At 38.0% G+C, this 62311-nt stretch overlaps 1 protein-coding gene across 1 annotated transcript; it reads right to left on the bottom strand.

Annotated features, from left to right (window-relative positions):
* Positions 1-16421: 16421 nt before the first annotated feature.
* Positions 16422-36951, bottom strand: LOC115210318 (stromal cell-derived factor 2). Its single transcript, XM_029778843.2, has 6 exons — positions 36786-36951; positions 33900-34012; positions 22931-23013; positions 20394-20533; positions 19479-19560; positions 16422-16838 (listed from the first exon to the last, which is right to left on the bottom strand). Exons 1-6 carry the CDS (start codon positions 36853-36855, stop codon positions 16670-16672), a joined length of 657 nt encoding a protein of 218 aa, XP_029634703.1. The 5' UTR covers positions 36856-36951; the 3' UTR covers positions 16422-16669.
* Between the last annotated feature and the right edge of the window lie 25360 nt (positions 36952-62311).

Here is a 62311-nt window from a genome sequence, read left to right as displayed (position 1 = left end):
ATTCCAGGTTATCAGGACATTTACTATTTTACACTGTACTAATGCAATGTAAACAGTATCATTTATAATATTACTAGCAGAGATACCCGGTGTTGCCCGTATTACATTCAATTGAAGAATTAGACTTTTCTGTTATATTTTCTGTAATGGACTGGAATATCTATGTTTCTAATTTCATCAAAATTGCAGATGAGGGTTATTTTCCTCTTTACACACCCTAAAAAAATTGTAATCATGTCACATGTATCCCATACTACTAATTTTTATGCACATATTCCAAAATCCCACTCTTATTGAACCTGTTAAAAAGATTTTGCTCCTGAAAAATGAAGGTCATGGAGCTCTAAAATGTGAGAGTTAAGGCCCCTGTTGGGGGTAGGCATCTTCATGTCAACCAGAGAAGTTGAATTGTTGAGAATCTTTTTAACTTGGGTCTTATATCTATTGTTTGAATTTCTTTGAAATAGGAAATATATGTTCACTGGGTTTGAATGATCACAATAAGTAGTCAGCTACCCTACCTTAGTCGTTACCACTCTCAATGTAGGATTCTTCACCATCCAGGTGACAGGCACAGCCATAAGATGCATTACAAATGTATAGCAATTGGAAGGGCATGACCCAACTGAAATCAGCGTTAACAACTGTGTGATGTGAGGGCTAAGGAGAAATGAAAGTGTCACCTCTGGAATTTGCAAATGACCACTATACTGATACGTAACTGGACAGAATAAATTTACAATCTATAAATGTCTTTGAATAACCAGTCACTTACCTGGGAAGGCCTTGAAATCAATGTTACCATCTGGCGACTATATGTGACCCAGTGATAATAAAAAGACTGAAAGGAGGTCTGCAATCAAATAACTATACTCAACACTTTGCAACTGAATAAGTGGAGGCAAAGATGCCTCTCTTTTACTTGACAATTTATGCACCACATTGCAGAAATCACAATGTAAGTGTATGTCAAAGCAAACTGTTACTCTGTTGTACCATTGAATTACAAATAATGCTCATCTTTTATGCTCGGGTGACCCTACAGCTTCCAAGAGCACAACTGTATTCATTTTTGCTTAGATAAAATGACAAAATTGTGGGTGTTAAGTCCCCATGGAGGGTTCTTTCTAACTTGTAAGATGATAAAATTTTATAAATATTAACAAACACCATTTGTGAAGCAGTGATGAGGGAGAAACACAAAGACACACACATAGACTAACATATATACATACATATATATACAATTGATTTCTTTCAGTTTCTGTCTACAAAATCCACTGACAAGGCTTTGGTTGGTCTGAGGCTATAGCAGAAGACACATGCCAAGTTACCACACAGTGGGACTGAACTGAGGACCATGTGTTTTGGAACTAAGTTTGTTACTACACAGCCACACCTGCACCTATGTATGTGTGTGTGTGCGTGTGTGTGTGTGTGTATGTGTGTATGGGTGTATATATGTATGCATGTATATATATGTATATATATGTGTATATATTGCATGTACATCTATATCTATAGAAATACATGTATACATAGCTCCTCTATGCTGATGACCTTGCTCTAATTGCTGAGTCATTATCAGAACTGGAGAAGAAGTTTCAGGTGTGGAAGCATGGTTTAGAATCGAAGGGCCTTAGAGTCAACCTAGCTAAAACCAAAGTCCTAATAAGTAGGAAGGTAGACAAATCACAAACGCCTTCAGGTAGATGGCCCTGCTCGATCTGTAGAAGAGGTGTAGGTAGAAACTCTATAAGATGCACCAAGTGTAAGCTATGGACACATAAGAGGTGCAGCAATGTCATAGGAAGGCTAACTAGGAAGATGGTTTTTGTATGTGGCAGATGCTCGGGAGCATTAACCTCTGAAAATCTGCAGAAAACAACTTCCGTCACTTTCCAGGGGAAAAAACTAGAAGTAGTTGATAGCTTCCGTTAACTTGGTGACCAAGTCAGTAGTGGGGGTGGGTGTGCTGAAAGTGTAACGGCTAGAGTAAGAATAGCCTGGGCAAAGTTTAGGGAGCTCTTACCTCTGTTGGTGACTAAAGGCCTCTCGCTCAGAGTAAAAGGCAGACTGTATGATGCATGTGTACGAACAGCCATGCTACATGGCAGTGAAACATGGGCCGTGACTGCTGAGGACATGCGTAAGATCGCGAGAAATGAAGCTAGTATGCTCCATTGGATGTGTAATGTCAGTGTTCATAGTCGACAGAGTGTAAGTACCTTGAGAGAAAAGTTGGACCTAAGAGGAATCAGATGTTGTGTGCAAGAGAGACGATTGCGCTGGTATGGTCATGTGGTGAGAATGGATGAAGATAGGTGTGTGAAAAAGTGCCACACCCTGGCAGTTGAGGGGACCTGTGGAAGAGGTAGACCCAGGAAAACCTGGGTCGAGGTGGTGAAGCATGACCTTCGAACTCTAGGTCTCACCAAGGAAATGACCAGAGACCGAGACCTATGGAAGTATGCTGTGCGTGAGAAGACCCGGCAAGACCAGTGAGAACAATCAAAATCAAATCATATATCAGAAAGCAGGGGTTAAGTGACCCATCCGTTCGTGTCCGCTGTCAGCCTCGTCTGGCACCCGTGCCGGTGATACGTAAAAGCACCATTCGCTGGCCCCATGTCGGTGGCACGTAAAAGCACCATCCGTTCGTGGCCGTTTGCCAGCTCTGTCTGGCCCCGTGTCGGTGGCACGTAAAAGCACCATCCGTTCGTGTCCGTTACCAGCCTCGGCTGGCCCCCGTGCCGGTGACACATAAAAGCACCGTCCGCTCGTGGCCGTTTGCCAGCTCTGTCTGGCAACCGTGTCGGTGGCACGTAAAAGCACCATCCGTTCGCGTCCGTTGCCAGCCTCGGCTGGCCCCCGTGCCGGTGACACGTAAAAGCACCGTCCGTTCGTGGCCGGTTGCCAGCTCTGTCTGGCCCCGTGTCGGTGGCACGCAAAAGCACCATCCGTTCGTGTCCGTTGCCAGCATCGCCTGGCCCCGTGCCGGTGACACGTAAAAGCACCATCCGTTCGTGGCCGTTCGCCAGCTCTGTCTGGCCCCGTGTCGGTGGCACGCAAAAGCACCATCCGTTCGTGTCCGTTGCCAGCATCGCCTGGCCCCGTGCCGGTGACACGTAAAAGCACCTTCCGTTCGTGGCCGGTTGCCAGCTCTGTCTGGCCCCGTGTCGGTGGCACGCAAAAGCACCATCCGTTCGTGTCCGTTGCCAGCATCGCCTGGCCCCGTGCCGGTGACACGTAAAAGCACCATCCGTTCGTGGCCGTTCGCCAGCTCTGTCTGGCACCTGTGCAGGTGGCACGTACAAAACACCCACTACACTCGCGGAGTGGTTGGCGTTAGGAAGGGCATCCAGCCGTAGAAACACTGCCAGATATGACTGGGCCTGACGAAGCCTTCCAGCTTCACAGACCCCAGTTGACCCGTCCAACCCATGCTAGCATGGAAAGCGGACGCTAAACGATGATGATGATGATGATGATGATGTATACATATATGGCAATACATATAGATGTATACATATACAGCTATACATATACATGTATACATATACATCTATATATATATACATGTATACATATACATCTATATATATACATGTATATATATATATGTATATATATATACATCCATATATATATACATGTATATATATATATATACATCTATATATATACATCTATATGTATACATCTATATATATATATATATATATATATTATATAAAAGGGCTTAGTAAAATAAATTACTTTGCCACATACTGAACTCATTAGAAATAGCAGCTAAAAAAATTTTTTTTTTTTTTTTTTTTTTAAACTATTTCTAATACTTAAAGAAAATCTCTCTCATATAGTGTTTTCTCAATTCAACTCACGAAAGTATGGGGGTAAAGACATTAAAAAATCAAATGCAAAGGTTATTTGAGAACGTACGTTTCTAGATTAGTCAAATGGACATTTCTTTCGTCAGCTCAGAATTCCTTGGTTCGGATTTGGAAACACTGAAAGTGGGAGCATACCCTTTCGGCTTCTTATCGCTTCTGAAGATCCGCTCGAACTATCAGTGCCAGCAAATTCAAAATATGCAAGCGAAGAATTTCTGCACTCCCCTTTCCACCAGCGTGGGTTAAAATCAGTAAACACTATGTTTTATCGGTAAAATCGAGAGAGATGAATTATAATTTCAACAATTGAGGGTAAAATTAATTAATTATTAATCAATTTCACCAAGTATTCAGTATGCAAAGGGACCAATTAAGGCGAATTCAAATTATTACATTATATAAAAGGGCTTAGTAAAATAAATTACTTTGCCACATACTGAACTCATTAGAAATAGCAGCTAAAAAAATTTTTTTTTTTTTTTTTTTTTAAACTATTCTAATACTTAAAGAAAATCTCTCTCATATAGTGTTTTCTCAATTCAACTCACGAAAGTATGGGGGTAAAGACATTAAAAAATCAAATGCAAAGGTTATTTGAGAACGTACGTTTCTAGATTAGTCAAATGGACATTTCTTTCGTCAGCTCAGAATTCTTTGGTTCGGATTTGGAAACACTGAAAGTGGGAGCATACCCTTTCGGCTTCTTATCGCTTCTGAAGATCCGCTCGAACTATCAGTGCCACCAAATTCAAAATATGCAAGCGAAGAATTTCTGCTCTCCCCTTTCCACCAGCGTGGGTTAAAATCAGTAAACACTATGTTTTATCGGTAAAATCGAGAGAGATGAATTATAATTTCAACAATTGAGGGTAAAATTAATTAATTATTAATCAATTTCACCAAGTATTCAGTATGCAAAGGGACCAATTAAGGCGAATTCAAATTATTACATTATATAAAAGGGCTTAGTAAAATAAATTACTTTGCCATATACTGAACTCATTAGAAATAGCAGCTAAAAAAATTTTTTTTTTTTTTTTTTTTAAACTATTTCTAATACTTAAAGAAAATCTCTCTCATATAGTGTTTTCTCAATTCAACTCACGAAAGTATGGGGGTAAAGACATTAAAAAATCAAATGCAAAGGTTATTTGAGAACGTACGTTTCTAGATTAGTCAAATCGACATTTCTTTCATCAGCTCAGAATTCCTTGGTTATTAGAAATAGTTTAAAAAAAAAAAAAAAAAAAAAATTTTTTTAGCTGCTATTTCTAATGAGTTCAGTATGTGGCAAAGTAATTTATTTTACTAAGCCCTTTTATATAATGTAATAATTTGAATTCGCCTTAATTGGTCCCTTTGCATACTGAATAGTTGGTGAAATTGATTAATAATTAATTAATTTTACCCTCAATTGTTGAAATTATAATTCATCTCTCTCGATTTTACCGATAAAACATAGTGTTTACTGATTTTAACCCACGCTGGTGGAAAGGGGAGAGCAGAAATTCTTCGCTTGCATATTTTGAATTTGGTGGCACTGATAGTTCGAGCAGATCTTCAGAAGCGATAAGAAGCCGAAAGGGTATGCTCCCACTTTCAGTGTTTCCAAATCCGAACCAAGGAATTCTGAGCTGACGAAAGAAATGTCCATTTGACTAATCTAGAAACGTACGTTCTCAAATAACCTTTGCATTTGATTTTTTAATGTCTTTACCCCCATACTTTCATGAGTTGAATTGAGAAAACACTATATGAGAGAGATTTTCTTTAAGTATTAGAAATAGTTTAAAAAAAAAAAAAAAAAAAAAATTTTTTTAGCTGCTATTTCTAATGAGTTCAGTATGTGGCAAAGTAATTTATTTTACTAAGCCCTTTTATATAATGTAATAATTTGAATTCGCCTTAATTGGTCCCTTTGCATACTGAATAGTTGGTGAAATTGATTAATAATTAATTAATTTTACCCTCAATTGTTGAAATATATATATATATATATATATATATATATATATACACATCTATATATATATATATCTATATATATATATATATATATATAAATGAAAGAATGGAGTTGAACGACGAATTAACAAAATTCCTTTATTTTATTTTCGACATATCCACACACACATAGCCATTAATGCAGTTATATACATACACACACATAGGCACTCATTCACAAAAGAAAACAACAAAATCACCATTCATTTGACCTGCACCCTTTTACCTTCCTATTCTTAGGTCTCTCTCCTCCAACCTTGTTTGAACCCTTGAACCTTCTAGAATCTTCTACATTCAACCATTTTTGACGTCACTGCTTATAACGGAATATTTTAAAGAAACACTCATTATCGCTATGGGCTCCGTGTGGGCAGTCATCTAAAAGTTTTTGTGCATCTTGATGCTGACATAAGTTCCTTACTTTTCCTGATGAGAAGGCGGCATAATGCACCCCTTATTCCTTCGAAATTAGGAATATGCAGCCTTCGAAACATATGTCGAAAATAAAATAAAGGAATTTTGTTAATTCGTCGTTCAACTCCATTCTTTCATTTATTTGTATTTAAAAAAACACACAAATTTCCACACGATAGCACGTGATCTCTGCCCTAGGCATGTAGCTTCAACCGTGTTTTTCTGACGTGAATTTGCTACCCAGGTATCGGTTAACCGAATTATCCATAAGATAATTCATTCAACTATTTAATTATATATATATATATATATATATATATATATGTATACATGTAAATTTGAATTAAAATAATAAGGGTGAAAGATTGAATATTAATTTGATTAATATGAATTGAAAACCAGTGGTGTAGCATATAAGACCATAGTGGTTCTTCTTCTAGCAAAATGGATGTCCACTCTTCATGGTTCAATCCTGTTATATAATAGTTTCACTTTAATAGTTTCAGTATTAAACTGAAAGCCTTTCTTTCACTTTTAACACGTAATACTGAAATAGTAGAGAAGATATGATATTGCTGTGGGCTCGCCCTAGGCAAGAAGTTGAACATTTTTTTTTGCCCATGAAACTACATGGACCCTAAGTAAGGTGTGTGTAAAATTTGAATGAAATTGGTTGTGTAGTTCTCAAGTTTTAGGGATTCATAGTGGAGAAGATATGATGTTGCTGTGGGCTTGCCCTAGGCAGAAAATTAAAAAAATTTTCTTGCCCCTGACACTCCCTGGATCCTAAGTAAGGCATGTGTAAAATTTGAAATTGGTTGTGTAGTTCTCAAGTTTTAGGGATTCACACAGACAGACACACATTCTCAGTTTTATATATAGAGATTATAAATTTGGGATATTTCCAATAGAACTGCAACTCCTATTTTAGGATAACCTTATGGTATGGAATATTAATTGAAAATTTTATTGTATTTTATAGTAGGTTTTTTTTTTTAATGCTTATATAATTTTATTGGATACAACTTCCTATGTGTATTCCATACAATAAGGTTATCCTGAAATAGGAGTTGCAGTTCTATTGGTAAAATCCCAAATTTGTAATAATATATATATATACAGAGAGAGAGAGAGAATTAGTGTATAAACATCATAAAATTAATCTATTGTAAATAAGAAATAAATTAGTAATAGATAGTTAAACTCCAACACTTGTATGTCCAAGTAGTACCAACTTGCATGTATATATGTAAGTGGTTAAAACAACCTTTTAAGAGTAGCAGACAAAAATCTAGTTGGTTTGGCTGCCAGCATTAATTCTGTTCAAATTAATTTCATATTCAGTGTAATGATACACTTTTATAGGTTAATGAATGACATGAAAATCATTTTCGCTATAAATCAATAAATAAAGTGTTATTAGCAATTAAAGTTTGAAAATTTTGGGTAATTTTAGCCAATCGTAAGCCACAGAGACATTCATGCCTGTTTCCATAGTAGCAAGCCAAACATGAGAACTGTTTTGTCAGCAAGAAAGCACATGTGTTGACAAATATATTCTACGCGATGCCATGTGCATTGACTCTGTGTACTGTTGCTTGTACTCTGGTCGTAAGATGTGCTAAAAATAACAGCTAAATAGGCTTTAAATAATTTTTTTTGCATAATTGTATGGATTCCTGTCTGTAGAGTACAAATTTGCAAAAAAAAAATTTCTGAAAATTCCAAATTTTAAAAATGTTATGAGGGGTTATATGTTGTACGTTAAGCAGAATTCGATTTGTTTACTGTTTCTTATAAAAACACATGCTATTTTCACAATGTTGACAGTATGTGCAGTCTCACACAAAATGACAGCTTCCAAATAATGCTTGCTGACTTGGTGAAAATGATCAAACTTTAAAACATTTTCCTGGAAAAAGTGAAATAACTGCAGCAATTTAGCTTAGAAAAAAATATTAATGTGTCAAATTTTAAAATTTTTGATTAACTTTAATTTTTAAAATGCTGGCAGCCAAACCAACTAGATGTGCAGACAAGCTTAAATTTCACAAATAGTTCATACATTAAAGTACTTAATACTTTAAGTATTTTGTTTCAGAATGGTGGCTGGATTCTATTTAGGAAGCAAAAGCATTCAGTCATTACGTAGTTGTTTCCCTTGGTATCAAATTTTGATGATAGAATGAGTAGCTTAGAAATAAATATATTAGTCAACTAGGATGCTATGAGATGGTGTTGCTATGTTTCACACCTTTTGCCTTAAGTAAGAAATTTTGTCCATAGCAAATTAGTGAAAATTATCCTTTTACAGGCCAAATATGTCTCAAACATATCTGAACTGACTGAAACGCTTGATTATTTCACAAAACAGCATATATATTTATATTTTGATATTTTACTCAGGCATTACAAGACTAATAACCTGGTGTAAAACTCAATAAATGTATGTTTCAAAATGAAGTATTAGACAAGTATAGAGTGGTAATAAGAAAAAGAGGTGACAAAAGAATAAATGATTATCTTATGAACTTCACTAGCTTACAGCTGTTTCTGCTGTAAGATGCAGTGAGCTCATATAGTTGAGTGCCTGAATAACACCTTATAGCTTCAGTGACGCCTCAAATAATCATTTCTTCCTTAGTCGGCACTTTTTCTTATATATATATATATATATATATATATATATATATATTATATATATATATATACATATATATATATACATATATATATACATATACACATATATATACATATATATATATACATATATACTTTATAATAGGGTTCAGCAAAGATTTGCTTTACCACATACCGAAATTTAGAAATAGCAGCCAAAGAACCTTAGCTGTTTCCTCTACTTTAAAGAGAGACTCCCAGAAAAAACAAATTACTTGAAAACAATCCACGAAGGCAGAGAGGAAAAATAACGAAAATCAATCGATATTAGATTACCCATGTACGCGTTTCGGAATTAGATCGGTATAAAGAATGTGTAATTTATACTTTACCCAAACATTTTCTTCATCAGCATGGGACTTCACAATATTAGATATTAAAAATATTAAATTCGAAGGCACTGGAAGAACTGAACATATCTCTCCAACTAACGGTATCAGACAGATCAAATTCAACGTCAGTACCACCAAATTAAAAAATAAACGAATGAAGTTCATTACCTTCCCCTACCCATCCACGTGTGTCGTCAAGTAAAATACTACAGAAAAAATCTGTAGTTTATTATCAGGGAGAAAATTATATTACCAATAATAACAAAGGGTAAAATTAATTATTTAACTAGTAATCAATGATTACTGATGAGCGACTTCAGGATCAGGGCCGAATGGCTGCCCAGAAGAAGACCAGCTCAGAGGAGAAGGGTCTGAAAGCTTAAAGATCCTGCTAATGGACGGAGATTTAGAGACGTCCTACTCGAAGCCTTCGACGAAATAGAAGGGGATATAGCTTCACATAATGTGGAAGACAACTGGAGGTTTCTACGGGACAATCTGCTGAGAGCCACTGACCAGATCTGTGGATGGAGCAAAGTCCCATCTCGTCCCAGGGTAACGTGGTGGTGGAATAATGTTGTAGACAGGACTATTAGAGACAAGAGACAGGCTTGGAAGGACTGGAAGAATGGTGGTAGCAGGGAATTGTATCAGACTGTGAAAAGAGAAGCTAGGAGACAGGTTTGTTTAGACAGGGAAGCAGATAAGAAAAAATTTGCCAATGTTCTGCGCCGTGAGGACCAAAGACTTGAAGTATTTCGTGTTGCAAGACAGTATGTGAAAGAGAATTGTGATGTGGTAGGAGAGAAATGTGTTTGCATGGATGATGGTTCACTTGTGCTAAATGAGGATGCAAAGAGAGAGGTTTTGAGATGCCACTATGAAAGGTTGCTCAACAAAGAAAATGAATGGGATAAAGAGAGTCTGCCAATTGTCGACCCAACAGTGGGACCAGCTATCCGAGTTGACAGTTCTTTGGTAACTAAGGCAATTAGAAGCATGAAGACAGGGAAAGCCCCAGGCCCATCAGGAATCACTGCAGAGATGCTCAAAATATCTGGCAGTGTTGGATATAGCCTAGTCACCCGTATAGTTAACCAGGTGATACACGAAGAAGTCATACCCAATGACTGGTGTAGTAGCATGACAGTCAACTGCTACAAAGGTAAAGGTGACGCCCTAGATACAAGTAATTACAGCGGTATCAAGCTGTTGGATCAGGTAATGAAGGTTATGGAAAGGGTCATAGCCCAACTGATTAGGGAGAGAGTCAACTTGGACGAGATGCAGTTCGGTTTCGTGCCAGGGAAAAGCACCATCGATGCCATATTCCTGGTGAGACAGCTGCAGGAGAAATACCTAGCCAAAGATAAACCTCTGTACCTGGCTTTCGTTGACTTGGAGAAAGCCTTTGACAGGATCCCCCGATCCCTTATCTGGTGTTCAATGAGGAAACTAGGGATAGATGAATGGTTATTGAGAGCTGTGCATATACAGGGACACTGTTAGTAAGGTGAGGGTTGGCAACGAGTACAGTGAAAAATTCCGGGTAGAGGTTGGGGTCCACCAAGGTTCAGTCCTCAGCCCCCTCCTATTTATCATAGTCCTCTGGGCAATAACGGAGGAATTCAAGACAGGATGCCCCTGGGAGCTCCTCTATGCTGATGACTTTGCTCTAATTGCTGAGTCACTATCAGAACTGGAGGAGAAGTTTTAGACGTGGAAGCAAGGATTAGAATCGAAGGGCCTTAGAGTAAACCTAGCTAAAACCAAAGTCCTAATAAGTAGGAAGGTAGACAAATCACATACGCCTTCAGGTAGATGGCCCTGCTTGATCTGTAGAAAAGGTGTAGGTAGGAACTCCATAAGATGAACCAAGTGTAAGCTATGGACACATAAGAGGTGCAACAAAGTCAAAGGAAGGCTAACTAGGAAGATACTTTTTGTATGTGGCAGATGCTCTGGTGCAATAAACACTGAAAATGCGCAGAGATCATCTTCTGCCACATTCCAGGGAGAAAAACTAGAAATAGTTGATAGTTTCCATTACCTCGGTGACCAAGTCAGTAGTCGGGGCGGGTGTGCTGAAAGTGTAACTGCTAGAGTAAGAATAGCCTGGGCAAAGTTCAGAGAGCTCTTACCTCTGCTGGTGACAAAAGGCCTCTCGCTCAGAGTAAAAGGCAGACTGTATGACGCATGTGTACGAACAGCCATGCTACATGGCAGTGAAACATGCTCCGTGACTGCTGAGGATATGCGTAAGCTCACAAGAAATGAAGCCAGTATGCTCCGATGGATGTGTAATGTCAGTGTTCACACCCGACAGAGTGTAAGTACCTTGAGAGAAAAGTTGGACCTAAGAAGCATCAGATGTGGTGTGCAAGAGAGACATCTACACTGGTATGGACACGTGGTAAGAATGGATGAAGATAGTTGTGTGAAAAAGTGCCACACGCTAGTGGTTGAGGGAACCTGTGGAAGAGGTAGACCCAGGAAAACCTGGGACGAGGTGGTAATGCATGACCTTCGCGCTTTAGGTCTCACCAAGGAAATGATCAGAGACCGAGACCTTTGGAAGTATGCTGTGCATGAGAAGACCCGGCAGGACAAGTGAGGCCATAACCCGTGGCCTCTACCTGGGACATAGTCAGTCCACCTGTGCATACCTTCCTTCTTGGGACACAAAACTCTGCTTGTGAAGACCTGTTGAGGCAAGTGAAAATCAAAATCGAAATCGATCCACATCAATGGAATTTGTAGTTGTAATACCAGTGCCGGTGGCATGCAAGAGAACCATCCGAACGTGGCCATAGCCAGTGCCGCATCGACTGGCCTCCATGTCGGTGGCACGTAACAAACACCATCCGATTGTGGCTATTGCCAGCCTCGCCTGGCCTCCGTGCCGGTGGCACATAAAAAGCACTATCCGAGCGTGGCCGTTCGCCAGCCTCGTCTGGCACCTGTTTCGGTGGCACGTAAAAAGCACCCACTACACTTACGGAGTGGTTGGCATTAGGAAGGGCATCCAGCTGTAGAAACACTGCCAGATCTGACTGGGCCTGGTGCAGCCTTCAGGCTTCCCAGACCCCAGTTGAACCGTCCAACCCATGCTAGCATGGAAAGCGGATGTTAAACGATGATGATGATGATGTTGAATTTGATCTGTCTGATACCGTTAGTTGGAGTTATATTCGGTTCTTCCAGTGCCTTCGAATTTAATATTTTTAATATCTAATATTGTGAAGTCCCATGCCGATGAAGAAAATATTCGGGTAAAGTATAAATTACACATTCTTTATACCGATCTAATTCCAAAATGCGTACATGGGTAATCTAATATCGATTGATTTTCGGTATTTTTCTTCTCTGCCTTTGTGGATTGTTTACAAGTAATTTCTTTTTTCCGGGAGTCTCTTTTTGAAGTAGAGGAAATAGCTAAGGTTCTTTGGCTGCTATTTCAAAACTTTGGTATGTGGTAAAGCAAATCTTTGCTGAACCCTATTATAAAGTATTACTTTAATTTACTGTGAAATGGTCCTTTTTCATGCCGAATTCTACTTGGTGAAATTATTGATTACTACTTAATTAATTAATTTTACCCTTTGTTATTATTAATATATACATATATATATATACATACATATATATATATACATATATAGTAAACAGACAAAAGAATGATATTGGTGTTGCATAATGGTCATAACCTTTAAGGTTATGACTATTTCAGTAGCTAGTGGAACCATTTCACCAATTTGTACATTGGCTTGTGGATATAAAAAATATTATGTAAATCCATATAGTAATTAATTAATTAAGGTATCACCAACCATCTCATCAGACCTGTTGAAGTTACTGCTAATGACAAGAAATTGCATAATTGTTATCATTTGTATTGGATAGAAATGTATTATTTGTAAATGACCTAGATCAGAATTTATTGCCTGGATAATTAAAGTACATTCATTATCACTAATGGTAATTCATTTCTTACTATTAATAAGTTGTTGCTTCTTAATTAATTTTCTTTTCTCATCAGTCTTTGAAACAATTGTCACCTTTCATAGTTATGTAATAGCATCATCTTCATTCCTTTGTCTGTTCACTGTTGTCAGTGCTCAATTGATACTTCATATTTGTCATGTCAGAAATAAATATATATTTGTAATATTGAGCGAAAACACCTAAAGCTCCACAAGGCTCCAGCAGGGGGTGATGGCGACCCTTGTTGTACTCTTTCGCCCCCAACTTTCTTGAGTAACGCTGCGATGGACTGGTGTCCCATCCAGCTAGGGGTGTAATGACTGATTTCTATCAGTCATTTTTTTTATGCGCCTTTTCAAGCCTAGCCAGGCTCATGGGCCCGGTTTCTGTGGCGTATATGTTACACCCCTAGCTGGATGGGACACCAGTCCATCGCAGCGTTACTCAAGAAAGTTGGGGGCGAAAGAGTATAACAAGGGTCGCCATAACCCCCTGCTGGAGCCTCGTGGAGCTTTAGATGATCAACACTGAAGTACTTTATTGCAATCAAATCATGAAACATTTAGAGGGTTCCTAGCCATGCTTGAAATAACAATCAAATCTTCCTCAAATTATATCCTACTATCTTTATGAAGGACATTAGATAATAGTCTTAGCTACACATATTCTGAATAAAAGACAATTAAAATAACTGACCAACTTAATTCCATTCTTTTCAAAATCTTATGTTATCTAGATTTATGATTATGCAGCTCAAAGTGCACAAACCTTTGAGTGTAGTCCACTGAGCCAGTAAATAGCCATGTTATACCTTTACTATATTAGCAACCATACTGTATGTTGTTGCAGGGAAGGGTTGTCATACATATTGTTGCTGCCTAATCTACACACTATATCTGTGTAAACCTCACTAGTAATATCTACAACTGACTTAGGGAACTTGCATCACATCTAACATGTTGGTTGCCCATACCACCAACCTTACTGTATCAGCACTGTATATAATTAGTGAGCCTATACTATTCTGTTACTAGTATTTATCCTCAATCAAACATATGATCAGAGGTATCCCTCTTTTGTATATTAAAGAATCTATTGGCTAATACATCCTTCTATATTTAAGCTGCTATTTCTAGCAGATCGAACATGTACATAATCCCATTTGTTTCACTGTGATGCATTTCTTGTAAATCTAATCCCTGTTGTCTTGTGTGTGTGAGGTGTTTGGCAAATTCCTTTCACACACCGAAGACATCATCCCCTTTTGATTCTTTTTATTCCCATTTCTGTAGTACTACACATCTGTCTCTCCAAAATTTCCTATTAGTTTTGCTGTACTAAGAGGTTGTTAGTTCTTTGTTCAAACCTTTTACAGTTCTGTGTAAGCAGATACCATAATTGCTTATCCTCCTGACCATTCTCACCACACATTGTAATCAAATGTGTGAGGGAGAGAAATTGACTGCAGTACTTGATTGGTATTTTAAAGGGTAAAAACCCCATCCAGTCATGAAGGACCATAGGATACACCTAGAAAGTTCCCCTCTGAAGCACAAGTCTGGGCAAGGTTGTTATGGAAGACCAGCAGTTGCCTGTGCATACCAGCTTCCTCTCTCTGTGCCAAGGGAAAAGCAAAGGCCAATACAGCTTGGTACCAGAGATGTCAGAACTCATTTCTACAGCTCAGTGAACTGGAGCAATGTGAAATAAAATGTCTTGCTCAAGAATACAACACACAACCTGGTTTGGGAATCAAACTCATTACCTCATGATTGTGAACCCAACACTCTAACCACTGAGCCATGGCATTTTATTTATGCATGAACAGCAAAGTTGACCTCAGGGCACAGAAAGCTAGAACAAATCTTGCCTGTCATTGTATCCAACATTCTAACAGTGAGCCAGCCAATCTACAATCTCACTAAATTAAATTAAATTACTTCACGAGTATTGTGCTAAAAAAGTGTTTATTATATTTAAAATACTAAGTGTACTATTTTCAGCTACCAACCAATAACCAAATGTATTCTGTATTTAAATATGCAGGTGGGTACAGTATTTAACTACCAGTCAGTAGGTATGTATGTGCTATGTTATAATCAACTAACAGCAAGGAACCAGTAATATACTACACTGTAATCAGTGTACTCTACTATAATCAATCACCAACCAAAGATCATAATTCAGTTTCATTTTACTTGTTGCTAAAACATCTAAGAGTATTGCCCATTATATCAACACTACTTATTTTATCAACTTTCAAAAAATTTGAACTCAAATATTAACAAGACATAGCAAAACATAATGTATTTTGCACACAACTCCATACTAATCTTGCCAAGAGTCATTACAAGTCATTCTAACAGCAGTTTGCCTAGATATCAGAAACACGTGATCATCTGGAAAAGTCACCTGTAACAGAGAGGCAATATATCCAGGAAGAACTATCTGGCTGTTGCTATAAAACCTATTGTTAAGCATTAGTTCTACAGATCATAAATGTCTACATATGTTGTTCTTGTTCACTGGTCATCAATATAAAATGTTTAAATTTTAGACAGCAATAAAATAAGAAAATATATCATATTCTTTAAATTAATCTTTATTCTGAAGAAAAAAAATGAAAAAAGATCTTTAAATAAAATAGCAGTATAAATAGTAACATTATAAAATAGATTTTCTTTTCTCATCAGTCTTTGAAAGAGTCAGCTGTCCATTCTAGAGAAATCCATTTAGAGAAAGGAGAATGTTTCCTTGGAACTATTGTCGATGTAAGAACAGTGCAGCAGTAGGAGGATTAATAACTCTCGACTTCTGAGAAACTTTATGAGAGATCTTGGATTCCTCTGTAATCCACGTGACTGTGAGGCTTTTTAACTATATTGTCAGTTAACAAAATAAATAAAATTAAAAAATCAAACAAACTGTAAACTGCTTCTTGCAGATAGAAAAGTACATCAGAAGAGGTAGAAAAAAATGAAATATTTTACAGTTTTAAAGTCCTCACATCTCTGCAAAAGTGGAAAATAAAAAGATGACTTTCTGGTTTTGATTATGTCTGTTTGATACAGTTTACAGATATGTTCTTTTATATTTTTCACTGTAGCCAAAGTATAGAAAAGAATGGTGGAGAGAGTACTTCTCGACGTTATCAATTTAATTAAGCGTTTTGGGTTTTATTTTCTTGTGTTAACAAATGAGAGGGATGGAAAAAAAAATCTCCTTCCTGTTAGAAATAACTGAACTGTAAGAATCTCAGCCGAGAAGGATGAATGCCACAACTTCCTCCTTCCTCATTATGAAGATTTTGTTAATGTTGAGAATTTTAGAGATGAGAATTGATGGAATGTAGGATAACATTTAAAACTCATCATGATTCCGTAACCGGGAGTGAATCGGTAGAGCTGGTTTGATAAAAATACCTTCACCTGCCTGCCAATAATTCTTTTCATTAGGATGATCATGAGCGCTGACCTCACGCTGACCTTGGATTGGTCGGCCATATACATCACCATTTACATGGAGATAGCTGAAAAATATTAAATGACCATGAATCTTAGAAAAAAAATTCTAGAAAATGAACAATAGTTAAAGAAGCAATATGTAATTTTATTTGTACTGTAGCTCTTTGACAAGTGATATGGTAGACAATCATGGAAAAACAATTATTTAACTAATTCATAACCATATTTCTGATAATTTAAGCATGCAAATGGTATATGTGGGTGTGCAGAGGGTGGCACTTAAGTTCAGTCACACTGCACAGCATCTTGGGCAAGTGTCTTCTACAACAAACCAAAGAAGGCCACTGTCTTGTGTAGGAAACTCCTCAAATAGATGTCTGTGTGAATGTTGATAACTTACAGCTTCACTTGAGTGAAACAATGAGTAATGTTAACATACCTTGCTGACATTATGATCAGATGTTCTGTGCATTCAAAGAACTAGGGAATAAAAAACCCTTTATAAAATAGGCTGGCAACAGGAAGAGCATCTGGCTGTAAAATCTTGTCTCATCCCATAAGTAATGTCTGGATTTTAAGTGAGGGAAACAAGTGATCAAATCTTACATTTTAATGAAACTTAATTGTCAATATAGTTTCCATGATTAACTATGACATCTTTCCATCTATTCGTAAGCTTTTTAATCCCATTAGTGAAAAACTCTTTCAGTTTTGAAGAGAAGAACTCTGAAAGGTCACTTTTAACTTCTTCAGCTGTTTCGAGAGTTAATCCATCCAAATGATTCTGTAAACTATGGAACAAAATGATAATCTGAAGGAGCAAAGTCTGGGGAGTAAGGCAGATAGCAATTTTCTCTCAGCCAAGTGCCTTAATTTTCTGTGACGTGATCTTGCATCGTCCTGACAATACACCACACCATTTTGATTCACTAAAGCAGACCTTTTTTCTCTCCAAAGCAGCATTCAAACACTAACTACTGACAGTGGATTTGTGCATTGACTGTTGAATTAGTTGGTAGCAATTGAAAGTGGGAGACTCCTTTGCAACCCCACCAAACAGAAAGAACCTTCTTTACATAGAGTTCTCTTTTCAATTGTGGTTGGGCCTTTCCCCTTCACCGAGCCAATGTTTATGACACTTAACATTTTGATGGATTGCAGTGTAGTTTTGACAAAGAGCAGATTATGAGTGTGTCAGGGGGAGTATGACTGTACAGGAAATGCTTGTATGTATAAATGGCCATGATTTTACTGAGCTTGACAGGTCTTCTCAAGCACAGCAAATCACCAGATGTTTTGATCCCTTGTCATCTCCTCTGTGAGGTTCAACATCTGAAGATCATTTCTCACCACTTCATTCCACATCTTCCTGGGTCTAATGGACGTCAGTCTACAAATTTTACTCAAAATATTTTGGTTAACCAATGGATACTGTAAAAGTTACTTGCCCAACATGCAAGTGGGATGGAAACCATTTGGTTGCAAAGCTAACTTCTTAACTACACAATCATGCCTGTACCTGTATCTATCTATCTCTCTAAATATACACACATATGTATATAAACATATATATATATAGGCGCAGGAGTAGCTGTGTGGTAAGTAGCTTGCTAACCAACCACATGGTTCCGGGTTCAGTCCCACTGCGTGGCATCTTGGGCAAGTATCTTCTGCTATAGCCCTGGGCCGACCAATGCTTTGTGAGTGGATTTGGTAGACGGAAACTGAAAGAAGCCTGTCGTATATATGTATATATATATGTGTGTATATGTTTGTGTGTCTGTGTTTGTCCCCTAGCATTGCTTGACAACCGATGCTGGTGTGTTTACGTCCCCGTCACTTAGCGGTTCGGCAAAAGAGACCGATAGAATAAGTACTGGGCTTACAAAGAATAAGTCCTGGGGTCGATTTGCTCGACTAAAGGCGGTGCTCCAGCATGGCCGCAGTCAAATGACTGAAACAAGTAAAAGAGTAAAAGAGTAAGAGTAATATAAGTACATATATACAGACACATCACATATACATGTGTGTGTTTCAGTAACATTTCACTAGTTATATGTAGCCTTTGATCTTCAAAATAATCAAAAATTTGGAAGGTGTGGTTAGAAAAACAGTAACTTTACAGTTGAATGGTATTTATCAAGCTGGTATTTGGAACTGAACAACAGGATTTAACATAAAGGTATGGCAGGGTTTGTATCTACTAAATATATTATTGATCCAATAACAAGAATTCATCTGAGATTTTAAATACCATGTGAACATCTTAATACAGATGGGTTGATAGAATGGTCTTTGATGGATTTGCATTAAAGTTGTTTCTGAGTTAATGGATCAGAATTTCATTAAAAAATTATTGTTTCTGTCTTTGTTTATTTACCATATATCTGTCTGTATAGGTTGAATAGATCTCTAGAGCAGCTGTTGCATACTGTTATATTCCTTCCTGTTTCAATATAACCAACTCCTCTCTTTCTAAACTCTTTAACATTTAAACTGGCCATATCGGGCTCAAATATTTTACCTGTTTTATGTTCAAACTGACCAGATCTGGCCTCTCACACCTACCCTACAATGTCATTTTTTAAAAAATAAACAATGCCAACGGGTTAAATTCAACAGAACTGCAACATCCTCTATTTTGGCATCAGTTAACTTTATTAATACTGTAAAACAAAAACAGCAATAAAAAAATTAACACTTACCTTCCAGTGACAACATTTTTTAATCGGATACGCTCTTCTCGGGACCAATTTCCAGTTTTACAAATAACTGTCCAGTCATCCCCTAGAAGAGTATGGTAATGGAAACATATGTTAGACAGGGGTCTGATATGGGTATACATTAGAGGTACATGTCAGTAAAGGATTATCTATCTATCTATCTATATATGTTAAATAGAAGTCAGATGTTTGATAGGGGTATATGTTAGAGGTTAAACAAGAGAATATGTTGAGAGTTACACAAGGATATATGTTAAACAGGAATTAGATAGTATTTGTTAAAAGATAAGAGAGAATTTAGAAGAAAGAAAATAAGATTGGAGTAGAGAAAAAGACAGGTTAATAACTTGGAACCACATCATAAAGTTGAGTGTGTCATGAGAAAAGGAAATATTTAAACTGTTTTACTCAGAGGTCATCATCAGGAGCCTTTAATGTGCAATGAAGAAATATGGTAACAATATTCCCTTTATCCACACCAATATAATAAAGTATGTTAAGAAATTATCAACAGATTTGAGGAAGAGTGCAGATCAATAAATTTATACCATCAATACATCAAACATGGTATTGTAATGTCAGTGTTTAGGGATAATTCTTTACGGGTGTTGTCAGTTATTAGCAGTAACACATTACTGTTGTTATGTCAGTTGTTAAAGATAAGATCTTACTAGTGGTGCTATGTCAGTTGCTCAACCTTCCAAAATAGATGATGCTAACCTAATTCTATTGTAGCAATTTTCTCTAATTCTTTTAGCTTATCTGATTTTTTTTTCCTGATGATAACTTCTTAGTAAATAGAATGAACAACTCAAGGTGAAACCTCATCTAGAAGCTCTTTACATTACAAATAATATTTACAAAAATAAGACCATGACATCATTAAAATGAATTCACCTGCATCTCCTACTCCATCTTCACCAAAGGCACTAACTTCTAAATTATTTGAAAGTGGGGAACGAAAATGATGACCATGCAAGTTCCTTCTTGTAGCAACATGCATCAGTTGGATAGTCTGGTCGCATTTTACTGGAACCCTGGAAAACATAAATGATTAAGGAACTCACACAGTGATTGTAAAAGTTAACATGTTAAACTACAAAAGATGGAGTTTAATTTTTTTAATTTTACTTGCTGGGACTAGATGAAGAAGCAATGCCCATATCCTTCATAAGCCCTCTGAGATTGGTGAGATTGATGCTATTATTATTCAGCTTAAACTGTGACAAGTTGACACCTACAGGAAAGATATAAGGAGGAAAAGCTTGATGTAGTGGTCAGTGCAGTGGCTGCGAGTTGAGCACAATATGGGCAATGAGAAAGAGAGACATAGTTATATGTTTCACTGAGAAGTTCTAAGGCTTAAAATGTCCAGATTTGTCACCCGATACCCAAAATCAGCTTCATTCCCCTATTGCATTGACCAAATACCTTTAATATCCACTGCTTTTCCAGCTCTACTAATACTCTACCTTTCATGTAAGTTAATTTTACACATCCAACTGATCATACTTGACCCACATTTCTCCAGTCTCTGCAAATATTGTGTTCCCCATACTTTACTGTCTTTTCCACAAAGAGAGAAATCCTTTGTTGCCAACAGTGTTTACAAATCTATCAATTATGCCCACCCCTTTTACCAACTATACTGTTTGCAGATACTGAACACTATAAACAGTGTCTATTTCATGTTAACAAAAATCAGGCATTACATAGTGATGATGAAATTGGCTAAATAAAGAAGCACAAGAAAGCTAACATTTATTGATCACTTTTTTAAAGTGGAGTTAAGTAGCAAAGGTAGTTTCTTCTTAGTTTTAAGTCAGTGATAATGTAACATACAGAGCTAGGTAACTTCAACCAATAAAAACTATCAATGCATTGATGAGGTGAATATTGTATCAACTTTTCAATCTGATCACGATAAGCAAGGGAGATAATTCTCAAATCTGAATAGACTTGTATTGGGATTACATGTGTAATTAAAGGGTTATAAAAAAGACTTATGAGCTTTATATTAAATTAAGTTGCTTCTTGAAAGTAGTTAAATATTTACTCAAACCGTCTGTCTGAAGTAGTGAAATAGCTTGTTCTAAGCTCTAACCTCCTGAGACATGGCCAATAGAGATTGCATGACTATCATTAGAAAACACTAAAAGATTACCATGAGCCGATAGGCATATTAGGTTAGAGCCTATCTGGATTTCTGAGATGTTAAAGCAACTTGGAATACAATACACTTCCTTCTTCTGAACAGGGCATCAGTCCATCAAAGGGTTAACTCCCAGCTGCTGCTACTCATTTTCAGCTGAGAGGACTAGAGGAATAATGTGTCTTGCTGAAAAATACAAATACCCATTCCGAGAATCAAACCCACAAGCCAACAATTGTCAGCCCAATACTATAACCACTAGGATATGCATCTTTGAAAATTAATACATTGAAACATAGACAATGAAATAATTTACTGGTAAAGAATGAAGGTCATAACTTCACAATTAACGAGTCGAAATACCACATAATAATAACTAACACACTAAAATAAGAACCTTCTCTCAGTTCAAAGTATATGGTATCTAGGGTGATATCAGTCCTAGGTCAAGTTAACATTCCTGCCACCAAGGATAAAATAAGTAGCAGAATGACAACAAAAAACAAATAGGTGACTGAAAAATGGAGGCCCAAAACATGGTGGCTCAAAGATATGTGACTGAAACATGGAGTTTCACTCATGCAATGGTTTAGTAGATCACAAATTTCAGTTTGGAACCTTTGGTTAAAAGGTTTACAAAGATCTAACAGACATTTTGTCATTAGTCATGCCATTTTCAATGTTGGAGTCAGTAAGAAAGGCATTCAGCTGTAAAGCACTACCAATTCTTAATGGATAAAAGAAATAAATAACAGGGTGGGGCAGTGGACTAAAATCCAAATGATTAGCAAAGCAAGATATACAAATGAAAAACAGAAAACAAGTTATTTTTATTTTGACAACTTTTTCCATGGATTTGATGAAATAAATAATTGGGATAATACATTTACCACAAGAAGTGGTGAAGATTGGCTATTTATTACAGGAAGTGGTCAACACCAAAGTTGGGATTTCAGAACTCTTGAGCAAGTCCAACTGTGATGACAATATAAGTTTGAAGAGAGATGTTTCATTAGCTAACTTCACAAAGACCAATAACATGCTGACAAATAAGCTACCATGTGGTTGCTCTATCTGTAACAGATAACAGCCAAGCTCCTCAAATCATGCCCCACTATCTTTATAAATAAAAAAGAGGGAAGGATACAGTGAACAGTATAAGCTTAGAAATCGCTAAGAAAAGGACAGAATGGTCAAGGCTAGAGTGCCTTTGATTATGTCTGATCCATTTGGTCTGACCTGGGGCTAAACAACAATAACAATGATGATCATTGCTACTTACCCTCGAAAACAAGAGGTTCCTGGTTTGGGTCGTATCTGCCAATAACTATTGTGATCATCTGAAGATTCCACAGCTGTTACAGACTGGAAGATAAAAGAGTTGTGGAACATCCACAATTTTGTTTTTAAAGTGATTCATGAAAATAGAGACACAGAGTTCTATTACAACAGCTGATGGATTTAAATTACATGAATAATATCTGTATGAGTATACAATCGTATAAGTATGGTGTTAGGATTATACAGTGAATAGAAAACATTTCAACAATTGCAACAGTTATTGAAAACAAAGGGCATCACTTTCTGTATATGAAAGTCAGACAATAAAAAAAATATATAAAATCAATGAAAATTACTTGCAGAATTATGTAGGATCCATTCATTGCATATATGAATGTTACTTTATGAGGATGAGCAAGAGTTGAAACTACTAAATATATTGGTTGTTATATACAGCAAAGTTGTCATGTATGGGTGGTAAATGCAAGGTATACTGATAATTTAGCCAAACTGTATCACCAATGGAGAAGAATGAAGATTACAAGAGAGAGGAGAAGGATGTAAGTTCAAAACTAGTTGCAGTTGATGTAATGTATGTTGGTGGGAGACAAATCAGTTATCAGTGGCCTTAGTTGAGCTAATTACAATACAAATACAAAACCATCCACATATGACTGTAGAATATGTTAAACGATATCAAGAACAGAACTTTAAAGTTGACACATATTTGAATGTTAATGGAAAACACTTAGATAGGTACATTCCTCTACTGTAGTCTAATAGTTGCTCCAGATGAAAAAGACTTGTAGATGATTAATCTAGTTCTCATTGCATAATTTGTTGAAGAACTACAGAAAGTTCCAAAAATAGAATAATAGTCTACAGATTAAAGTTTCAATTACAAACAAAATGTCAGTAATATCTGAGATTTATGCTGGCATGATATCTAAAGAGATATTAGGTAGAAACTTGATACTGTGTCCCCACAGTAAACAATAGTGACAGTGAAATCTCAGACAGTCTGAGAACCAGGAGTAATTAATAGTAAAAGCAGCCAAACTAGATTTGGTTGATGGTTTCTACTTCATTAGTGACCCAGTTAGTAGTACTAGCCAATGTTGTGGTGAAAGTAGCTAGAGTAAGGTAAGGGTAGAAAATATTTAGGAAGATGTTACCTCTGTTGGTAACGAAGGGTTTCTTTCTTCATACACAAAACAGACAGTATGAGATATAGAACTGAGTGTGTGTGAGTGAAGACAGGTATGACCTGTTGCATTGAAAAAGCCAAAATGATGTAGGAGAATGGCTGGAGATTAAAAGAATCATTTTTTAGGTACACAAGTGATATGTAAACAAGTGATATGGATAAGTAAAAACGATGCATTTACTGACAGTTGAAGGTAATTACAACATAGAAAGTACAAGGAAGAAATCAGTAAAAGTACAGTCAGGTATTGAAATATTGGGTTTCACAGACAAGCAAAATTAGATTGAAGTGAGTGACAGACAAGAGATATAAAATTAAGATGAGTGACAGATAACGTAGTGATAGAGCAGACAGTAAAAAAAAACATAGAAAAATGATGGTAATGATGAAACACTTATATTCATCGCCATTGATTTCTTAATGTCTTCTATTGCACCTTAGTAAACTTACAGATTAACTGCTTTCACAACAATCTTAGATGGAACAGCTCTATTTAAGAAGCAAGGAAATAATTAAATGAATATGTCTAATCACTTCCGAAGATATTGGTATTGATCTGTAAGGCATAATGTGTAAAGTAATGACAATAACACACATTCTGATTGAGTATGTAACAGTATAAGAGCAACAAATAACTAGCAGTTACCAAAATTGATTTACTATTTTTAATCACATCCTAGTGTACTACTAATCTTTATTTTATTGACTCAGGAAGATATTCAGAGTTGTTTCTTTTAATTGACTAATGGCTGTGACCAGTAATTGTCAACAACAACTCTGGCTTTTACACTGAACTGTTACACAAGCTGAAATATTTAGCATTATGAAAAACAAGGAAAACTTTTATGTTATGCTTTAAGCTCAATTCCAGCCAAAGGCACTTATACTTTTCGTTCTGTTAGGTTCAAAGTGTTTTGACTATTCTCTTCCTCATTATGTATGGCCTTGCACTTATGTTAGAAATCATTATGAACAGCTAATACCAATAGTTCTCTCTATTTCATATTTCTGATTCCGTATGTGTTTCCCCACATACTTTCAATGTTTCCCTCATGATAAAACTTAACTTCTACTTACTCTTTCATACTCGAGGTATTTTATGCTAAGCTAGCTAAGCATTCCATTACTCATTTGCCAACTACTTGTAGCTATCCTACAAGAAAGAACAATGAAATCTCCTTCAAATCACATCCTATTGTCATAAATAAGGAGGGATAAGTCTGAAAAGGTACAAGATTGTCATGACTGGAATACTTTTGATCACTGACCTACCTTCTCTGTCAGCTTACCTATAATCCTACTACACCCTTTTGCATCCATAGTTTATGCTCAGTATACCTTATTGAATTTCTACCAGGTGTTTATTGCTTGTCAAGCATAGTTGTTTTATCTGATGGCAGCAGAATTCTGTCATCTTTCTTGCTTACTAAAACTTTGCTAAATTTATTTTAAGGTCCCCCAATTCTGGAATTTCTTCTCCAAATCTTCCACAGCTTCTGCTATAAAGACAAGATCAACAAATTCAAGAGCATCCTCTCAGCCCTTGTAATTGATGACACAAGAAACTTGGCACAGGTATGGCTGAGTGGTTAAAAAGTTTATTTTGACATCTAATTGTTTTGGGTTTGAGTAAATCTATTCTACTATAGCCCTGGCCTGGCCAATGCCTTGTGAGTGAATTTGGCAGAAGCTCGTTGTTCAAACCCTCCAACCCATGCCATCATGGAATTTGGACATTAAATGATGATGATGATGATGGTGTGTGTGTGTGTGTCTGTACATACATATATATTTATGAATATATATAAACAGTATTATAGATATAGATGAGTGTCCCTTAACACTGTTTGACAACCAGCATTGGTTTTTTTTTTAATGTCTTCATAACTTAGTGGCTTGGCCAAAAAACACCAACAGAATAGGAACCAGACAGAACTAGGTCAATTTAATCCACTGAAACCCTACAAAGCAGTGCTTCAGAATGATTGCAGTCCAATGGCTGAAACCAGCAAAAGAGTATATACATACATATCATCATCAGTGTTTCACAGGCAGGTTGAAGATGGCTCCTCTGCATAGTTTCAGTTCAATGACAGAAACCCATAAAACAATGTGTAGGAGTTTTGGGTCATAAAAAACAAATTAACTGAATTGAAATATTTAAACAGTAAAGATTGACTCATCTACAAACTTCCTCTTTTGCAGTACTTTGTGATGTTGAAACTAATCAATTCAATAAATACTTGCATGTTCAATCCTAAGTTAAATAAAACTAGCAGGCGTACCCAGCATTGCCTGGGTGCGTTAGTTTGAAAAGGCTATTTAACTAATAAAGCAGTTAACACCCACCTCCCTTAAGCACCTTTCACGCTTTATGGCAAGACTAACACCTAAGTAACTCTTTTTGGGAACTGCACTTGTAATATTATAACAACAATCAAGTGAAAAATAAAGCAACAAAAATTATAACAGCAATAACATAGGACTGAAATATGCCGCCATTATGGCAAGTCTACAAAACTTCCTTATAAACAATATTTCTAGTTTTCCTACAACCCACTCTTGAGCAGCCAACATACAGTTGATCATGTGAAAAACCATGGTTCGGCTAAATAAAGTCCGGCGACAGACAGCGACTGCCCCTGGGACTATTAACCCTTTCGTTACCAAACCACCCAAAGCTGCCCGAAAAAAATTTTGGTTAATGTGACCAAACCGCCCAAAGCCGTCCGAATTTACCTATTCATATTTAAATGAGAATATCAGAGCAACAGTTTTGTACAATAATTGAAGTGTAATTTTAATTCCGTGAATTTTGAGAGATTTTTTTCCGAAATTTGTTCCTATTGTGTTTTCAAAATTTGTAATTCTGACAAAAAATGGATACGAATTTCATTATATCAAGCAGCGAGTCAGAATTCGAAGGATTTTCTACTGAAGACCTTGATAAATCTAACTCTATGACTGAAAAAAAAAAGCACGTGGTATTTGATAATGAATCTGATGTTTCATTTTCCGAAAGTGAAAACAGTGAATCCGAGATCTCCGATAGCGATAAAGAAAACGAATTGGCACCTGAATGGAGTGAAAATTTAAAAACTGTTTCTTTCGGTGATTTTTCTGAAGAAACTGGACCAAGCCACAGACTTTCCCAGAAGGGTAAAGCCTTAGACTATTTCTTTTTACTTTTTCGAATGAGCCTATTTGAAATCATTACGGCGAAAATGAACCGTTACGCTAAATGTAAACAAAGCGAAAGAAACGATAGTTTGTGGTTTCCCATAACCTTAAATGAAATTAAGACTATTTTGCCGTAAATATTATTATGGGTATCAGAAAGTTACCCAGAATAACAAATTCTATCGTAAAATTTTGTTGTATACCCAATTGAATATTAGCTAATAACCCATTTTCTATAGCGATGTTTGAACAAAATTTTAATTTTATATTTTGTTGAATTTACCTGTATCTACCTGCAATTAGAGTCACTTTGTGACAAAAATTATAGTATAGAATTGGTTGAGAATACTTCATTAAATTATCTTCCAAAAATCAGATTAATATATTGATAAATAAAAAAGTTATAGTTGTTTAATGAAACCAGACTAAATTTATGACTACGTTAGAAATTAATTGAAACACATAAGGGGTGTATTTTGGTCAGAAATATAGTAACGAAAGGGTTGGACATGGAGTAACTGAGTCTAATCGGAAACTGCACTCTGTGGAATGTGAACAGTAAGTCAGCAACCGAAAGCACAAGGGGAAATTGCAGTATGAAGACATCTTGACCATTTCCACAGGCGGTCATAATCATTGCTTCAATGACATTGGGAAGTAATTTTGTGATAACAAGGCTTGTATCGTTGCACAACGTCGGTGGATTTAAATTCCTTATCAGCATAACAGGGCTACCTACTTTAAGAGTAAGAATATATGTAGGTACACCTGAAGGCTCCAAGGAATTCAAAAATCCAGTGGAATAATCAACTACCTCATCTTGATTGGGAACGGTATCTACTGACTTATAGACTGTCACATCCCCAGGCAAATGCAGTAAGAGACTGTTGTTGATTGCACTGACTGCAACGTTTTTAAGAGCCCAAATGGCTCTTTGGCAAAGCCAATCTAGATCTCTGCTGTGGACTTCTATGCCTAAGAAGACCTGGTCCTGAAGACTCAGGATAGTACTGGCTATTGTGCAAATGTTACTTATGTCAACATCTTCATTTCTGTCTTCTGGAAGTTCATCATTGCCAAGAAGGAGAATGTCCTTCGCAAAATCTTCTGAGGTGCGCTCTCATGTTGGATTCTAACTTTAAAGTAACAACATGACCCCTTAGAGGTGAAGACTTAAGACATCCCATTACTTCATCCGCCCTTGTGCCTTTCGGAATCACTGGCAAGGTTTGTCTAAAGTCCCCAGATAGCAACATAGTGACACCCCCAATCAGTTTGTGGCTTTACTTTATGTCTCACAAAGTTCTATCTAATGCCTCAAGGACACCCTTATAAGCTATTGTGCATTCATCCAAACAATCAAGCGGCATTGTGCAAGCAATTGCCCGTTGTCTGACGTCTTTGAAATGTTGCAAACAGGCGTTGGTGAACTTGCGAGGTTAAGGGGAAGCTTAAATGTAGAGTTTGCAGTCCTACCACCAGGGAGCAGAGTAGCAGCTATGCTCGAAGTTGTCACAGCTATTGTGATGCACTTTTGTAGCCTTACTTTTGCAAGAATGAGTCTAGTAACGAACGTTTTGCCTGTCTCACCAGGAATGTTAAGGTAGAAAACGCCACATTTACGACACTGGACTTGCTGAACGATAGTGAAGTAGGCATGCTTCTGGTCAGGTAGCAGGAATGCCTCATTGATATGTACATATGCGGATAGTTCAGTAATGTCATAAGATGTTCCCGGAACACTCTCAGAAGGGAGATCATTTGAGGTAGGCTTTGCAGTGGGGGGAAGCCCATAAGTTGTCATTATGTCACCACCTAAAGCTAAAGTCTTGTTTTCTATCTCAATCAGCGCTAGGTTGTATATTGTTTCGGTGAAACCTATGTTTAAAGTAGGGAATTGAAACTGAGCGACTTGCCTAAAGTCCTCGGACAGGTCATTCCTAAATTGAAGCCATAAAGAATACGGACTACTGGGTACACAATTGTGCAGTATAACAGTAAAAAGTGTTCTAAGGCTTCCAGGCGATTTGGATACGCAAGCGTCTGATAAGCAGGCTTGCCACTGCCTGTCATCTTCATGAACACCACACTGTTGACATGCCTCTTTGTATGTTGCAAAAACGTTTTCATCCACAGTTCTTAAATCCTGAAAGCAAGTTGGGCCTGTTACTTCGTGTAGAAGAAGACAGAGATGAAAGCACTCAGTCTGATTTGGGTGCACTGTATAAACGCGCCCAAGGCAATCATCAAACTTAATGCCTTCGTGCCCTTCAACAGTTTTACCTGTCTTCCTTCTCTTCCATGTCTTGTTGTACCAGGTGTAGCAGGATGGAACTTGTGGATAAAGGAGTGTCCGTGCAAAAGGATCAACCTGACAAAGTTTAAAATACAGTAAGTGTAGTATCTGATGGAGCCTGTGCTACCTGGGCAGCAGTGGCTTCACTGAAATACACTCTATGGCCATTTTCCAGCAAGCTGAACAACAGCAGGATACCTTTTGTGTATTGGAAAACTGAAAATACGCCAAAACACTTCATTGCTGCTTATGTATCGTGCTGCCTGATATTGTGTTACTTCACTGTGTTGGTTGATGCCTTAGGGGCCAAACATATCAGCATCGGACCCTTTGTTAATGTATTTGCAGACATATTTGATTGACTTGATGGAATTGCAAAATTCAATGTTGATATGCACTTTAAATGTCTTTGAAAGAAGCAGACAGTAAGGTACTATCCATCTATCGTCTACTTCGAATTTCCCTATGGTTAAGGCTCCATCGCATGGCTTCCTACGCTTATACAGTGGGTACCCATCTTGAACAGTTTGAGTCTGGGACACAAATTTTTGGGGATATTCTTAGAGCATACACCATTTATCAAGCAATCTTTCCTTATGTAGGCAGGCCTACAAGGACCATGGACCATATTAGATTTCACTATGCCATGGAGTTCATTATCAACACCCAGTTCAGGTATTTCAGCAGAAATTAGCCTGTCCATGTCATTTGCATTTATTTTCTGACTTAACCACAGAAGTGTGTGTACGTGAGGCATGCCCCTCTTTTGCCACTCAACAGTGAACATGAAGCTTTTAACATGGCCAAATATTTGGCCATTGGTGAAGAGGTCCTTGAATTTAAGTAGTTTAAGTCTAAAAACTCTTGCAATGACATCAGGCCTATCATGGGCTTGTTGACCAGGCAGAAGACTCACTTGCATTTCATTCCACCTGGCATTACAAGTGAAGGTAATGAAAAGGTTGGGCCCACCATAGTGCCGAACGTAAAACATAGCATCTTGCATACGTTCGTGCATGTATCGAGGACTACCAGTGAAGGAAGACGGAAGTATGCACAATTGGCCTATCCTTCCAGGGGCAACATTATTAATGATGCTATCCTTGAGATGGATGTACTTTACAGCTCGTAGCTTAGCCTGATTGAACCATGTGTATTGTAAGCACTGAGACTCAATCTTAACCGCATTGTCTACAGCATGTTGTTGAAAAAGGTCGCAAGAAAGGTGTAGGTGATTCAAACTGCTGTCTCTAATCATGTACCGATAGGTATAGTAAGCCATACACATAACTGATTTACTGCCAACAGAACCTGACTCTGATAAGTTTTGTTGGGGTATGTTTAAGCAAAAACCGTCTTCTCTATGAATATGAAGTAGGGGATACTGAAGTGTGTCACAAATTCGTTGGAGCACATCGTCTTCGCGGCACAAGACTATGTCCCTATTTTGGTGTTGTTCACCTTGAATAAGCACCGCAACCTCATTACATGAGGGCTTATTATAGCAGCGAGCATGTTGCCCAGAAGGCCTATGGTCTACATTAAAATAACTAACGTGAACTCTAGAGTCAGCCATTTCTAAGGCATACTTAGAACTGTGAACATAGCTGTTTGTTTTGTGAATCAACTCCTAGAGCTGACGTATTAAGCTTAGGTCGGTACCAGGTAAGAAGGAGTGCTGTCTGGCAGCCTGGTTTGCATAGTCGCCAATGAAGTAAAGTTGTAGAAACTGAGGCAAGACAGTATCGATTGGCTGAAGAGAACCAAGCCTGTGATACATTTGCCCCTGAACTTTAAAGGCTGGTATGAATTGTCCTTCTCTAATGATGTTAGCCTTAAACGAAGTCATTTGGAAAGCACAGTTGTAGGTGCGAATGCACTTAAGAAATTCAGTAGAGAAAGGCGAAGTCCCAGTCAAAAGGTCAACCTAAAGACCGGTGGGGATCTTCTAATGGAGGTATTTTAATCTTACCATTTGAGCAGCACATGCCTGGAGTTTCACCAGGACACTTTTTGGCCTGACAAAAATTGCAGATCCTACTCATTGTGCCAATTGTAATGTCTGATCTGCTGCTTTAGTTGTAACTGGGATCATAAGGAAAGCTTTTAATGACCAAAACTTACTTGAAGGCTCTTGAAGTCCTAGCCTGTCAGCTGCAAATGTTATTCCTCTGCAGTTTACCCGAACATTTTTTCAAAATCAATTTATACTTAAAACCTCCCCAGACACATAAACAATGGGTGTGTGAAGTTTATATTTACTTGTTTAAGCATTGTACTGGATAAATTGAGAAAATAACTAAAATAGTTCAAATACTAAGAAATAAGCATACTCAATTTCATTTTTACCAAATAATTTACGAAGGAAGTAATGGGTTATTTCCCTTGGAAGCTTAAAAATAATTAAGCCCGCCATTCAACCATGCCCAAATGTTATTCCTCCGCCGTTTACCTGAACATTTTTTCGAAATCAATTTATACTTAAAACCTCCCCAGACACATAAGCAACATGTGTGTGAAATTTAATAAAAATTGGTCAAGCCATTTTGGCGCAAAACGATGACATACCGATACACATACATTTTCAGTTTTAATATGTAAGATTTATGTAGGTGTAACAAGATCAATAAACATACACACTGAAAAGCTGATAAAGTGAAAGCAGGTTGTATTTCACCTTGGCAACATATTGATGGTAATATTACTTTCAAAATTTTGGCACAAGGCCAGCAATTTCAGGGTGGGGTAAGTTGATTACCTCAACCCCAGTTTTCAATTAGTACTTATTTTATTGACCTCAAAAGAGATGAAAGGCAAAATTGACCTTGGTGGAATTTGAACCCAGAACATAAAGACAGACAAAATACCACTAAGCATTTAGTCCGGTGTGCTAATGATTCTGACAGCTTGCCACCTAATATTGAATGTTATAATTAACCAGCTCATCAATATTACTTATTGCTATAGGTAATAATTAGAAACTTAATCACAAAGGAGGCTGTCATACTATATACAATAATACAAGCACTCAGTCACTTTTGATTACTTCTGAAATAAGCTTCAGTAAGTATACTAATTCTTATACTGGCTCACATGTTCATGATAGCAAATTGTGGGTTGAACAGGGAGTTTCTGAGATCAAGTGATGCTAGTTTTAGACTTCATCCATCCATGAAGGCCATGTGTGGGTTGAACAGGGGAGATGCTTCCATGGTCAGGTGATTAATCTTGGACATTGGTACCAATGTGGAATTTGAATTCAGAACACAGAGGCAGTGACAAGTGATCAAGACCTTTGGCAATATACCACACTTAAGACCTGTCAAGCCAAGTGAAATCGTAATCATGGCTGATGCCAGTGTTTTGTTACTGACACCTGTGCTGGTGGCACATAAAAAGCACCCATTACACTTTTGGAGTTGTTGGCATTAGGAAGGGCATCCAGTTGTAGAAACCATACCAAATCAGATTGGAGTCTGGTGCAGCTCCCCAGCTAACTGATTTTCAATCAAACCATCTAATCCATGCCAGCATAGAAAACAGATGTTAAATGATGATGATGAACACAAAGAGCCAGAACAGATAAAAATGACATATACAGGTGCAAGCATGGCCATATTAAGAAGCTTGCTTCCCAACCATATTGTTTCAACTTCAGTCCCACTAAGCAACACTTTCAGCAGTTGCCATCTACTATAGGAGCCAAGCTGACCAAAGTCTTGTTGAGTGGATTTGGTAGACAGAAACTGAAAAACCCATCATGTACATGTGTGAATGTGTGTCCCACCTTGTCTGAATGTCATATGATGGTTGTAAATGAGCATCACCATCTTACAAGTCATATTATTTGTTTCTAATCTTCTGTGAAAAATACATTTGGCCAGGGAGAAATATTACATCATCATCATCATTTAGCGTCTGCTTTCCATGCTAGCATGGGTTGGACGGTTCAACTGAAAAGGTGGGGGATGATGGCAGGAAAGGCATCCAGCCATAGATAACTTGTCTCAATGAGTTCCATCTGCCCCATGCAAACAATGAAAAGTGGGCATTAAAGTAATGAATGCAGACACTAAGTTTGCTGGTTTTCATGTAGTTGTAGGTGCCAGATGATGAAGGACAGTAACAAATTGCAAAACCTTATGCCAGTGTGGAAAAAAAAAAAAAGAGTGGATGTAAGATGAAGATGAGAATAATACATGATCCAGCTCTCTTACTTCTACACACTAAATAGCCTTAACTTATGTAAATATGACATATACTTCATGTGACATGAGGGATACCTACCTGCTGTCCACTTCCTGACCCATATTTGATGTCATGAGAGTGTAAACGGACTTTGTGATATGGATTAAGCAACTTTAATGTAGAACCACACGTCACATATTTGTAGTGGAACTCTGGAAGAGAAAATAAAGATTATATTAATAAGACATCAGCAAGGGGGTGGGGAGAGAAAGAGTGTTAAAGTGTTACATTAATTAACTTGAAGGAAATGGTGAATGAAAGGGTCAGTAATATGAGTAAGGTTGATATAGTAAGTGGAGGAAGTCAGTAAAATGAGTAAGGTTAATAGCAAACATAATCTGTTCTTAAAACAGTTAATTAATATGTCCAGAAACAGCCATAGGAATGGACAGATTCTTGTAACGTCAATTGGACAAGTGTTTAAATGTACCCACATATAAGATGCTAGTCTTCCTATGACAGTGAGTAGAGCGAGAAAATATAGAATACAGCTGTTGCTTAGCTCCAGGTCTGCCCTGATCAAGCATTCCAGCCATGACCATCAGGTCTTATTATTCAAACATAGTATATTTAGGATATACTACCTAATGTGCCTTGTATTTAAGAATGTAGGATGTGATTTAGTAAAGATTTGACTGCTATTATTATTATAAGGGCATACATCCACTTATAGGCCTCCCTCTTTGGCTTCTAGAGAGTGCAGTGCTTTGCTGCCCTGGATGGAATTCAGTAAAATACAATGCTTTATTTGCAGTACAAGTGTTTATTCTTTCATTTGTTTTGGCCATGCTGGACCATTGTGTGTTGTGGACATGTAATAGTGGAGATTAGTATGATTCAACTTGTTGAACTGAATCTAAAAGCACACATCTAAGTAATTACTAAATAAGCTATTATTAAGATAATTTAGACCAGTTGGTCCCAACTTTTGACCATCATTACCTATTTTGATAAAACCAATAGCCCTGTAACCTTTTTTAACATCCAGATAAAACATTTGCTATTTTTACAGAAATATTCATGTTGTATAGTGGTCTTTGTATTTATGGCCTTTGATATAATATTTCCATGAATATTTTACATTTTATCTGTCTCCATGATACTTTCAAAATAATACCTAGACTCACTTGGATTGTGATCTATAGATTGGGAAATGTTTAGAGTAAAAATTTATCATATCAATCTTGCAGTTCCAATTTCTGATCATTACTAGGTGTCTTCCTGACTGTATACATTGTCTCAGGCTAGATTCAAAGTGGGAATGAATAGTAATACTGTTACTGGACAACATTTCTTAAGGAATATGCAGCAAATTCCTTCTCTCCACATCAACTGGGTTGACCAGGGCCGATACAGTTTAGCCATCAGTGACATTGTAAGTAAACTAACATATGTATACAGCTGGGGCAAATACAAGTTTTGTCATCCAATGATTTAGCAATTTCACAGCTCACCATCCGTGAACAATACTTAATTTTATTGATCCCAGAAAAATAAAAGACAAAGCCGACTTCAGCAGAGGTTAACTTTTCTTTGAACTCAAAATGTAATAAACCAGTAAAAAATACAAGGTATGTAAGTTAGATGCTCTAAAATTCAGTTAATCTACTTCTATTAGACTAAGTTGGTACACATTACAGACACACTACATATAGAACAGAGATATAAACGTACGTGAAATATATAAATCTTTGAACCGTTTCCATGTACTGACATAACTATATTAGGGGGAGTCATCTTTACATCAATGAAATAGCCAAATGGATATGATACAAGACTACCTTTTGGCTACAGATCTTATGGTGTCATTCACTTCATTGCGCTTCTAGGCAGACCATTATATATTACATGGTTTCAGTCCACTTAACTGTTGAGAAGATGTGAGAATGTTACTTTTGATAGATTGATAACCTACCAGGTAGATACAGCACTTGTCACCTGCTTAAGACAAATAAGACAAGAACTGTCTCTCGGAAACATCTAAGGGGACTCAACAGACACATTAAAAAGGAGGCAATAGATATTATCTTCAGATGTAAGAGACAATACAAGCTGAAACAACTATTACAGTAGATTAGTATGGGGAAAATGAGTTTCGTGTTCGATCAACTGAACTACCCGCTCATTTAATTTAAGTGCTTGAAAACTCCACAAACACATGTTCTCTTAACGTAATTCAGTGTGGGAACCAGCGTGACACCAAGATTGGACATTTGAATTACCGATAAAAATCCATCCGAAGGGCTTTTCCGTCTACTCAAGCAATTCAGCCACGATCATTTCCGTGTTCCCTAAGATAGTAAAACAGGATTTGAAGGATATTTGCTTCTATTTCTAGCAGATTGACTGACGTCTAAGTTATTTCATTTTTGATATTCAATCTCAAGTCAGCAATGACCCAGCAGACCTATCATGAAAGGCGTTCCGGCCAAGACCATTCCATCATTTATTCAAATAGTGTATATAAAATTACATAGTTATGCAATGTCCTGTTTCAAAGACGGGAGTGATTTGATGGAGATGTAGTTACTCTTCTTAGCATATCAATCGAGTACTTGGACTCTTTCTCATCGTGGGTATACAGTTTCAACACATTACGTTTTCTCTAAACTATATCATTCACCATTGAACTAAAGGAAGAGAAGAAAACAGAAATGAAAACGTCTACTTAAAGAACAGTAGTTTCTGAACGAAATATTATCACTAACGTGTTTGTCTATACATGCATCCATAAACATATAAGTATTCACGTGCACAAACGCACACACACACATACGTGTGTGAATATGTGTACATGTATGTAAATGTATATGTGTATGTTTCATTGAAATTGAGTTCTTCCTTAAAGAATTCATGCCGGTCACTAACAAAGTTATGTATATGTGTGTACATATATGTATATATGGGTGGAGCTATAATACTTACGTTCTGTTTCTGTAAGAGTAAACGCAGAGAATAACAATAGCGAGAGACTGGTGACGGACGGCATGACCATTGTAAGAAAAATCCGTGTAAAAATTGATGAGAAACAGACTCGATTTCCCCAATGTCGTCCAATAAATTAAAGACACGTCTCTACAATCACACACTTTTATACCTCCTCACACCAAAGAGTTACACAGTCAGAGTTATTCTATAGGGTAAATGATGAAGAGTAGCGTCGGTATGGATTATATGCTTCTAATGAGCAGTAATCACTGGTTTACAGCATTGCTGATGGTGAAAATAATAAGCGGGTATTGATTCTGAAATATTTCAAGGAAATTCGTTCGAGTAGCATTCATGTTGCCTTTTTTTTATTGATATTTAGTTCCTTCACAATATAATTTGGAGCAAGATAGACACACACACACACATATATATATATATAAATACATGCATATGTACACATATACACGTACATACACACGCATATTTGGCTACCTACTAACATACATGCATTTATTTTTATTTGCTGAGACTGGAGGAAGGGGCAGTACCCGCCCATTACTTTTGTAGATCATCCGAGACAGATGACAAGTGAGCAGTGAGCACCTGCAGAAAAGACATGAGCAAGGAAATGATGGATATTTTGGGGAGAAAGAACAAAGCATAGTGGTGAGTGCATGGGTCTTAGAAATGAACGCATTGGGGATGACGAGAGGTGGAAAGACAAGTGGGTCCGGGTTGCCTGATTGGAGGTAGTATGAGAACAACTAGCTCCGAAGAACGGGCTATTATAGTTACCTCAGAAAAGAGAGGAAGAGGAAACAGCAGACCTGTGGATCAAGGGCTGAATGGAAAGCGTCTGCAATGGCCCTTCCCTGGCTCTGAAGAGAGAGTTAACGTTAATGTTTTAATGATGTTCAGAACAACAACCGTACTTTAACCGAACTTCTCTATAGCGAGTGCCCACTGGTGAGTGGTATAAGAGAGGGTCTCCAGTGGATCTGACCCTGCGAAAGAAGTCAACATGCTAATGGTTACTGAAGAGAGAAAGGGAATCGGCGGAGGTAAAGAATATGCACACCACCTGTTTTCTGCGTAACCCTAACCCTAAACACCGGGTGTGTGTATTCTTTACCTTCGCCGTGGAAAGTCATTTAGAGATGTTGGAGATAATGAGAGCTTTTTTTTATGGGATACTCAAACCTGCTTTCAAATATCAAGATATATCCTCGCGAAAAGTGAGACATTAAAGAGCTTGGTGAGAAAATATTTAAGGAAATATTTATTTACCATTACGTTACAATACATTGCCTCGACGAGCAGATTATGATAAATCCAAAAGCATGCGAAGTAAACTTTGTGTTTGTGTCCTCTTCATTGTTTAGTAGTAAATACAGAGAGGGATAGAATGATGTTGTAAGAGAGCAGAAAATTTTTAAAGAAAATCTACCGTGAGAGTTATAGGTTATGGGACGTTGTCTCACAGTTGTTGACAGTAAACTTCATTTCTCCCTCTGACCAATGTTGGTCAGCCAGACCTCGTTGTCACTGAAGTGACTACTTGGTTGAGTCGTCACCATGTGACTGGACAAGTTGAGTCGTCACCGACTGTGACTAATTGATTTTTTCTTGGGATGTGCTTGCTTTTATATCTTTCCAGAAGGATAGATATATCATTGAGAGCAACAGATTTAGTTGTTGGCCTTGTTGTCTCTATTCTAGCTTTTGGTGAAGTAGAAGAGGTTAGAAAGGGTCAAGTGGTGAAGACATTATTTCAGCCTAGCTGAAGGCATCTGGAAAATGTAAAACTACTGGCAGAGAAAAACCATTGTTCCACCATGGAAAAAGTTCTGTGGCAGTGTTAATTTAAATTTGGCTATGGTGGAATCCACTTCATGCATGCATGATCCACTACATATTCATAGAAACCGACGAAAGGGATATTGGTGGCATATTTTCATCAAATATTCTATGTGAAACACGACAGGTCTGATATCGTTATTTGGGAGAGGAAAAAAAATCATATATAGTCAAGGAGACCGGCTGTCCTGCATATGCGAACATCTCTTCCAAAATTAGCGAGAATATGTTTAGCAAGTGCCTTGATATTTGCAGCTTCTCCATACTGGTTATAAATTCACATTTATATCAATAATTATTTGTACACTTGCTTTTATTAATAAATGTTTAAGTGATTATCTGGAAAAGCTAGGGTCTTCAGGTAAAGAAAGCAACTAACGCACACTTAACCAATACAATTTGTAAGCAGAACAGGACAAATGTACAATACTTTTCTACAGTTCAATGTATATATATATATATATATATATATATATATATATATATATATATATATATATATATCAGGCTGAGTAAAAAGTAAGCGACGTTTTGAAACATGAAATTCATCACAATATATTTCAACAATGCGGAAATTTTATTCATCAACATTTTGTCTTGTGTGTAACAAAGGAATGTAGCTACACACATGACTAAATGTCAGAAAGACAGGTCAGTTATTCCTCTACAATTTTTTGTAAATTGTTAAACATATCTCCTTCAGTGTATATATATACTACCAAACAAACATGAATTTTATTAGACTCAAAATACATTTTGGAGTCCCGTTCCTATTACTTTCTTTAATTCTTTCTTGTAAACTGTTTTTAACATTTTATTATTATTATCAAAGATGATTTGCTTTCTTGTCCCATTTTGTATTTTATATATATATATGTAAGTCTGTCTGTCTATCTATCTATCTATCTATCTATCTATCTATCTATCTATCTATCTATCTATCTATCTATCTATCTATCTATCTGTATATCTGTCTGTCTGTCTGTCTGTCTGTCTGTCTGTCAGTCTGTCTGTTTGTCTGTCTGTATGTATGTATAAAAGACCAAAGTGTACGTACGACGCTATATTTATATAAAAAGGAATACCAAAAATAGGACAAGAACGCAAAACATCCAAACAGTTAGAGGATACAAAAATGGGACAACAAAACATCCAGATAGACGATACAAAGAAAACAAAGACAGGTCATTCGAAGTTTTCTTTCCTCAGGCGAGTACCTGATTATCTTCACAATTTCGGCTGATTACACTCGATATTGTTCCAATCTGGCCAGCCTCAAGGAAAAACTAAGCTGAGAGCATTAGATTCCTTGCAAGAAAGCAGCGAATGTATACAAAAACAAGGACGGAAAAAACAGAGAAACGGTACACAAATACAATAAAATTAATAACAGGACATAACAACAGGTGTCTTTCGACTAAGGACGAATTAAATTAAGCTGACGTGTGTGGAAATAAGCCTTATGGCAGAGATACAAGATTTCACAGGCACAGGGAGGAATATCGATGTTGCACGGACAACGGCCAGACCGAGAAAGAAAGATCAGGCATAGCCAAACATGGGAAGAGAAGAGAGAGAGGTAGAGGCAGAGGGACAGAAGAATTAAGGAGGGGCGAGAAAAATGATAGGGACACTGGGAAATGAAAAGTGGAGGGAAAGTGAGCAAGAATAGAAGCAAAGAAATGTGAGAGTGGGTGAACGAAAGAACGAAGAGTGGAATGAACGAATAAGCTGAAAGGGCTGACAGACAGAAATAGAGTCGTACAAGATTAAGTAAAATGTATATTTACATATAAGTGACCAAAGTGTACGTACACTGCTATATATATATAAAATACAAAATGGGACAAGAACGCAAAATATCCGGACAGTTAGGTGATACAAAAATGAGACAACAAAACATCCAACATGTATATATACATATATATACACATATATATATATATATCCTATATATATACATACATACATATATATATATATATATATATATATATATATATATATATATATATATATATATATATATATATATATATACATACATATAATAATATATATACATATATATACAAAGGGGTTTGTATGATTGTGTATAGAAGAATATATTACTCAACGTAATAACAATTCTGTTTTTCACGTTTTATTTATATTCTTATAATATTAATATAAGATATAAAATAATATAGTAAAAAGAAATTAAATGAAGTATTTATTGTATATTCTTATTGAACAAATGAAATATTAAATGTCCATTCTTATTGAACTAGTATACTTTCTTGCATTTATGCAATCTTCAGGTTCATATGGTCGTGGCGACAGTTGTGTTCATAGATTTGCAGACCTTCTGGCATACACAGCATTCAAAGGTGTCCAGACATATAGGTAGAATAGTTGGTGGAGGTTCGTTTTCCATATGTTCGCATATGAAAGACAAAAGAAAGGCAAAGTCTGTCACAAACTGTGCACACAAAAGGTCATTGTTATTCACCTTCTTGATCGTAATATTCTTCCTTAGATCAATTTTGAGTCTTATATGCGTTATCCTGGCCACTTCAAACGTTTTCACTCCACTCCACACTTTCGTTCGCCATCCAGCTCGATCGGAAGCAAGGGTTTCTATGTCTTCTGGATCCATTCCAAGTGACTTCATTGTAGTTCTTGTGTCATAAACCATTTTTTAGGTTTACGGCGATAGCGTTTCCCCTCTGCAAGCTCACCATAAAACAACTGTTTCGACATGTGTTCATCTGCCATTCGAACAATATGGTCACACCATCTCATTTGGTTCCTCAAAATCATAGCTTTAATTCAGGTGATGCCTGCAGATGCAAGGACAACAGTGTTTGGGGTAAAAGAACTCATTTTAATGCTTAAAATGCGATGAAGGCATTTTTGGTGGAATTGTTCTAACAATTTAAAATGCCTTTCATAACAAGTCCATGTTTCACAGGAATACAACAGGGATGGTAAGACAAATAATTTGTAAAGAGCCAGTTTTGTATTCTTATTTATATGTCACTGGCACCAATCGCGTGACTCCATGCTTCCAAATGCTCTTGCTGCCCTTTGAATTCGCAGATGTATTTCTGTATCAAGATTTCCATTACTTTGTACAGAGCTTCCAAGGTAGATGAACGAATTGACAACCTCAAGTAACATACCGTTAGCAAAAATTTTAGGGAACGGGTTACAAACAGCACCACACACAGGTTGATGCATTACAACTGTTTCTTTTTTTTTTTTTTCAATTTGATGGTCAAGCTAAAATCATTACAAGCTGAGTCAACTGCAGATACAAGAGATTGCAGAGGTGTTTCAGAATGACTGATAATATTGCAATCGTCAACGCACAAAAGTTCCCTAATGAGTGAAGTAAAAACCGCAGTTTTGAATTTCAAACTGGTCAGATTAAAAACATTCCCTGTTGTTCGATATTTTATGTAAATACCCTCCACAGAGTTTTGAAAGCGTGTGACAATATAATAGCAAAGTATATTGCAAAGAGGGTGGGTGCATCAAGGTCACCTTGCTTTACTCCATTTTCCACAGCAAACGATTCAGAGAGCCTCCCACCAAAGTTAACTCTAGCTTTCATATCTTGATGCAAAGCCCCGATCATGTTTACAAATTTTTCTGGGCAACCTATTTTCCTTAGGATTAGCCACAGAGCATTTCGATTAACAGTGTCGAATGCTTTGCTCAAATCAACAAAGCAATGGTATTGAGCAAGATTCTGTCCAATGCACTTTTCTTGAAATTGTCTGACAGTAAAGATACAATCAGCTGTGCCCCTGGAGGAACGAAAACTACACTGAGACTCAGACACTATATTAGGTACTATGAAGGTATTTAAACGTTCTAATAAAATGCGGACAAATACCTTTCCAACCACTGACAAAAGCGAAATCCCACGAAAATTACCACACAGATCCTTTGGCCCTGATTTATAAAAGGAAACTAAAATGGCATCAATCCAGTCTTGAGGCACTTTCTCAGTTCCCCAACAGTGACAAATTAATATATTTAAGTGTTCAAACATTTTGTCACCCCCATATTTCAAGACTTATGCACAGATTCCATCAGACCCTGGAGACTTATTGTTATTCAGCTTATTCACAGCTAAATATATGTCATTTAGATTTGGTTCAAATTCCATCTCTTCTATGATTGGAAGGTGTTCAATTTTTTCTATCTTCAAGTCAGTGGAAGATGGTCTATGCAAAAGTGCAAAAAAATGTTCTACCCAACGCTTATGAATAGAAGCAGTGACAATCAGAAGCAAACGTCCATTTTCTGTTCTCACTGGAGCTATTGAAGGAGATTTTGGACCATATACCTCCTCAACATAAGAGTACAAACTCTTGGCATCATTTCTATCAGTTGTTTCTTGTGTCCCTTTTACTCTATCATTCTATCATTCCTGTTTAATTTTCCTTAGAGAAGTGTAAACTTTCCTTTTCAGCTTTCTGGAAGCTTTGTTGGAGTTGGGGTTCAAGGACTGAGAAAGAAGCGCATTGCCTAAGTTTTGTTTTTCTAAAAGTAGATCGTGAATTCCTGCTGATCTATCTGAGAACCAGTCACTGGACTTACGTGATTCAAATCCCATTGTTGAACTTGCAGCCTGAAACACTTTTGTTTTGACATCTTCCCATAGATTGATTAGGTCAAGATTGATACTTTCTATAGCATTTTGGAATCTTTGCAATTTGCTTGATAAATTAAAGTTTGCAACATTTAACTTTTTGGGTACCTTAGAACCAGACTGTCAATTTTTAGGCATTATGAAAACATCTATCTTTGCACACACTAGACGATGGTCAGTCCAGCTCTCTGCTCCTCTCATGGCCCGAATGCTAGAAACGTCTTTCATATCATGATTTCTTGACAGAATATAACCTTTGCGATGCTAGTGCTTAGATCTTGGGTGCATCCAGGTTGTTTTATATTTATTTTTCTGCTTAAATAGAGTGTTGGCGACAACCAGAATATTCTCAGTACAAAACGTCAAAAGTCAAAAGAGCTACTCAAATTTTATTACATTTTCCAAACCCAAGTCGACCTTAAACAGGCCATGAAACGTAGTCCTTTCCAAATCTTGCAGTGAAATCTCTCAAAGTGGCCGACTTGTCAGAAATTGGTAAGTTCCTCAATAATTGTGCTAGATCATCATTAATTATAATCAGGGGTCAGCTAATTGCTTCGCCACGCACCGAATTTAGAAACAGAACTTAAAATGCCTTTTCTACTACATTGTAATATACATATATATGCATACATATATATATATATATATATATATATATATATACATGTATACATATATATGTGCATATATATATATATATATATTGTGTGTGTGTGCGTGCGTGCGTGCGTGCGTGCGTGCGTGCGTTCGTGCGTGCGTGCGTGCGTGCGTGCGTGCGTGCGTGCGTGCGTGCGTGCGTGCGTGCGTGCGTGCGTGCGTGCGTGCGTGCGTGCGTGCGTGTGTGTGTGTACATATAAGCAAAACATTCAAACATTGAGATTTGAAATCAGATGTCACTGCTGTTCATATTATCTGTGCATAAATTTTAAAATTGATGATATCACCAACAGTGAGAGGTGGATCGCAGGCGCAATAGCATTAAATAGCAATGAATAAAAAACTTGTACGAACTGTAAGGAGGCTTAACAAGCATCCACCTGCTAGAAATAAGAGCTTAAGTCTTAAATTTATCCACCGTACCGCACCAAGCTAACCAGTATGCGAGGAAAACAAAGGATAAAAACATTTAACAGCACAAATAAAAATATTATGCAATTAAGGATATCCACAAACTAGGTTTCGGCTTCTGAGTATTTAAATCCTGAGCCTCGTCAGTGTGGCCTACTGGGTCATAATCCATAACTGCCACGTTAAACTCAGACCGTGCAACAGGTTTTGCTTTGCGTCAAAAACAGAGCACTTGCTGCATAAAATTTTATAAGCTAAACATTATATATATACATATGTATATATATATATATATTAGCATTAAAGACCCGTCGTTGCCGGGTCATAGTGCTAGTGCATATATATATGTGTATATATATGTGTACATATTACATGTACATCTATATATATACATCTACACATAAAATACAAAATACAAAGTTATATCTTGATATTGCTAGTGATAACAATACTCAAAATATATAACAGACTGGAATTGTTAGCCCGTCTCTTGTAATTTCGATCAATTGTATCTTGTCCTCCCTCTTGTATAGAAGTGTGGCTACAATCCAGCCTACCTCTACTTCTGGGGGATGGGGCATTTAGAATTTTTTTCCGGGACGTCCTACGTCCCAGATATAAAGGTAAAAATAAAATATTTCCACTTTGCAAGTTCGAGTCGAGTACTCCCTTGCACGCTCCGTTGACTCGAACCTTGCTTCTATTGTGGCGAATTTACCGCCTCTGATTAGATAACTTTCACAGTCGCACCAAGACCTTTTCGAAGGTGCTTTCCTCCATGTTGTTTTATTATTACCCACAAGGGGCGAACATAGATGGGACAATACAATCTGATGTGGGGTCAGACACACGAATGGGTTTTTACAATAAATCGAATTTAAAAATTTACATGAAATTACAAAATAGACACAAAATCGAATGATGGAACAGACCGTAAGACATTACGGGTGGAGTGGGTGCGGGTTTAGCTCGGACCCCACGAGCCCCGCCTCCCCACTGATACTTTTGGTTTCGTTTGGTTTACATATATGTTGTATCTTTCACTCGCAACTTTCGTGCTACATCTTTCCATCGTTCTTCATACACTCTCCTAGTCAGCCATATTCTCTCCAGCCCTATCTTCCTTTTCAGGTGAAAGATGAAATAATTCATCAAACCGGGGCCGGAGATGAACTTGCCTGACTGTAGACCTTTCATTCTCGTCTTCCATATCACCTCTTTCGCAATTGCTACTACAACGAGAAAACAAAACTTAACTTCTTTCGCGAGGAAATCCGGTGGGTCAATTTTTGTAATCGACTCAGTCGACAGCTGTACTCTTCGTGTACCTGACAACAGCTGTTCGGTATAAACCCACACCTCAGACACGTCCGGACAATGAACAATAGCGTGCGGGACGGTTTCCCTATCCCGCCCGCATCTTGGACATATCGGACTGTCTTGGCCTCCGTGCCTTGCGAGTTTATCCCGAACAGGTAGAGCTCCTCTGTAACATTGCCATGCCAGGGACTTCTGGAAGTTGTCCAGTGTCTTCGGCTTGAACGTACGTCGGAACAGACTGGCCAGCTGATTATCGTCGAGACCTAGGGCTTCTCCCAAGGTATCTTCACATTCCCCCTCTACCAACCCTCTATAGAAGAATGTGGTGGAACCCCCACCGCAGGCGTTACCCGAGCGACGGAATAGCAGGAGAGCCTTGCGACACTCTGTGTACCAAGTACCAAGTTTCGATCTACGATTCAGCCAGGTTTCCCATCCACCGAAACTAGTGAACTTGGGAAACATCAGTTTTGCTTGCGAAGACCACACCCGTTCACCATCCAGATAGAGCCACAGATGTCTTAACCTCAGCGCATGTCTGCGCATCATCAGCCAAGGCATCCCTAGCCCACCCTTTAACGGTTGTTGACAGCAAGTAGAGCGTTTCACAAGTGGTTTCCGGCCCTTTCACAAGAAGTAGAAGAGCTGTCTTTCCAACTTGATCAACCACGAATCAGGGCAAGGAACGACGGAACGGCGGTAGGTGATAACCGATGCGATAAACACATTGGCCACCTCCGCCCTCCCTTTCGAGGATAGCCACCGCCAAGACCAGGTCTTGGCTACTGCAGCCACCTTGCTCGTTACCTCGCCCCAATTCTTCTCTATTTGGAGGTCTGGACCGAACCAGACCCCTAGCAATTTAATCGGACCCTCCGTCCAACGTCCCACGACGCTGTCAGGAGGCATCGACTTGCCTCTCCAGGTGCCGAGTTGCAAGCCGACTGACTTTTCGCGATTAACTTTTGCTCCTGTCACCGTCTCGTAAACCTCTATGGCCTTGCCTACTTTACATAGGTGGTCCATTTCGGTTACGATGATGGTGATGTCATCCGCGTACGCTGACACTGATTTTCCATTACCCGGCTGTCTCGGGATGCCGCTCAATTTTCGCAGTAATAGCTCAAGAGCCATCACGTACAAAAGCGGGGAGAGCGGACACCCTTAACGAACCGAGCGTTTGATTTTGAACGGCTTCGACAAGAAGCCGTTCACCCGAACTACCGAGTCGATGTTATCATAAATTTGGATAATCCACCTGAGGAAGCCAAGGCTCAGCCCGAACTGTGCCAGGGCAGATACCAGGTAACGATGGTCGACCCTATCAAAAGCTTTAGATTGGTCTAAATGGACCAGTGCCCCACCCTTGCCAGAATCACTATTAAACCCCTCTATAGTGTACCGCATTAGATGGAGATTATCCTGAATGGATCTGCCCGGAACGGCACATGTCTGTGCCCCTCCGATCAGACCATCCGCGACACGCGCCAATCTTTTCGATAACACTTTGGCCAAAATCTTCAACTCTGTGTTTAGCAGAGTGATGGGCCTGAAATTATCAATGCACTCCCCCTTGCTCGAGTCCTTTCTGACGAGAGTCACTACTCCCCGGCGCACAGATCTGGGTATAAGCCCGTTCTGCTGCCAGTTCGCATAGACCTCCGCCAGTAGGTGCCCGAACAAGTCTGGCATACTCTTATATAACTCATAGGGTAGACCATCCAAACCCGGCGCCTTGCCCGCGCCTTGCCCGCGCCGCAGTCCGCCATTGCCTCAACCACCTCCTCAGGCGTGATTGGCCCTTCACAGCCCTCCGCATCTCGCCCCGATAAGCGCGGCAGCCCGTCGAGTAGGTCCGTAAAGGCCCTCCTCCTATCCAGTCCGCCGCACTCACCGAAAAGCTGAGCGAAGTGCTCCTGAAAGGCCTCACACATCTCCTCGGGTTCGTTTATCAACTCACCTTGTTGGTTCGTCAAAGATCGAATCGTGGCATCGTTACCATGCTGTGCTTCCACCACTCGGGCCCATCTCACGGCGTTGATTCCTTCACATCCCATATGGCGGATTCTAGCCCTGACAATGCAGCCCATGTGTTTGGCCTCGAGGTGCTGGTTTAACACCAGTCTCTTGGACGCCACCTGAGCCGCAGAGCCAGTTTTCAAGGCTTCCTCTAATTCCTTAACTAGAGTAGTTTCCCTTCTAGCCTCTCTAGCCACTACTCCTATGCTATATCTAATTGACTCGAACTTGATGGCTCGTTTGAGGGCGTACCACCATTTGTTATTAATGATGGTACCAGATAGTGCCCTCTGAATTATATCCCTAATCCGGTCTTTGTACTCCTTAATCGCCAAAAGGGACGTATTAAGTTTCCAGTAACCGGATCCTCTATTTTTAACCTTATCTATGTCAAGCTTACAGGTGACCATTTTATGATCACTGTAGCTGATCGGGTAAAACTGTGGACACTTAGCTATTTTTCTGTCTACTTTTCTAATTAGTATTCTATCTAAATATGTCCTGGAAGATCCGTCGCTGTTTGACCATGTCCACAATGGAGCGTTCGGAAATTCCAGCCTATAAGGATCTGCTAGCTCAAAGCGGCTTAGCAGTTCCATGAAGCCACTGTTACCTTTTCTATCTGAACGCGAGCCAACACAGTCTACATCCGCTTTGCAAATTGTGTTAAAGTCTCCTAGCACAACTAATGAATGCGAAGTACCAAGAAAGTTTTCTAGTTCACGAAAATAATCACTTTGCCCTGTATGGTTGGGTGCGTATATTGCAACCAGTCTGATAACTTTACCGTTACTGAACGTCAAATCCATGACGACCAGCCTACCTTCTGGATCTGCAAAAATTAACTTTTTCTCAGAAACCCGGTTTCTTTTTATTAGGACCAACACCCCACTTCCGCCAGTAGGACTGCCAGGAGAGAAAAAAAAACTCTCATAGCCGTCAAACAGCGGGAGTAGACCTCTTGGCCCCTCTAACCGGGTTTCTGTAGCAACAATAACATCTAAATTACGCGACCTGATATCATGCAGGAAGCGACCTTGCTTCCAGCCTGCTCCCAGGCCGCGCACATTCAAACAACCAACATAAATGTAATCCATTACTTACCTTTATATCAGTGCTTCGGTTTTCTCTTTTTCTTCTTTGTTTATCTCTTTTTCTGGGCCTCGTGGGGGAGTCTGACGTAGGCCCTCGAATATATATGGAGATGTCAAATCCATTCTGAGCGGGCCTACGTCATGAAAGAATTCGGACTTTATCCGCCCGTAATCCTTCCGGCCTATTCTGTAAACTATATAGTCATTCTTTTTTCCTATTCTTTCCACTTTGGCCATAGCTGCCAACACGTTCCCGAGTCTGTTGTTTGATGCCTTAACGGCCATATATGAGTTCATCGACTCTCTTTTCTTCTTTTGGATCACTCTTGGAGGGGTGGTTTCCGTTTTTCTTTTTTTACTGGTGATTTTTGACCACCCCTCCTCATTGCTCTTTTTTTCCTCTGCCGCTGGTTCTGCTGCCTCTGTCACTTCCACACCTTCAGTCGTCCCTTCTGGGCCGCCCGGCGCTGCTTCTGGTGACACTTCATCTTCTTTTTCACCTGGCTGAGGTGCTTCCTGCGGTTTGGGTTGGGGTTGGCATTCCGCCCTTACATGACCCTTCTTGCCGCAGCCGAAGCACCTCGGCTTTCTGCCCTCTACGAAAACTGTTATTCTATCGTCTTCACTTATTTTGGTTTCTGGAATCTCCTCCAGTGTTTGAATTTCTGCCTGAATGGCTATTACTATCCGCTGCCCTTTCCAAAATTCCTCCTCCTCTACTGTGGCCTGGAGGATGTTTATTTTTTCCTCCAGGCCTACCATGACTGCTGCCACCAGACATTCGCATTGCCTCTGGCGGAATGTTATTCATCGTGATTTTCGATGTTCTTTTTCCTCTATACAAGGGGAGGAGAACAATGTTCTCCGCTTTTATTGGCTCCATCGACAGTTTTTTTGCAATCTCCTCTGTTGTGAAACGCACCTCTACTGTGCCGTATCTCTTTCCTCTGTTGATGTATGTGATCTTGTCCATTAATGGTTTTAAACAATTCTCGATTTTTTTTTCCTCAATTTTTTGTATCATTTTGGTTGTCGTATTAAAGGTCTTATAGATTATTCTTCTTTTTTCGATTTCTTCATGTTTTTGGGCGTTTGAGACCACTGTCACTTCCGTGCCCTCTTTTGTAACACAGTCCGCATATTTTTCCAAGTCTTCGACGTTTATTTTTTTGATTTTCTTGCCAGCTACTTCTGAGAATTATTTCGCTGGTGCTGGTGCTGGTGCAGGGGTTTCCTTTTTCTTTGGCGCCACCGCCTCTTTTTTCTTTGGCGACACCGCCTCTTTTTTCTTTGGCGACACCGCCGGAGATTCTTCTTCACTAGTCACGGGAGAATATGAGATGGGGGATTCCATCTCGAACAACTGGCTTAACAAGCCCTTGGTAAATCCAAGATAAATGATATTTTTTCCCCCACGAAGGGGGGAACACCACCACGGAGTCCTCGCACGAAGGCTGACTTCAACAGTTGTACAACAATAAACAAAGACAGGTAGACACACAGTAGAATATAACGGAGAGAATAAATACGACGGCAAAATATAATAACTTACTATACACGCAAATAGCTTTCCTCCATGTTGTTTTATTATTACCCACTAGGGGCGAACATAGATGGGACAATACAATCGGGAAAATGAATAATGAATTATGAAGTTTGTACAATGTGGTGTAATGCCCACTCGATCCCCGAAATCGAGCGGTTACATTTCGTCATTTGTTTTTTATTCGTCAACAATATTTTCCAAATAAAACATTTTATACATTTTCAACATACATTTCAAAAATTTTACAAAGTTCAACATTTTTTTTTTCCAGAATTTAAAGTTCTTTTTATCATTTCCAAATTAAAGTTTTCACAATACCTTTTCTTTTATATATACTCCATTATCTCTACCAAATCTGAGTAAACTTCCATCGTTCGTGGCCACCTTGTAAGTCGGCATTTCATGTTTTGACACGTTCTTGCCAGCTGCCTCGATGAACGCCTCGGCGTCGTTCTCGTGGACGAGTGCACCTGTTTCTTTCCATTCGGTGCCCATCCTGACCCACGTATATCCATTTGTTACGTTTATTAAATCTTCCATCTCCTCACAGTGCCTGTGATGGATCAACGTTCCATAGTATTTGAATTTTCTATTCGTACCTACGTTTTCTCTAGTTTTTCTCTTAGGACTTACTTCCTCTTTTTTTCTCCTCCCTCGGTTTCTCTCTTTCTCTCTTTTTGCTTTCTCTTCTTTCTTTTCCTTCTCTTGTCTTTTTGCTCTTTTTCTCTCCGTCTCTCTACCCTGTGCCTTGAGTTCCTTTCCTGTTGTTTTTTTTCCTTTTTGCATACCGTCTTTTCCTTTCTCTTGGTTCTGTTCCTTCTCTTGTTCTTTTCCTGCTTTTTCTCTTTCCTTTAATGTACTTTCCTTTTCTTTCTCTTGCTTCTGCCTTGGCTCCTTCTCCACTACTTCTGCACCCTGTGAATTTTGTTCCTTTTCTACTATCTTCTTCCCTTTGTTTTCATTTTCCTTCAGTGCGCTGTTACTTCCCTTCTCTTGTTGTTTCTCCGTTATTTCCTTTTCCTTGTTTTCGCTGTTCTTTCCTTCGTGTTCGTTTTCCTTCTCTCCACTTTGTGTCTCTTTTTGCTCCGCTGTGAATTCATACAGCGGGCATTCCTTTTTTATGTGCCCTCTTGATCCGCACAGGTAGCAATTCGGTTTTCTGCCTTCCACTATTACACTAATTGTTTTCTCGTTTTCTATTTCTATTTGGAAGGGAAATCTTTCGATGTCTTCCATTGTGGCCATCAGCCACAACTCTACTCCGAATCCCTTCCAATTTACAACGTTCGTCTCCTTAATTGACCCTATTTCTACTTCCTCTTTTGCTGCCCCAATAATGGCTGTTACCAGCATTTCTGTTTTAATATCTGGGGGCACCTTTGGGACTCTTACCCGTACCCCTCGTCTTCCTTATACGTCGGCCACATGGTGAAATTTTCCGCTTTCAGGACAGTGGAAGCCAATGAGGCCGCCACTTCCTTTGTTGCGCATCTCACCTCCACCGTACCATATTTCTTCCCTCTGTCTACAAAAGTTGCTTTTTTCATGATGTCCCCCAGACATTTCTCTATTTCTTCAATAGTCACTCTCACCAGTTTTCTCGTGTTCTTATCTTGCGTTCTATACGTTATCGTCTTGTTATTTCTCTCTTCTATTGTTTCCACAGGCGGGACCAGCTTCACGCTGTCACCTTCCCTTTTGACGTACTTCTCGTATTCCTTCAATTGTTCTTTTCTAATGAACACTTCTTTTATTCTAAGAGACTCGTCACTTTTTGTTGTGGCGACCCCCGCGTAAGTCTCCATGACTTGAGGGTCGACACACCTTCTATAAAAGGTTCAAACACGCAGCGGCAAACGCCTCGCGCGATTCAATTTTTTGACAATTTTTTAACAGCTTTTTTTCCAATTTTCACATACAAAATAACTCACAACACACGTGGGTAGATTTCGGACATGTTATTTCTTTATTACCCACCAGGGGCTACGAAGAATGGCGGACATAACAAAACATGGAGGACATAGAACAATATGATTAAATTTATGAGCAAATGAAAATGAAAAAATGATAATATGAAAGCGATGCTAACGGCCCCCTCCGCCAGCATCACTTACCTGTCCTTTTGTTTTCACTGTCACCTGAATGTTCATTCCCAATACGAAGACCATCCATATCCATTCTTACTCCGAAACTGTCCTCCATATATTCCACGAATTCATCGCTCATTCTTGTATCTTCACCTCCCAATTCTCCCTTTCACACCTCAACACAAACTCATCTATATTCTTCTTTTCCAGCACTGCATATCTGGTCCCATCCATTTCATACCATTCATACTCCTCCATTACCCTTGTAACTTCTTTCTGTTCAGTCACAATATAAATGTTCGGCCTGGGTTCGTTTTCAAACTCTTGTCTGTCTGTATTGTTATTTTTCTTTTGTTTTCTTGTTGGAGGGGAGCGGGTGGGTTCACTGTCTGCAGGGGAAGGGTGGGATTTAGAGGGTGCGGGTGGTGTTGGGGTGGGTTGGGGCTTCGCACAGTTTTTCTTTTTCTTTCTTTTCTCTTTTTTCTTCTTCTTCTTCCCACTCTTGTTGCATCTCCTCTTCTTCTGTCGTGTTCTTTTTCCCTTGGTTCTCTTTGGTTTCTTCCTCTTTTGGGGCTTCCGCGACGATTTCCTTTTCTTTTTCCTTTAGTGGGGGAGGGCAGTAGGCTCTTATGTGACCCCTCAGGCCACACTTGTAGCACCTGGGCGCCCTACCCTCCACCCACACTCTCATAATAATATTTCCAGTTTTTATACTGTCCGTAAGCTTTTCTATAACTTCCGCCTCCGTCTGTATGTTCATTACTAGTGTGGCACCTCTCACGCCTTCATATTTCATAATGGCGTGGAGGATGTCCACTTTATCTTCATTTCCTTTGATAACCGCAGCCGTTATTAATTCGCCTTCTAGGTGTGGAGGTATTCCTTCCACCCTAATTCTGGTGGTCCTTCTATTCAAATACGAGGGGAACAATTAAACTTTTCTGTACTCACCACCTTGGCTGCTATATTCCTGGCTGCTTTCTCACTTTTAAATTGTACCGTTATGGTTCCATATTCTAATCCTTTTGTCATGTACACAATTTCTTCTCCTGTCCGTTTGAAAGCCTCTTCAATTGCTTCCATGTTAATCACTTCCATTTTTCTACCTCCATTCATAAATACTTTATATTTAATGGTTCTACGATGGAACCAGTCTCCGCGCCCTGCTAGAGGCAACAGCTCAACCTCTCCGTTCTCCTCCTCCTTCATGAACTCCTGGAAGTCCGTCAACTTAGCCAGGTCTATCTCTTTTTCTGTTGACTTCTTCGTTATACCTGCATAGGTACTTTCCATTTTTTTCACCGCCAACTCCTCCTCAGATGTCGACGAATTTTCAGAGAAATTTCTCCCTTCCATCTCATCCGTTTGGTAGAGGCGGCTCAGAGTCGCCTCAGACCGAAAAACGGCCTCCCGAACAGAAAACGTGCGACGCACAGAACCAGTGCGACGCGAAACCGCACCAACCGACGTTCCAATTCCGCAACCACAATTTTCTTTTTGTTGTTTTTTCTTTTTTAACTGAATTTTACAGAGCGCAAAAAAACGCGACCTTTTTTCTCTACATTGTATACTTTATAGACAATAGTCTTTTCTTTAATTTAATTTTTTATTATCCATCTGGACTATTCTATTTCTGCACGCTAATTTTATTTTTAATTTATTCCCATTCATGTGAAACCACTTATTCAAGTTCAAGTCATTGATGCAATTTTATACCAATTGCTATTTTTACTTTTTTTTATGTTACGATTATATTATACTTTAGTTTGATTTTAATTATCACTTACTACATATAATTCAATTGTTATTATTATTGTTATTGTTAAAGTGAAAGTATCTGACATAAAATAGAGAAATGTTTGTTTCACTTTTAACACGTAATACTGAAATAGTGGAGAAGATATGATATTGCTATGGGCTCGCTCTAGGCAAGAAGTTGAACATTTTTTTTTGCCCATGAAACTACATGGACCCTAAGTAAGGCATGTGTAAAATTTGAATAAAATTGGTTGTGTAGTTCTCAACTTTTAGGGAAACAGACAGACAGACAGACAGACAGACAGACACACATTCTCAGTTATATATATATAAATCTCTCTCTCTCTCTCTCTCTCTCTCTCTCTATATATATATATATAATATATATATATATATATATATATATATATATATACATATACAAATATGTATGTATATATATATATACATATACATATATATATACATACATATACATATATACATATACATATATATGTATATAATTTACAGGAAAACCACTATTAAGCAATTCAATAAAGAAAGATGCTATTCACAGCACATAGAAAACATATCCTATAAAAAAAAACTTATTTTAAAAATCAATAAAGTACATACCTCCCAGGTGCACATCCAAAACAAACACACACAGGAACACATACATATATACAAAATCACACACACACAAAAACAATGTACGCACACACACACATACATATACACACACGCACAAACACACTATCCCCACACTAGAGCAGAAACCCACACACATTCCAAGAAAAAACACATACATATATACACTTGCAATATGATTCTAGCAACCATAAACAACACTCACACACACATACATACATATGTAAACACGTACCTGCACACACCTACACGCACCACCCCGACAATTACAAATCACATTCACACAAACACATCCACACATACACAGATACACACACAAACACGCAAATACAACATAACCCACAGAAACACAGACGCATATATGCACACATGTACACACACACACCTGCAATATGCCCGTACCCCAGTAAAAAAAATCACACACACTCAAAAGAAAAAACACACACATATACACACAGTACAATTCCAACAACCACAACAAACACTCACAAACGCATACACACAAGCATGCATACACACAATGACACATATCCCCCCGACAAATACAAGACACATAAACACACTCACAAAAACACACCCACACGTATACACACACTGCACTAACAATAAAAAAACAAATCACTCACAAATGCAGCACACACACACCCCGAAAACTACATAAACCATACCCACATATATACAAACACACAAACGCATATGCACACATACGCACCTCCCAGATAAACACACAGACACACAGAAACCCCTGATAAATACAACACACTTACACACACATACACATCCACACACACATACATATGCACCCTCTCACACACATACGATTGCTCACACACACACAGACACACCACAAGGACAATTAAAACAACACAAACATATAAGTGAACACACACAGACGCATTTACACACATCACAATAAACACTGGGACCAATCAAAAACGGCCCTCACACACAAACACAAACACATGTATATGCACACACACACATAGAGACGTACACAGAGACATATATACTCACACCATTCTGACCTCTAAGACCAGTCATGGACAGCGTGCTGTGACCAGCGGTGTCAAATGGACGCCCGACGGACTGGTCGGTCAAGATGATGAAGGTGATATACATATATATATTTATTTATATGTGTGTGAGTATGTGCGCGTGCCTTTATGGTTGTCTCCCACCACCGCTTGACAACCGATGCTGGTGTGTTTGGGTCCCGTAACGTGGAGGTTCAGTAACAAGAGATCGATGAATAAGTACCAAACTTAAATAAATACTGGAGGTGATTTTCCTGTTTTTCTGACGAAACCTTTCAAGGCGGTGCCCCACCATGGCGCCGCGGTCAAATGATCGAAACAAGTAAAAGATACCAAAAATTATTATATATATATATATATATATATTTCATTTCATTTCATTTCATTTGAGTTTGAGTCCATGCTCAGGCCAAGTCGAAGACTCCACCCTCAGAGTCTGGTGTGGTTGCCAGGTTGTATTCTCTGTTTAATTTTGACATGTGTAGGAGCGAGTTTGAGTCAGTTTGTGCTCGTTGTGTATATCCTGGGAGATGGGGTTCATCTCTAATGGTGCTTAAGTATCTATCCAGCTGCAATTTGAATGATTCCACACTGCATCCTGATAGATTTCTGACATGTACCGGAATGGAGTTGAATAGTTGTGCTCCTCGAACCAACAGACTTGATTCTCGCAGGGTTTTTGCTGCCTGGCCAGCCTTTTTGTTGATTGGTGGTAGCTGGCAGTGTCTTCCGTGGCGCAGTGAGTGGTAGGTTTTGATACCAAAGTTTGGCACCTTTTGCTCTATCATTTTCCAAATGTATATAATTCGGTATCGCTCAAATCTTCTCTCTATTGAGTACATCTTCAAGGTTTTGAGTCTTTGCCAATAGTCCAGGTCCCTCGTTTCTGAGAAGTATGAGGTAAAATTTCTTTGGAGCGATTCCATCTTAGATAGTTGGCCCTTTGTTGTTGGTGACCACAACTGAGAACAGTAGTCAATCCTCGGAAGTATCATACTGTTCCAGAGGGTTTTCATTGTTGAGGTATCTCTTGATTTGAAGGTGCGCAAGATCCACCCGCTGTATATATATATATATATATATATATATTTAGAAATATTAAATTTCTAAATCTCTCATAGAGATATGTACGCTGGTGGGGCGATAGAATGGTTGTATACTGTCAATCTAACGTGACCATGACAGTAGGGGGTTACACCACCGCTGTTTAGCCCTAGGAAGCATCGACGCCTCCCGATGGCTTTGGCACATTTTTCCCGTGTCCTTATATACATTTACGAAGGGGAGACAAACACCCCCAGCAGCCAGGCCTGCATATATAGACACGCATGTTTCAGGATCATTGTCCTTCATCGGTCTAGAGTAGCAGACGCCCGTCAGCTGTTGATATCTGTGTCAAAGCCATCAGGAGGCGTCGATGCTTCCTAGGGCTAAACAGCGATGGTGTAACCCCCTACTGTTACGTTCACGTTAGATTGACAGTATACAACCATTCTATCGCCCCACCACCGTACTTATCTCTATGAGAGATTTAGAAATTTAATATTTCTGATTTTGGTAATCAGTGAATAAACTTCACTGAAATTAGATATATACATTTGCGAGTCGAGGCAGATATCAACAGCTGACGGTTTTTGTTTTTTTTTGTTTGTGTCGGATATTTTGGATTACGTTTATTGTGTGTCGCGGTTGTGAGTTCGAGTTCGTTGGTGGAAGCTGTTACGGCGTGGTGAATTGTGGGAGTTTTTTTTTTCGAATATGCAAACCCAAGCTTATGCAGGAGCGGCAGGCAATGGTCTGGCTGCGAGCGAGCTGCAGTTGGAGGAAGTGGTCGTCGAGAAGGAGGGCCTGAAGGAATACTTCAACAGTTTCAAGAAGGAGGGTGACTGCCTGAGAGTCACACTACCAGAAGACGAAGTGAAGGAGGCAGAGAGGCGTATTGTGACATATAGAACGTGGAGCGTGGCTTCGAAGAAAATAGAAGTGGCAGAGGTGGAGGAAATCGAGAGGTGTTTGCAGGAGATTGAAGAAAAAGCTACCTTCTATAATAGAGGTAGAAAGTACGCGACGGTGGTAGTTCATTTTGAGAACGAAGCTGAAGCAAAGAAGAACGCTACGAAAATACTGAAAAATGAAAAATGAGTACTACTACCTAGCTATTGTGGAAAACGAGCGGTGAGAATAAGAATCAGCAAAATTTCACCAGAATTGAAAATGGAGAGAATTATAGCAGCAACAATATTTAACTGCAAGGAGAATGTCGAGATATTGAAGATAGAAAGGTCGAAGGAAGTAAAGTGGTGGGGTTATGCAGTGCAGGCTTTGGTACACATAACCATGCCAGACATGTATAACATCCCAGAAGAGTTGGTGTTCCCCGACGAGACACGACTCAGAGTCGTGGTAGAGGGGAGACCCCCAGTGTGCTACACATGTAAGATTAGAGGCCACATGAAGGATGTGTGTCCGCAAAAAAAGTACAAGAGGAGATGATAACATTGGAGGCTCTGACAGAGGAATTGCAAATGGCGGATGTAGAAGAAGAAATTGTGAATACAGATAATGTGGAAAGTGGTGACGAGTTGGTGAAGGAGGAAGAAAAGGAAAGAACAGAAGGAAAAGAAGATAGAAAGAGAACGCGGGTGGAATCACCACCTAAAGTACAAAAAAAAGAAAAAAAAACAAAAAGAAGACTACCGACGAGATAGAGGATCGAACGCACGAAGAGGAAGATACAGAAACGAAAGCGAGTGAAGTTTCAAGGTGGCAGGAGGAGAAAGAATGGGAGAGAAAAGTGGAAGATTGGCTGAGAATATGTAAGGAAGGAAATAGACCAAAAGGAAGAAATCTTAAAGCGATAATGTTGTACAAGAATGACAAGGAAATCGAGAAGAAGTTGGCAAATATAAAAAGTCTAACCAGAGTGAAGTTGAATCCGAAGATGTTTGATGACCAGGTGAAGGCAGCGATTGTAGAAAGAGAGACAGTGATGAAACTGAGAAATGTATATACAGGTATAAGCATAATGCAATACATTCGGTACGAGAGTTTGCCAGGGATTATAGAACAGGAGGAAGTACTTGATTACATAACAGATGAACGCCCTGAATAACATAATTGTAATTGTAAATGAAACTGTGAGTTTGGGGACTCGTAAGACATTCCATTTAATTCATTACAAATAATTCATTGTCATACCATACTTTTCGACTTTTTTATTATATGTACCCCATGTCCTGTATTGTAATGTCCCCTCTTAATTCGGGCCATTGTGCCTATAATAAAGAGAATTCAACAGCTGACGGGCGTCTGCTACTCTAGACCGATGAAGGACAATGATCCTGAAACATGCGTGTCTCTAGATGCAGGCCTGGCTGCTGGGGGTGTTTGTCTCCCCTTCGTAAATGTATATAAGGACACAGGAAAAATGTGTCAAAGCCATCAGGAGGCGTCGATGCTTCCTAGGGCTAAACAGCGGTGGTGTAACCCTCTACTGTCACGGTCACGTTAGATTGACAGTATACAACCATTCTATATATATTTACCTTCTATAAAATGTTACTACTTGATTTGAAAGCTTTTATATTATTGGAAAACCTATATAAATTGGCTGAAGAATACTCAGCATCTTAAATCTGCTGAAATATTTACAGCTTTTAATAAAATGTTGTAGTATGAAACAATTGTACCAAATTACCAGAATCATTCTTGTTGCTTATTTTTTATTATAATCACCCCGCAAATTTTTATGGGTAACACCATGCAAAATTCTGGTGCATCTAAATTAAGTACCATATTCATTTGAATCTAAATTGTTGCTGATATATATATATATATATATATATATATATATATTATATATATATATATGTATTCTAGCAAAAACTGTCCGATGAACGGCAACGTGAAACTCAGAGTAACAGATTTTGTTGAATTTTCTGCTGCTTTAAATAAAGTATATATATATATATATATATATATATATTATATATATATATATATATATATATATATACACAAATATATATATATATATATATGTACATATACATATATATGTAATATATACATATATATATATACATATATATATATATATATGTATATATATATATATATATATATATATATATATAATATATATATATATATTATATATATATATATATACATACATATATTAATAAAAGGAATTCCAACCTTGTCTGATTTTCACGTTTTATTTACAATCTTATAATGATATATTATAAGATAATATATTATAATAGAATAAAATAAAATAAAATAGTAAAATGTTAAATGTTCATTCTGATTGAACTAGTACTTTCATGCATTAAATTCTGCAATCTTCGGGTTCATGTAGTAGTGGTGACAGTCATGCTTCACAATTTTTGACAGTCAAAAATTGTGAAGCATGACTGTCACCACTACTACATGAACCCGAAGATTGCAGAATTTAATGCATGAAAGTACTAGTTCAATCAGAATGAACATTTAACATTCTACTATTTTATTTATTCTATTATAATATATTATCTTATAATATATCATTATAAGATTGTAAATAAAACGTGAAAATCAGACAAGGTTGGACTTCCTTTTATTAATATTTCTTCTATACACAATCACACACACCCATATATATATATATATATAATATATATATATATATATATATATATGTGTGTGTGTGTGTGTGTGTACATATATAATATATATATATATATATATATATATATATATAATATATATATATATATATATATATATATATACATTCGATGCCTTTTCCAAGGAATCTAATGCTCTTAGCTTAGTTTTTTCTTTGGGGCTGGCCAGATTGGAGCAATCTCAAGATTAATCAACCGAAATTGCGAAGATGATCCGGTTCTTGACTGAGGATAAAAGGCTTCGAATGACCCGTCCTCGTTTTTTGTATCGTCTATCTGGATGTTTTGTTGTCCCTTTTTGTATCACCTAGTTGTCCGGATGTTTTGCGTTCTTGTCCCATCTTGTATCTTATTATATATATATATATAATATATATATAATATATATATAACAACAATTGAGGAACGGCTATAATAGGCCGTTCGACCCACTAGAAATAGCAGCCAGGGCTCCAACCGCAAATAGTAGTAATTCCGAAATCTAAGGTGGCAAAATAATTTCTATTGAATTTTTTGCTACCCTAAATTGATAATATATATATATATATATATATATATATATATATATATATATATATATATATATATATATATATACATATATATATATATATATATATAATATATATATATATATATATATATATATATATATATATATATATATATATATATATATATATATATATATATATATATATATATATATATATATATATATATATATATATATATATATATATATATATATATAGTGGTGTACGTACACTTTGTTCTCTTATATGTAAGTATACATATATATACATTTATATTTATATATACACACACACACATATATACACACACACACACACACACACACACATATATATATATATATATATATATACATGGAGAATTCACAAAAAACAAAACAAAAGACGATGACAGGTGGTGTAGACAACAAACAGATATATTAGTTTAACACTCGGGAAGTGAAAAAGTCTTTAACGTTTCGAGCCTACGCTCTTCCACAGAAAGGAACATAGAAAGAAACAAGGAGAGAAAATAAAGAATGTGTAGTGGCTAGCGATCTATCATGGCGAATGCCGGACAGAAGGGTCACACAGGAGGCCTAGGAAGAAGGGGAGATAATAAAGTATTGGTGATCCCAAAACGAAGGTGCGCGTGCATGTGTATAAGAGAGTATGTATGTGCGTGTGGAAGAGGGCTGATGACCTTGATATATGCGTGTGTATGTGTAGGTGTGAAGATGTGGGGCTGGAAAGTGGTCAGTGCTAGTGTGTGCGTGGTGGTGTGATGTGATGTGATGTGATGTGTGATATGTTGGTGTTTAGTGTAGTGGTGTAGTGGTGTGAGGTGTGGTGTGATGGTGTTGAGAGGTTGGGAAGGCGAGTATAGGGAAAACATGGGTGGGGTGTGGGTTAGGCTTGGGTGTGGTGTGGGTGAGGATGAGGGTGGGGGTAGAGGTGGAGTATGTGAGTAGGAAGAGGGTGAGAGTAGAGGTGGGTATGTGTGAGTGGGTGTAAGGGATGGGTGGGGTGGGATGGGAATGATAGGAATAGTGAGGTTGGTACGTGTAGGGGTGGGATGGGGATACGAGGGAGGGATGACGATGGAGGGAGAAGGAGAAGGTGGGGAGGAGTGAAGAGAAGAGAGAAGAAGAATAGGAGTGAAGAGAAGTAAGAGTCTAGAGAGTAGAGGTGGTGGCAGGAAGTAGGTGTGAGGGAGAGAGAGGCGAGGGGAGGAGGTTAGATGAAGAGGGGAGTAGAGTTGAGCCCATGTA

The sequence above is a fragment of the Octopus sinensis genome, linkage group LG4, assembly GCF_006345805.1.
Source record: "Octopus sinensis linkage group LG4, ASM634580v1, whole genome shotgun sequence".
NCBI classification, from domain to species: domain Eukaryota; kingdom Metazoa; phylum Mollusca; class Cephalopoda; order Octopoda; family Octopodidae; genus Octopus; species Octopus sinensis.
This window is presented reverse-complemented; position numbering and strand designations above follow the sequence as displayed.

Bases quoted from the DNA above. Each gene is read 5' to 3' on its own strand.
- LOC115210318 (XM_029778843.2), bottom strand. From the start codon at position 36,855: ATGGTCATGCCGTCCGTCACCAGTCTCTCGCTATTGTTATTCTCTGCG. The intron at 34,013-36,785 runs GTAAGTATTATA...TTTCTCTTCCAG, and splicing joins TACTCTTACAGAAACAGAAC to AGTTCCACTACAAATATGTG. The intron at 23,014-33,899 runs GTAGGTATCCCT...TTTATCTTCCAG, and splicing joins GGTCAGGAAGTGGACAGCAG to TCTGTAACAGCTGTGGAATC.